The following is a 72,089-nucleotide window of genomic DNA, read 5'->3' on the forward strand; positions in this document are numbered from 1 at the left end:
CGAAACCTGTAGCTTTACGAGACCAACATGGAAAAAAACGAAGTTGGTCCAGTTCACCATAGAACAGGGAAGTCAGTGGCCCAGAGAAGCCAGAGGCGTGCTGTGAACGGTCCCTGGTGCCCCAAACCACTGCAGTTGGGGCCCTCCGGACCAAACAGATGGGCACAGTGAGAGCAAATCTGGCTCTCGTGAGCTCTGCCTTTTCTGAAAAGTCTGTCTGTTAGTTTCGTGGGGGTTAACAATCAGTTCGTGTTCAATGCCATTTCAGGTGCGGCTGTATCTTGACTTTTTCAGGATGAAGTGGCTTTAGCCCATCCTGCAAAACTGCCGGCAAGGAAGTGCTGAGGGGAAGGGGCAGTTGGAACCGTCCGCCACTTCTCTGACAAGTATAAATCTCCATGTGACCCCGTTACAAGGCCATTTGGCACGCTTTGCTTCCTGACCCAACTCAGTTAGGTACATTATAGGCTCCAGGGCAACTCAACTCACCCTTTCCGACTCCAAGTTTTTCTAGTTTCTTGAATGCCTTCCAGGCCTGCTTCTCATATAGGAAATGAACCAAATCTTTTACGAGATGATATTTAGGCAACACTAGCAAACACTGCAAATATTCCCAGAGACATACACAGTGATCCCCTGAGGCTAGACCTTTGACTTTGACTCTTTATGACTATGATTTTGATTAGCCTCTTTATCTGGAACTGACCCAAGAGAGTCATGTTTATATCTTAAAGATGAACCAATGCAGCCTTGAGAGCCAGTCTTCGTACCCCCTGACTCACTCGCACAGATTCTTTTCAGCCTCTGGGCAAAAGAAAGCATGAAGGGCCAACTACCCCGATTATTAGAAGGTAATCGAATCTGACTCATTCCTTCGAAGAATGAACTGTGAGGATATTTATTTATACCCATTTAGGCGTCTCCCAAAATATTAAGCAGAAGCCTACCACCCAACATGGGTCTTGGTCCAGAATAATAATAACACTGAATGAACACTTATAAGAGACTTGATCCAGTCAAGTGCTTCATGCACATTCCTGTTTATTCCTCATAACAAGCATAGGGAGGAGGTGTCGATACTGACTCCACCACTCATTCACTGGGAATTGGAACGCTGTTACCTGCACTCTTAACCACTTCACTATCTTATAGGAGGGTGATGAGGATTCTGAGAACCGAAGTAGACTGGATCAATACTACGAAAATGTGTGGGCTGCAGACCAGTGCTGGTCGGTGAACAGCTTGTCACTGATTTGCAATGAGATAAGCCAGAAATTGAGAGTCAGCTTTTACGAACATATATCACTCAATTATTAAAAAATGGGGCCTCGTCTTTGTTTTTTACTAAATATCATGTGATAGTAATTCACTTCTATTATATTTTTTTTTCAAAGCATCAGCCCAAGACGGATTGGAATCTAAAGAACAGAAAGAGAAAAACTAGTCTTTTGCTGGACTAAATAGCATATGCTCATGATGACCTTTGTAGAGAGGAAAATGGGAGACACTGAAATTTGAGCTTCTTCATGAGGTTTGTGGGAGTGTTCGTTCTTATCGGCGCTCTACACCTCTCCCTGATACATCTACCCATTGCTGTGTCAGGTTTTAGGAGAAGAATCTATAACACCACTTTTCCTCTTCCTAGTTTGAAAGCAACCAAGACCACAGACAACAGAGTCAGATAGGAGATCAAAGTACCAGTTACAAAACTAGACTGGAGGACATAGCTGAGATGTGGGATCTCAACTGTCTTTTGAATCTTTCTCCCACCCCTGAATTAGGGAACCTCACCCACCTAACCCATGGCTCAGGGGGCAATCACAGAACTTCTCCCACAAGCTAAGAGCAGATCACAACAAAACCCTTAGACAGAAGACCTGGAAATGGCAGAGCAGAGCATTCTCATTTTCTTCTCAAAAACTCATTACTCGGGTAAGTTTTTCTTGGCTTGATTGGGCACAAGGGAGGGTCAAGGAGAGAGATCATGGGTGTCCCCGTAGTGCATGTTCCCTCAAGGAAATGTGAGTTGAAGGGAAGGGAGGCTTCTCTAATGTGTCATTTCTCCATTCATTTAATTTCTACCTCTGAACATTCTACTAAAATGCACCCGATCCCATTCTATGAGCTTTATTTTCCCCATGACCAGATCAGCTCCTGAGAGTCTATGTCCACCAGACAAGTCTGGAGAAAGTGGTAGTAATCCCTTATTCAAGCTCCTTTGCTCAGCTCTCTGGCAAATGCACTTCCCTTCTTTTTTGCACTCAATGAAAACACATGATTTATTAAATTGTTGTAAGTTGTTCACTGTTCAAGCTCCAAATTTGTTGTCCCCACAGAATTGTCTACATGATTATAAATCCTATGAGGGCAGGGGATCACACATGTGCTTACTCATTTCCTACAGCTCCGTGTAACAAATAGGCATTTAACGACTGCTTTGATCTCAAGGATGATGAGCATGTGGATGGGAGTAAAGATGTCTCTTGTGGCTATTTGCATTTAAGTCGTTAATCTTGGATGAGAAACCAGTTTTCCCACTTCAGCTCTCGTTTTCCGGTCATACCTGATCTGCTGCTTTTCTCCCAGCATATCACTTCTGGCCAAATGCTTGCAAAAACATACTCACGTTAGGAAAATTAGATGCTTCTCCTACAACACGTTACTTGACCTTTTGAAATTACATTCTTCTATGGAGTAATTTTTTACAGAGTAATTCTTAATGCATTTGTTTCGTGGGATACTGTTACGTGGCCACCACGACTCCATAGTGTGGTCAGTCTTGTTTCACTTCCAGTCTTCCTTTCCTGCCCTCCTTGTCACTGATCCTCCTTCTAGGTGCCTGAGCAACTCCTGGGGCACTTTCTAGAGCTGCCCTCATGACACCCTCTCTGCCAGCATCCTAGATATTTCCATCCCACTTTTTTGTTAGTCCTCTTTACAAGATCCTGTTGCATTTGAACATGTGCTTTCTGGAGGTCTTTCTCCAAAGAAATAACACTACTGGTGGGAGTGTCAGAAAAGAAGGCAGATCACTAGGAGAACATCTGGGAACAGGAAGGCTAATTACCCTTCTGACCACACTGCGTAGATGGCTGCCCACATGTAAGGCAAGGTGTATCACCTTGCATAAGTACATAATTACATTTTAAGAGATGAGCTATATACTCACATACGTGAATATGAATGCAAGTTTCATAAGTGCATGTTTGTGCAAACCCCTCATTAGGACATCAGTAAACCACCTTCTTGCTCACCTGGTACCTCTAGTTTCTGACAGCAAGGAAAGTGTATCTATGTTGAACTCATAGAATTAATTACTACTTTTGTTAAAAAAAAAAAAAAACTACGCTAGATACAAACTTAATTAAATGATGATCTGAATCTCTGAATCCGGGTGCTATAAAATCGACCAGACTGGAACGCATGCCTCACCATCTGCCACTTAGCAGCTTGGAAACTCCACCTTCAAGGCTCCCTTGAACTCAAAACCAGTTAGTTTTTGAGTGGACCTCTCTGAATGACTCCTCTTAACACAAAATATCTTCCCTCATCCGTGATGAGGTTCCTGGTCCTAAGACCAGCTTAGGAGTCCAAGCTATAGTGCCAGGTGTCCCCAACCCATATTTCCAATCCTGTGGCCTTGAAACATTTGCTATTACTTCCTTTGTAGTCTCATTATGTCTATATTCATAGGGAATAGGAAAACTGGTAAGAAGCAAAGGAGAGTACTAGGTATCTCCAATGGAGACTAAATATTGTTTAGAGTTCTCTTTGAGTTATCTGACTTTGGTCTTTCATTTTCTTCGAGCTATTTAAAACCTCTGCACGTTGTAGATAACTGGTACCCATGAAAAATAACTCTTGTCTGTAGACACGAAAATAAATTTGTCTGGCGGAAGTTCAATTTACTTCCCTTTTCCTGCTTCCATGGAAAAAGCCAGTTTCTCATCTTTTTTTTTTAATGTTTATGTATTTATTTTGAGATACAGAGTATGTGCAAGGGGGGAGCAGAGAGAGAGGGAGAGACAGAATCCTAAGCAGGCTCCTCGCCATCAGCACAGAGCCCGATGAGGGGCTCAAACTCATGAACCACGAGATCATGACCTGAGCCGAAATCAAGAGTCAGATGCTTAACCGACTGAGCCACCCAGGTGCCCCTCCCATCTCTTTTTAAATTCAACATTTCTTGAATCCATACAGATGCGTGCATGTTTGACTACTCCTTTGAACTAGTTGGAACATCTGACCAGTTTGTCTCATTCACTGATAATGAGTTAAATAAAATCTTTAACACGTGTTCATCTTATATCTATATGAGAGTCACGATTAACAGGTGTAAGCTCCCTGCACCAGAGGATCTGCTGGAAGTGGAGGAGTAAGTGGTAAGTTCATTCCACCTACTGGCTCTAGACCTTGGGCAACTTGTGTACCACTCTGTGCATTAGGTTATATGTATGTGCTGGAATAAGAATGTCTTCTCTGTCTCCCCTAAGGGCCTGCCACAAAGACAAAATGAGTCTACATATGGGAAAGAAGTAAAGAAACGAGAGTGTTAAATATAGAGTCTTCACCTTTTCCCCTTCTGTCAGAGTAAATGCTACCCACACCTTATGACTTAGCATGATTCTTTTTTTTAATGATTATTTATTTTTGAGAGAGAGAGAGAAAGAGAGAGGAGAGAGACAGAGCATAAGCGGGGGACGGGCAGAGAGAGAGGGAGACACAGAATCCAAAACAGGCTCCAGGCTCCGAGCTGTCAACAGAGAGCTCAACTCGAGGATGAATCTCACGAGCTGTGAGATCATGACCTGAGCCAAAGTCAGACTCAACCAACTGAGCCACCAAGAAACCCCAAGAATAGTGAATTTTAGTTTAACTGCTACTATGTGCTGGGCACTTACTGCAAACCCTGTACATATATTGACCCACTTGAGACTCACAACAACCCTATTAGATAGGTACTGTTATTATCCTTCATTTTACAAATGAGGAAATGAAGACAAAGGGATTAAGGGGTGCCTGGGTGGCTCAGTTGGTTGGGCGTCCAACTTTGACTCAGGTCATGCTCTCACGTTTCATGGGTTTGAGCCCCACGTCGGGCTCTGTGCTGACAGCTCAGAACCTGGAGCCTGCTTCAGATTCTGTCTCTCCTTCTCTCTCTGCCTCTCCCCCACTCGTGCTCTGTCTCTCTCAATAAATAAATAAATGTTGTTTTTTAATGTTTTTAAAGAGAGAGATTAATTAAATAACTTGCCCACCACGTTCACCCAGCTAGTGAGTAAAGACTGGCTCCAGAGTCTAGGCTATTCACCACTATACCAAGAAGGAGAAAGGTGAAATACAAAAGAGCTTTCTCAGGCAGTGAGTTTTGCATTATTTTTATCTATTTATTATTTTTGCATTATTAGCCTTTTTGATTGTCAGAACAAGGACTTACAACAAGAAGGCAGAAATAAGGAGTAAAGGAGGATGTTAGCAAAGAAGAAAGGACAGTAGTGATCATTGTCAGAACAGCTTGAGAGTATGTGACCTTGGATGGGCAAGTCATTTGACTTCTTAGTAAGATTACTGTAGGTACAACGTGAGATAATTTATATCAAGTGCATAGAGCAGTGTCCAGCACATTGTAAACCCTCAATAAGCGGTATTGTTATTAGTTTCTAATTAATATTATCTATTACTATTAGTAACCACAGTAGATAGAGACAGCTTATCTTATTAGTGTCAGGTCTGGGATTTTTGGCTACTTGCAGGCTAACAAATCAGCTTTTGGATGCTGGCAGGCTCGTGCATGCTGGCAGAAGACATGAGACTATAGATTCGGGGATAAAGAGCTTTTACTCGCAGCACAGCTAGCGACGTGAGCCTCTGCATGTTTGCATTGGTCCCCTTTGCCTCATCTCTCAGGGTTGTGTGCTGAAAACACAACCCTGAGAAATGGCCCAGGTAGTGAGCGGTGAGGGCTGTGTGGTATTGGCCTATCCAGCGAGAGCATGCAGGAGCGCTCGGGGACTATGGCAGCTTGCTTCTTCTTTTTTTTCTTTAATATAATTTATTGTCAAGTTGGGTCACATACAGTGTGTACAGTGTGCTTTTGGTTTTGGGGGTAGATTCCCGTGATTCATCACTTCCATACAACACCCAGTGCACATCCCAACAGGTGCCTCCTCAATGCCCATCACCCACTTTCCCCTCTCCCCCACCCCCCACATCCACTCTCAGTTTGTTCTCTGTATTTAAGAGTCTCTTATGGTTTGCCCCCTTCCCTTTCTGTTTGTAACTATTTTTCCCCTTCCCCTCCCCCATGGTCTTCTGTTAAGTTTCTCAAGTTCCACATATGAGTGAAAACATACGATAGTTGTCTTTCTCTGGCTGACTTATTTCATTCAGCATAATACCCTCCAGTTCCATCCACATTGCTGCAAGTGGCAGGATTTCCTTCTTTCTCATATGGCAGGTTGCTACTCGCAATAATCATCACCATCATTTGCTTCCTTATCATCATTTGTTGCCAAAAATGCTTTCTTAGTTTATAAAATAATTTCTCCAACAAGGCATTACTCTTAGTTTGGTAACACTTCTAACAATATCCTTTCATTTGTGAAGACTTTCACAAAGATTCTTGCCCACTGAGCTTTGTTGATGAATACATAATTAAATGCTGAAATACTTGGGGCTACTTTTTGTCAAGGTTAAAACACACATTGCCAACCAGCTAGATAGTGCATCTTTTTGCTTCCTTATCATCGTTAATTCCTATTATGAATCAGGGTGAAGGAAGATAACTCTTGTATTTATTCCCCTGTTTACATCTGCACGCATTCCATCTTATACCTTCTTATTCTGAACCCTGAATTGGGTCTTTTGACGGAATACACAATGACTCAAATAAAAAGGAGTCTGTTCTCTTAGCACTTCCAATTTCCTTTCCGTGACTGCAGACTTAGGCTCTTACCACTCTTGCTTCCTAGTTTACTTCATGTGAGACATTTACTTTCCTTCCTTCCCCTACATTAAGCCATTTCAGAAGGCAGCTATGCTCACCACTATATCACCAACACCCGCTTAAGGTATTCTGAAAAAGCACTGATTTTTGCCTCTGGAACACGCATGTTATCTTCCAGCATAACATCTCAGTCTGGAAACACCGCTTTCTCCACATGGATATGAACAAAGTATCCCTTTATAGGCAAGATGTGGCTTTCTCCAAAATGAGCTTTGGAAAGTGATGATCAATGTATATTTCACTGAGCTACATGGAACAGCCAATCTGCATTTCAGTAGATACTAAACATGCCTATAATATCCACGAGAAATGCTTTTCTAAATCAGAATTTAAGAAGTGCTAGTAGGGAAAGAGCACTCAGATGTTGTGCCGGAAAAGTAACAGAAACTAGATGGCTGAAAACAATGGGAAATTATTCTCTCATACTCCAAAGCCCGTAGGAGAGGATTCTTCTGGTCTTTTCCAGTTTTGGATAGCCTCAGAGATTCCTTGGCTTGCAGGTTCATAACTGTAATCTCTGCCTACACAGAGGAGTTCCCCCGGTGTTTCTTTCTTCTCTTTTTATAAAGACATCACTCATGTTGAATTAAAGGTCCACTCTATTTCAGTATGACCTCGGATTAACCAATTACATCTGCAATGATCTTATTTCTATATAAGTCCATATTCTCTGTTCCTGGTAGTTAGGATTTCAGCCTCAAAAAGTTGAGGCAAACAATACAAACCGTAACACTGACTAATCTAATTCCTTTATTTTATAGATAATAAAACTGAGGCATAAGAAAGCTGTGAGGTACCCATGGCCACTGCTCTTCAAATTCCATGTCTTTCTGGATTGGGGACCCTTCTTAAATCTTCTCCTTTAAGAACTGCAGGGTCACAGTGTACCTGGCTGGCTCACTCGTTAGAGCACTTGACTCTTGATCTTGGGGTTGTGAGTTCAAGCCCCACACTGGACATAGCGCTTACTTAAAAACAACAACAAAAACAACAACTGTGGGGTCCCTCACACTTTGCTTAACATCTTGGACTTCTAACCCATTCTCTGCATTGAACTTTAATATCTGATTCCTCACCTTCTGGAATCCCATTCTGTTGAATGACCCTTGCCCTGATGCCACCCATGTACCAAAGTGTAGGCCATGGGAAGCAGTCCTCATGTTTCTGAATACCCCAGGGTGAATCCACAATAAGCATTGGAGGGCATGTGTGATTTTGCTTTGGAAAAATGAGTCAAAATGAACCTCTTGGAGAACATGTAGGCCAGTAGAAAATGAACATAGGTGGTATTCACGTGTGAGAGAGTTTACTATTAGAAATCTTCTTGGAATGGCAGACAAATCATAACCATATAACTTAAGATAATACAAGACAAAACTAACACATAAAAGTCTGTTTATGACCGAGTGAAACCTTTGTACCATTCTCATCTCAAAGCCTTTTCCTGGCTGTAGCGATTTGCTCATGTTCCTCTGGGACTGTAATATGCGCAAGTGATTCAGAGCTTCTGTCACTGGATTAGTGGCTCAGAAGTCAAACCCTACAAGGGTGCCTGGGTGGCTCAGTTGGTTAAGCATCTGACTTTGGCTCAGGTCGTGATCTCACGGCTCGTGGGTTCGAGCCCCACGTCGGGCTCTGTGCTGACAGCTCAGAGCCTGGAACCTGCTTCGGATTCTGTGTCTCCCTCTCTCTCTGCCCCTCCCTGCTTGCACTCTGTCTCGCTCTCAAAAATAAATAAATATTTTTAAAAAATAAATGAAAATAAATAAATGAAAAGAAGTCAAACCCTATAGACAGAAGTGCCTATAGACAGGCAAACCTTCCCTCAATTTGCTTGGGATTCTCTTCTTTCCTTAATATGAAAGGCACTGCTGTATTAATTCAGGGATATTTATCTTCTCATTTTATTTCAACAGTAAAATACCTATAAAAGGTTATCTTAGTTTATACCGATGCCTGAATGGAGTTAACGGTATCACTTTATATCACTGAAATGTATTTAACACCTTAAAACCTCTCTTGTTGCATTTATATTCTGAAAATATGAAGGGCATAAAGAGAGGAGGAAAGACCTAGGGTTGATAATTAGCTGAGTTGTAACAATTTAGAGAAAAAAATCATAGCGCTTTCAAGATTCAAGGGAACATTTAAAAAAAGTGGACTTCCACATCATTTATTTTTGCTTCTAAAGCTCATCAAATTTCAAAACCGGGCATTTTCAAATGGGGCAAATGGGAGGGTTACTTGGGTCATTCCTGCCTGTTGGAGTAGAATTGGTAGAGTTGATCCCTGGCTCTACCATAACTCCCATCTATCATTTTGGGTTAAAAAGAAAAACAGGGTGTAGCTTTCCTTTAATATCCAGATTGAGGGGTGCCTGGGTGGCTCAGTTGGTTATGCATCTGACTCTTGATTTCTGCTCAGATCATGATCTCAGGGTCGTGGGACTGAGCCCTGCATCAGGCTCCATGCTGTTGGCACTTGGGATTCTCTCTCTCTGCTCTTCCCCCACTGGTGCTCACTCACTCTCTCAAAATAAATCAATTAAAAAATAAAATAAATCCAGATTGAGCCTGTTATATAAGCAGAGGCCAACCCCATCCAAAAGTAGATACATTACTCAGGACGCTTCAGTGGTTCAGTCAGTTAAGCATCCAACTCTTGGTTTTGGCTCAGGTCATGATCTCACGATTTGTGGGTTTGAGCCCCGCATTCAGGCTCAGCACTGACAGTGGGGAGCCCACCTGGGATTCTCTCTCTCTTCCTCTGTCTGAGCTGCCTCCCAAGCTCTCTTTCTCTCAAAATAAATAAATAAACTTAAAAAAATAAAAGGTTCTTTTAAAACAGTAGATACATTACTAATGGTGGTTGCCAGGGGCTGGAGGGAGGCAGGAAAAAGGGAGTTGCTATTTAATGACTCTATAGTTGCAGTTTTGCAAAATGAAAAAGTTGTGGAGATCCATTGTATAATGATGTGAATATACTTACCACTATTTTTTAAAATTTTTTTAATGTTTATTTATTTTTGAGAGAGAGAGAAAGAGAGAGAGAGCGTGAGCAGGGGAGGAGAAGAGAGAGAGGGAGAGACAGGATCTGAAGCAGGTTCCAGGCTCGGAGCTGTCAGCACAGAGCCCGATGCGGGGCTTGAACTCACGGACAGCGAGATCATGACCTGAGCCAAAGTCAGATGCTCAACCAACTGAGCCACCCAGGCGCCCCATATACTTAGCACTATTAAACCATACACTTAAAAACAGTTAAGTCAGTAAATTTTGTCATGGGTTCTTTTACCACATTTAAAAATACAAATAATTAATTTAACACATACATAGGCTAATGTGATCGAATGGGGAGCCCCAGGGTCTCAGACACCAAAAGCCCCTCCGTAATGGCCTATTTTCTTACTTAACAATCTCCCTACCCAACTAGAGTGCCTCTTTCAGGTAAAACTATTTTCTAGATAAGATCACTATGTAAAGTGCATACAGATTTTCAGGGGGGAAAGGGATGGTCAGATAACTATTAACATGAATTCGCTTATGAAAAATATATAAGTGAGAAATTAGGACAGAACACTAGATAATATTTGTGGGAGAGGAGGGATCTAGAAAAATTGGAAACATGAGATAACCAAAGAGTACAGACACAGGAGGGGTGAATGAAGTGGGAGTTCCTGAAATAGGAGGCAAGGTCATCAGTACGAATGCAGAAAGAACAGAGGAGCATGCTCACCATGCCATTTGCTTACTGTACAACCAAAGCCTGGTTGGTCCTGTACTGAGACTAAGAACATGGAAGCTGACAATATCAAAGACCAGGACAAATTTCTTGGACTGGAAACCATAAGCCAATTCTAGGTGTTCAAGAAAGATAGACACACAAACAGGTCATATCTGGTGAAGATCCCAAGAGTAGATGGTTATGGCAAAATTGAATGTCTAAAGCCAGGTCAAGATACCATAGGTCTGCAGAGCCAGATGGTGGCCAAAATGAGATACTCAGAGAAGAGTGAAGGTTTAGGAAAGTATACAGTTAGAATAGAGAGCAGTTCTGGAACACCCCTGGCCAGAATGGACTTGGAACTCAGGCAAAGGTATGCTACAAGTGATAGAAACCAAATTAAATGTTTGGGTGTCAAATACTAGAACCGAGGCAAGAAGTCCTGGAAACAGATACAAGGGATGAATGAGGGCTTGATATGGATCAAGTTTGAGATGTGTAAATTAATACCATTCCTATTAAGGCAAGAACGATGCAACAAGGCCCTACAGGTGAGAGTTGCTGTTTGGGTCTCCATCGTTTTTGGCAGGAAGATTCTAGCCCTTTGGTGCAGAAAGAGCTTGGAAAGGAAGCTGATTCTGAAAGCATAGGCTTTAATGATTTACCTTTCACCCATGCTTAGACCAAGATGCTGTTCACTTGGTGCTCTTTGTAAACAAGCAGCCCTCCGTTTTTGCTGTCCTTCCTCCATTCATTAAGCATTTCCCACCAGTGTCTGGATATTCCAAGACAAGAGCCTATATGCAATCTTACGTCTATCTTGGGCATTCCATGAGAAATGGTCTTTTTTTTTTTTTTAATTTGAGAGAGAGAGAGTATGAGAAATGTTCTTACAGCACTGCATTAATAACCTGATTATTGTTGTATACAGCTTTTCTATTCAGTGTAGAGTCCTGTCAAAAATGTGCAAGGGGAACCTGGGTGGCTCAGTCAGTTAAGTGTCCAGCTCTTGGTTTTGGTTCGAGTCATGATCTCATTCTGTGGGATCAAACCCTGCAGTAGGCTCTGCACTGATGGTGCAGATCCTGCTTGGGATTCTTGCTCTCCCTCTTTCTCTGCCTCTCTACTGCTCAGCGCATGCGCTCTCTCTCTCTCTTTCTCAAAAATAAATAAATACACAATTTAAAAATGTGCAAGAGTGATTTAACAACAATTATTACTTCCAAGTAGTATTTATTTAAGTTTACATTTTATTTATTTTTTTAATGTTAATTTATCTTTGAGAGAGAGAGAGTACGTGTAAGCATGGGAGGGGCAGGGAGAGAGGGAGAGGATCCAAAGCAGGCTCTGTGCTGACAACAGAGAGCCTGACTCGGGGCTCGAACCCACAAACCGTGAGATCATGACCTGAGCTGAAGTCGGAGGCTTAACTGACTGAGCCACCCAGGTGCCCCTTCATTTTGTATTGAGCTTTAAAGATAGTAGGAGGCAGGGGGGGCGCCTGGGTGGCTCAGTCAGTTAAGTGACTTCAGCTCAAGTCATAATCTCACAGTTCATGAGTTTGAGCCCCACGTTGGGCCCTGTGCTGAGAGCTCAGAGCCTGAAGCTGCTTCGGATTCTGTGTCTCCCTCTCCCTCTGCCCTTTCTCACCACTTGCTCTCTCTCTCTCTCTCTCTCTCTCTCAAAAATAAATAAACATTAAAAAATTTTTTTTAAAAAGATAGGAGGCAAGTGAGATGACCTGCCTGACTGGCTTACTTAGACTCCAACTGCAAACACAGCCCCCTCGTGTGATATGAAAAGCCAGAGAACACAGCCAGGCATTCCTGGCATCCTGGAAGTTGCCATGAACCAAAGGCAGGGCAGTGTGTATAGCTACAGAGGCAACATTCTAGTTAGTTCAATACAGTACGAGCACTTAAGTCTGGAATCAAACTGAAGGCAAAACAAAACAAAACAAATGCAAACAATAACAAACTAAGAAGGAAAGGATAGCTGAGTAAACTGAGTCAAACATGAAAAGAAATCCTCAAGAGAGAGTGAGTGCAGAGGCCTCCCAAACGCAGCACAGGTCTGAGTGGGTTGGTATATAAGGTTTACATAACGTGGCTCAAGTAGAAGGAAACGTCTAACTTCCTTGAACTCAGATTCTGATAACTAAACTCTCGCCTTGTTTCTTTTAATTTTTTTTAAATTTGCATTTATTTATTTATTTATTTATTTATTTAAGAGAGTGAGCACAATTTGGGGGGCAGAGGGGAGGGAGAAGGAGAGAGAGAATCTTAAGCAGTCTCCACACTCAGCACAGAGCCTGATGTGGGGCTTGATCCCACAACCCTGGGATCATGACCTGAGCCAAAATCAAGAGTTGATCCTTTGTCCGATTGAGACACCCAAGTGCCCCATCACCCTGTTTCTTTTAACTTGGGCTTCATCTTGTTCCCTTATTTCTGCATACCTGATTTAGTCATCTCAGAATCCTAACACCTCTAGACCTGTGCTCCTGTCATCTCTGTCTCTGTGTTATCTCTGGTTGAACTTCAATCTCCTCTGTTTCCTGATACTCATATTCATTCCAGTGTTTTGATTATCGCCAAATGCTTCTATCAGTGAGCTCTTCGAGGCTACCTGGGGACACACCTACCATCCCTCCGAGTGAGATCCCTCTGATGTCAATGACCTGTTTACCTAGTGCCTGTTGTTAGACTTGGCCAGTGTTTTACACTGGTCCAGATGTCCCCTCGTTGCATGATAAATGCTTATTGAATTTAACTTCCTGGAAACTTCCCAATTACCTGCCCTGCTCCAGTGGGTCTGACTCTCCCTCATAAGGTTCTGAGGTTGCCAGGTTCTGGTTTTGACAGTCTTCCCTTTGAGCTTGTTGACTGGTACAAAATACCAGATATAGGACTATCTTTTTTTTTCCAGTTAAATAAATTGTATCATTATGTTACAGCAGAACTTTTATATATACCAACAGTGAAATCTAATACAAGGTAGAAATTCTTGTGGTTGCACATTATACATTATGTTATTTCAAAATTAGGGCCTCCAAGGCTTATTCACTGTATTCAGTATTCTTGCAGACACCATTTGGCAACCCTATCTAGGTTATTCTTTCTCCAACCACAACTTATGAGAGAATATAAAGGAGGTCTATTACTCAGATTGCACTTAAAAAATAAGTTTAATGATAGGAACACCATTAACATCAACAAAGATGTATTGAGCACCTGCTTTTAATGATTTGAGCACACCTTTAAAGTAACTGCAATGATGGCTTATATCTCTACTTCCTAAAGGGCAGGGAAAAAAAACTCTAGCTGTAGCTTCATTAGATGGCTTTCTTTAGAGATGTAGATACATGATGATGATGATGATGATGATGATGATAGATGATAGATAGATAGATAAATAGATGATAGATAGATAGATAGATAGATATCAAAATAAGCACAGACTGGGGTACTGGCCTGGCTCAGTCAATCAAGCATGTGACTCTTACTCTTGAGGTTGTGAGTTCAAGCCTTGTGTTGGGTGTATAAATTACTCAAAAATAAAATCTTTCAAAAAATAAGCAGAGGGGCACCTGGATCGCTCAGTCAGTTACGTGTCCTATTCTTGGTTTCAGCTCAGGTCGTGATCTCACAGTTCATGAATTCGAGCCCCCCATTGGGCTCTGCACTGGCAGTGAGGAGCCTTCTTGGGATTTCTCTCTCTCTCCCTCTCTCCCTGCCCTTCCCCTCCTTACTTGCTATTTCCCTCTCTCTCTCAAAATAAATAAATAAACTTAAAAAATAAATAAAGGAGCCAACATTTTTTAAAAACGCATAGACGTGGTAACCAAAATAAAATAGGAGACTTCTGTTTCTTGGAATATGGAATAGACATACTTCTCCCAATTTCTCCTGCTCAATACAAATAAACACCCTAGATATTATATATCAGACAAACATCAAAAGACAATGAAAGGTCCAGAGAAGAAAAGACACCAGCTAGGATCTTCAGGCCCCAAGGGATGACACAATGGTGATATTCCTGGATATTTCTTTCACTTCATATATTCCAGCCTTGGAGCTAAAGAAGTTGACAACCCATAAACAGCAACCAGTACAGAAACAAATGTCCAAGCAGTTAACTCTGCTCTCTTTAGCCAAAAGAGCAGGCAAGGGGCAGCCTGGAAAGTCAGAAAACTTGTAGACAATACCACTCTATCCCAGCCAAACACCATGGGAAAAAAACGTGACCCTCGTTCCCAGTCCTGCCAACAGAGGTTGACTAGTAGACCTAGACTTACCAGGCTGTAATGAGGCCTCAACATCGCAAACTAGGTGGTGTCAGAGAAGGCCAAGTAGGAAGTCCAGACTTTCATCATAGCTGGCCAGCGATGGTCCCTCCTCCATTCCCCATTATGTCAGTGGAGACTAGTGTGGGGACCCAGAGCTTCCACCCTCATGTGGCAGTAACAAGGAGCTCCCAGCTTAGGTGTAAACAGAAGTCAAATGGAGAACCTGGACATCTACTGCCACCTGAAAGTAATGAAGGAGCCATACCACTTGCTCCACTACACAGGTCAGAGAAAGCCGGCAAAAACAGAAGGTTTAATAAAAGCGTACAGGCACCTGGCTGGCTCAGTTGGTAGAGCATGCGGCTCTTGATCTCAGGGTTGTGAGTTTGAGCCTCACGTTGGGTGTAGAGATTGCTTAAATAAACTTAAAAAAAATCTTTAATGAAGTATAGCGTCTCATAAAATAATATGAAAATGCCCAGACTTTGACTGAAAATCACTTATCATATCAAGTACCAGGATGGGGCATCTGGGTGGCTCAGTCGGTTGAGTGTCCGTTGCTTGATTTCAGCTTAGGTCTTGATCTCAGGGTCATGAGTTCAAGTCCTGCATTGGGCTTTGCGCTGGGCATGAAGCCTACTTAAAACAAAACAAAACAAAACAAAACAAAACAAAACAAAATGCAGCCAGGATGATCTCAAACTGAATGAGAAAAGACGATCAATAATTGCAACACTGAGATTAAAAAGATGTTAGAGACGTGCCTGGATGGCTCAGTTGGTTAAGAGTCTGAATTTGTCTCAGGTCATGATCTCACAGATTGTGAGTTCAAGCCCCGTGCCAGGCTCTGTGCTGATAGCTCAGAGACTGGAGCCTGCTTCTCATTCTGTGTCTCCCCCTCTCTCTGCCCCTCCCCCTGCTCGCATTCTGTCTCTCTCTCAAAATAAAAATAACCATTAACAATTTTTTAAAAAGATATTAGAAATACCTGACAAAGATTTGAGAGCACCTATGACATACAGCTTCAGCAAGCAATTACAAGCATATTTGAAACAAATGAAGAAAGAGAAAATCTCAGAAAAAAAATGAGACATAAAGAATTAAATAAACAAACAGAAATTTTAGAACTTAACATATAATAATCAAGATTAAGGGGCACCTGGGTGGCTCAGTTGGTTGAGTGTCTGACTCTTGACTTTTCATCTCAGGTCATGATATCATGGTTTGTGAGATCGAGCCCTACGTCAGGCTTCACACGGACAGCATGGAGCCTGTGTGGAATTCTCTCTATTCCTCTCCCTCTGCCTCTTCTCTGCTTGTGCTGTCTCTCCCTCTTTCTCAAAAATAAATAAATAAACTTAAAAAAAAACCTCAGTGGATGGGTTCAACAGCAGAATGGCAAGAACAGATTCCATGAACTGGAATTCCAAGAAAAGAATCCATGAACTGGAAGATAGAACAACACAAATTATCCAATCTGGACAACAGACAGAAAATAGACTGAGAAGAAAAAGAACAGGTGTTTAAATACCTGTATACCTATAACATCCATGTCATCAGAGCCACAGAAAGAAAAAAAAGTGGGAAAAACTAAAAAAGTACTCCAAAAAACCTGAAAGTGTCCCAAATTTGGCCAGAGACACAAACCTACAAATCAGATTCAAGAATCATATTCAGACTCCAAACAAAACAAACTGAAATGAAGCCCACACAAAGACACATCATTGTTAAATTGATGAATAACAAAAAGAAAGGAAACATCTTGAAAGCAGCTGAAGAAAAACAAAACCTTGCCTTTGGGGAAAAAAACAATTTGAATAACAGCTTATTTCTCTTCAGAAACCATGGGGGCCAGAAGGAAGTAGCACGATGTTTTACATGTTTTGAAAAAAAGAATTGTCAACCCAGAATCCTATATCCAGCAAAAAAAATCTTTGGGGAATGAAGGAGAATCAAGACATTTTCTCATGTGGGAAAACTAAGAGAATTTGTTGCTAGCAGACCTGCCCTACAGAATGGCTAACGGGGGGCACCTGGCTGGCTCAGTCGGTGGAGCATGCGACTCTTGATCTTCGGGTTGTAAATTCAAGCCCCACATTGGGTGTAGAGATGGCTTAAACGATAAAACCTTTTTTTAGAGAGAGAGAGAGAGAGAGAAAGAGAGAGAGGGCATGGGGGAGGGCCAGAGGGAGAAGGAGAGAGAAAAATCTCAAGTAGGCTCCATGCCCAGAGCAGAGCCCACATGGGGCTTGGTCTCACAACCAAGAGATCATGACCTGAGCCAAAATCAAGAGTTGGACCCTTAACCAACTGAGCCACCCAGGTGCCCCAAAATTAAAATCTTAAAAAAAAAAAAAAGAATGAGTAATGAATGTTCTCTAAACAGAAATGTAATGATAGAAAGGAATTTTGGAATATCAGAAAGGAAGAACACAGTACACACAAATAATATGGCTAAATACAATAGGCTTTATTTCTCCTCTTGAGTTTTCTGAATTATACTTAATAGTTAAAACAAATTATCACATTGTCTGTTGTAATTCTAAAGGTATACAGAGGAAGTCTTTAAGACAATTATAAATGGGGGAAGATAAAGAGACATAAAAAGAGTCAAGTTTCTATCCTACCCTCAGACTGGTAAAGTAATAACCCTAGTAGCCCATGATACGTTATGTATATGTAATGTAAGACTTAGGATGCCTGCTAAAATGTATATACAAAGATATACACCACAAAACACTACAGATAATCAACATGGAATTCTAATAAATGTCCAAGTAACCTACAAGAAGACAGGAAAAGAAAACAGAAAGTTGAAAAACAAAGAAGAAAAACAAAAAACAAACAACATAAAATGGCATATTTAAGCCCTAATGCATCAACAATTAAATGTAGAGTCTGAATACACCAATTAAGACATAGATTGGCAGAATGAGTGAAAAATATGGAAATATGCTACCTAAAAGAAACATAACTCAAATATTATGATATGGGCAGATTGAAAGTAAAAGGATGGAAAAATTATAGTATGCAAACATTAATCAACAGAAAGTAAGGATTACTATATTAATATCAGATGAAGTAGACTTTATTTTTTATTTAAAGATTTTATTTTTAAGTTTATTTATTTTGAGGCACAGAAAGAGAGAGAGAGAGAGAGTTGGGGAGGGGGAGAGAGAGAAAGAAGGAGAGAGAGAGAATCCCAAGCAGGCTCTGCACTGCCAGCACAGAGCCCAATGTGGAGCTCAAATTCACAAACCATGAGATCATGACCTGAGCCAGTCAGACATTTTACGGACCGTGCCACTCAGGTGCCCCTTAAAGATTTCATTTTTAAGTAATCTCTATACCCAATGTGGGGCTCGAACTTACAACCCCAAGAGTTGCATGCTTTACTGACTTAACTAGCCAGGTACCCCAGGTAAAGTAGACTTTGGAGCAAAAAAAAAAAATGATCAGAGATATAGAGGGATATTATATAATGATAATAGGGTCAGACACCAAGAAGAATAACAATCGTAAATGTTCATGCACTAAAGATAGCTCCAGAATATGTGAAGGAAAAACTGAAAGAACTTAAAGGAGAAATAAACAAAGGCATAATTATAGTTTGAGACTTCCACAACTGTACCTCAACAATTGATAGAACAACTAGCCAGAAAATCAGCAAGCATATAGAAGAATTCAACACCATTAACCATCAGGATCGAGTTGACATTTATAGAACACTGCACACAACAACAGCAGAATACACATTCTTTTTCAGGCATCCACAGAACACATAACAAGATACACACACACACACACACAAACATATCCTGAGCCATAAAACAAGCATCAACAAATCTAAAACTACAGCATATGAAATAGTTAATAATATTGTAATAACTTTGTATGGTGACAGATGGTAACTACATTTGTGGTGGTAAGCATTTTGTAATATATGGAATTGTCAAATCACTATGTGGTACACCCGAAACTAGTATGATGTTGTATGTCAACTATACTTTTAAAAAATTGAAATCGTACAGAAAGGGTTCTCTAATCACAGTGAAACAAAATAGAAATCAATAATAGAAAATGTTCAAGCACTTGGAAACAAAACACACATCTAAACAATTCATTGGTCAAAGAGGAAGTCTCAAAGGAAATTTTAAAATACATGAAACTGAATGAAAATGAAAATACAATATATCAAAATCTATAGAACATAGGCTAAGCAGTCCTGAGACAGTTATTTATAGCACTAAATGCTCACATTTTAAAAGAAGCAAAGTCTCAAATCAATAATCTGAGCTCCCACCTTAAGAATCTACAAAAAAAAATCAAGCGCCTGAGTGGCTCAGTCAGTTAAGCATCCAACTTCAGCTTGGGTCACGATCTCACAGTTCATGAGTTCAAGCCCCGAGTCAGGCTCTGTGCTTACACCTCAGGGCCTGGAGCCTGCTTCCAGTTCTGTGTCTCCTTCTCTTGCTCTGCCCCTCCCCTGCTCATGCTCATGCTCATGCTCTGTCTCTCTCTCAAGAATAAACAAACATTAAAAAATTTTTAAATAGAATTTAAAAATTTAAAAAAATTTTAAAAAAAATTAAAAAAAAAATTTAAAAAATTTAAAAAAATTTAAAAAAAAATTTAAAAAAATTTTTTTAAGTAGAAAAATAAAAGCAACATAAACACTAAGCAACAAGAAAGAAGGAAACTATAAAGGTAAGAGCAAAAATCAGTGGGATTAAAAACAGGAAAACAATCAAGAAAATCAATGAAACAAAGACCTGGTTCTTCGAAAAGATCAATGAAATTGACAAACTTCTAGGAAGACTGACAAAGCAAAACGAGAAAATACAAAAATGACCAATATCAGGAATGAAACAGGATATCACCACACACCTTGCAGACATTAAGGGATAAGAAGGGAATACTACAAACAAGTCTACATACATAAATTTGGCAACTTAGATGAAATGACCAATTCTTCAAAAAACATATACTCCTAGATATTAGAAACGAAGAAATCCAGCTGCTAATATACGTAGATGGAATGAACATCTATGTAGAAAACGCCAAGGAATCTACAAAAAAAATTCTAGAAGTGATAAATGAATTCCGCAAAGTCACAGTATACAAGATGAACTTCCAAAATTCAGTCGTATTTCTATATACTAGCAATGAACACATGGACAACAAAATTAAAAGTACAATACCAATTATAATTGCTCACAAAGAAAAGAAAATTTAAGTGTGAATCTGACAAAATACATACAGGACACATGCCAAAAACTATACACAATGCTGATAAAGGAAAAATTTTTTAATCTAAATAAATGGAGAGACATACTGTATTCCTATGTTGGAAGTTTCAAAATTGTAATGATACCACTTCTCCCCAAATTGATATACAGGTTTAATGAAATGCTTATCAAAATCCCAGGGAGATTGGTTTTTAGATATAGACAAGATTAATCAAAAACTTAACCTAAAATTTATATGGAAAATCAAAGGAACTAGAATAGGTGAAACAATTTTGAAAGCCAAGAATAAAATGGGAAGAATCAGTCTATTAAAATTTTAAGATTTATTGTTGTATTAGTGTCCCACTGCTACTGAAACAAATTACCATACTTTAGTGGTTTTAATTAATTATTTTAAATAAGTAAATAATTTAATTAATTATTTTTTAGAGAGAGAGGGTGTTGTGCAAGTAGGGGAGAGGTGCAGAGGGAGAGAGAGAGAGAGAGAGAGAGAGAGAGAGAGAGAGAGAGAGATTGAGAATCTCAAGCAGGCTCCACACTGAGCATGGAGCCCAACTCAGGGCTCAACCCCATGATTCCAGGAACATGACCTGAGCCAAAATCAAGAGTCAGATGCCCAACTGACTGAGCCACCCAGGCACCCCAAAAGATTTTATTTTTAAGTAATTACTACACCCATGGTGGGGCTTGAACTTACAATCTCGAGATCAAGAGTTGCACACTTCACCAACTGAGCCAGCCAGGCACCCCATGAATTTATTATTTTATAGTTCTCAAAGTCAGAAGTAATAAATCAACTCATGGGGCTAAAGTCAAGGCGTCAGCAAGGCTGTGTTCCTTTAGGGGGCTCTTCAGAAAGAATCCATTGTCTTGCCTTTTCAGCTTCCAGAGGCCACCTATATTCATTGGCTTGTGACTTCTTCCTCCCAATAGCATTTACTCTCATCTCTGCCTCTATCATCAAATCTCCTCACTCTGATTGTGACTCTCCTGCCTCCTTTGTAATTATGTTGGGCCTACCTGGATAATCCAGGATAATCTCCCCATCTCAATATCCTTATTTTTTTAAATTTTTTAATGTTTATTTATTTATTTGTGAGAGACAGACAGACAGACACACACACACACACACACACACACAGAATAAGCGGGGGAGAGACAGAAAGAGAGAGGGAGACACAGAATCCGAAGCAAGCTCCATGCTCTGAGCTGTCAGCACAGAGCCCCCATGCGGGGTGCAAACTCACAGACTATGGGATCATGACCTGAACTGAAGTTGGATGCTTAACTGACTGAGTCATCCAGGTGCCCCTCAAGATCCTTAATTTAATCACACCTACAAAGTCCTTTTACCATGCAAGGTAACATAGTACAGGTTAGGATATGGACATCTGTAAAGGGCCATTATTTAGCCTCCAGACTACAGTAATAAAGACTATATGGTATTTGCAGAAGGATAGGTACATACATCAATGGAACAGAACAGAGGAACCAAAAATATGCCCAATTGGTTTTTGACAATGGTGTAAAAGCAATTCAATGGAGGAAAGATGGCCTTTTCAATAAGTGGTGCTAGAGTGGCGTCTGGGTGGTTCAGTCGATTAAGCATCCGACTCTTGATTTCCCCTTAGGTCATGATCTCACAGTTTGTGAGATCGAGCCCCGTGCCGGGCTCTGCACTGACAACACAGAGCCTGCTTAGGATTTTCTGTCTCCCTCTCTCTCGCTGTCCCTCCCTTGCTCATTCCTTCTCTCTCTCAAAATAAATAAACTCTTGGGGCACCTGGGTGGCTCAGTTGGTTAGGCGTCTGACTTCAACTCAGGTCATGATCTCAAGGTTCATGAGTTTGAGCCCCACGTCAGATTCTGTGCTGACAGCTTGGAGCCTAGAGCCTGCCTTGAATTCTGTGTCTCCCTCTCTCTCTCTGTCCCTCCCCTGCTCATGCTCTGTCTCTCTCTGTCTTTCAAAAATAAATAAGCGTTTAAAACAATTTAAAATAAATAAATGCATAAATACATAAACTTAAAATAAAAATAAATGATGCTGGAGCAACTGGACATCCAAAAACAGAAAAAGAAAAATGAACCTTAACTAAGTCTCACACCTTATACAAAAGTTAACTCAAAAAGGATTGCAAAGAAAAATGCGGGGGGGGGGGGGAGGGGGAAGGATCACAGACTTAAATTTAGAATATAAACTTAGGGAAAAAATAGGAAAACACCTTTGCGGTCTAGGGCTAGGCAAAGAGTTCTTGGACTTGACACCAAAAGCATGATCCATAGAAAGAAACATTGTTAAATTGGGCATCATCAAAACAAAACTTTTGCTTTGCACAAGGCCCTGTGAAGAGGATGAAAAAGTAGTTACAGGTAGGAGAAAATATACACAAAGCACCTATCTGACAAGGACCTAGTATCTAGGATATATAAAGAACTCTCAACACTGAACCCTAAGAAACAAACAATTCCATTCAAAAATGGGCAAAAGTCATGGACACGTCACCAAAGAGGATATACAGATGATAGACCAGCACATGAAAAGATGTTTAACATCGTTAGCCATTAAAGAAATGCAAATTAAAATCAGAACACAATACCACTACACCCCTATCAGAATAGTTAAAATAAGAAAAATAATGCCAACATCAAATGCTGGTGAGGAAGTAGAAACACTGAATCACTCATACGTTGCTGGTGGAAATGTCAAGTGGTAAAACCACTCTGGAAAACAGTTTGGCACTTTTTTTTAATAAAACCAAATATGTAACTACCACATGACCTAGTGGTTGCACTCTTGAGCATTTATTCCAGATAAACAAAGACTTATGTTCATACAAAAATGTGTCAATGAATGTTTAGGGCAGCTTATAATAAATAAGCCAGAACTAGAAACAACACATTTGCCCTTCAACTGGGGAATTTTTAAACAGTTTGTGGTACATGAACATCATCGAACTCTACTCGGAAATAACAAGGAACAATCAACACATACGAAAACCCAGGGGAGTCTCTAGAAGACTTACACTGAATGATGAGAGCTAATCCCAAAGGTTATATATACTGTATGATTTCACTTCTATAACATTCTTTTTTTAAATGTTTATTTTTGAAAGAGAGAGAGACAGAGTGTGAGGGGGTGAGGGGCAGAGAGACAGAGGGAGAGACAGAATCTGAAGCAGGCTCCAGGCTCTGAGCTATCAGCACAGAACCAGAAGCAGAATTCGAACCCACGAACCATGAGATCATGACCTGAGCTGAAGTCAGACCCTTAATCAACTGAACCACCCAGGCGCCCCTCTATAACATTCTTGAAATGATCAAAACTGTAGAACAGACCAGATTAGCGGTTGCCAGAAGAGTAGGTTACATGCAAGAAGGAAGTGAGTATAGCTATTAAATGGCAACATGAGGCTAACAGAAATGTTCTGATGTTTAAGGTATCAATGTTAATATCTTTGCTGTGATAGTGTGCTACAGTTTTGCAAGATGTTACCATTGGGGGGAATTGGGTAAAGGGTGCAAGAGATCTTTCTGTATTATTTCTTACAACTACATGTAAATCTAAAATTAGTGAGCCACCTGGGTGGCTCAGTCAGCTGAGCGTCTGACTCTTGATTTCAGCTCAGGTCATGATCCCATGGTCATGCGATCAAGCCCCATGTTTGGTTCTATGTTGAGTGTGGAGCCTGCTTAAGATTCTCTCTCTCTCTCTCTCTCTCTCTCTCTCTCTCTCTCTCTCTCTCCCCTCTCATGCCTCTCTCCCTTGCTCACTACTCTCTCTCTCTAAAATAAAAAATAAACAAATAAAAATAAATGATAAGAGATTAGGTAAGCAATTAGAACCCAGGGGTAAAATAGGAATCCCTGAGTCTATACTGATATAAACAAAGAAATCTAAAAAAAAAAAAAAATAGTACTCCATTGAAAGCACACATTCCCTTCCAGCATGGCCAGCGTTACTATGTCCTTGGGGAAGTTGAGCAATGTTTCTTCACCTCAGTTTTCTCTGCTGTAAAACGGGCTTTTTCTTTTCTCATATCTTAGACTGAAAAGAATGAATAAAGTGATCTCTAACTCAGTGAAATAAATAAATAAATAAATAAGTACTCAAAGATGTAAAATGAAAAGTGGAAATCTCTTTCCCTTGCTCATCCTTCAGTCACTGTTCTCAGGGACAAACCCTCTCAATACTTTTAACTGGGCTCTTCTAATATTTACCTACACATTTCTATACGTAATCCATAAGCTTATACTGCTATTTCTTTACCAGGTATTTGTATTATCTAGTGTTTCTTTTTTTTTTTAAATAATTTATTTATGTAAACAATCCCTACCTGCAATATGAGGCAAAACTCACAACCCCAAGATCAAGAGTTGCATGCTCTTCAGGGTGCCGGGGTGACACAATCAATTAAGCATCTGCTCTTGGTTTCGGCTCAGGTCATGATCTCACAGATTCGTGAGATCAAGCCCCAAGTGGGGCTCTGCCCTGGCAGGGCAGAGCCTGCTTGGGATTCTGCTCTCCTTCTCTCTCTGCCCCTCCCTCCCTCCCTCTCTGTCTCTCTCTTTCTCTCTCAAAAATAAAAATAAACATTAAAAAATTTAAAAAAATAAGATGGAAAGGTTGCAAAACTCATCTCATGAATTTGTTACAGTCCTGACACTGAAACCAAGAAAGAACACTGCAAGAAAAATTATAGACCAAACACCTGAATATGTCAAAAATCCAAAATAGAATTTTGGCAAGTCTATTTCAGCAGAGTTAGTAACAAAAAATCATGAGCAAGTAGGGTTCATTCCAAGAATGTAAGGATATTTTAACATTAAAAAAGTCTGGCAGCTTAATCACCACATGAACAGTTAAAGGAGAAATATGTAATTATTTCAGTAGATACAGAAAAAAATATTTAATAAAATACAATGCTCATTCATAATTTTTTTTAAAAAACACCTTTTTTAGCAAACTAGAAATGACCTTTTATTTAACTTGACACAGGATATCAATGCAAAACTGAAAGAAAATATCATACTTAATGGTGAAACTTTAGAGGTCTTCTCATTAAAATAAAAAACAGGGGGTGCCTGGCTGGTTCCATCCGTAGAGCACACGACCCTTGATCTTGGGGTTGTAAGTTCAAGCCCTATGTTGGGTGTAGAGATGACTTAAAAATAAAATCTTTTATTTTTTTAATTAAAAAAAAACTTTTTTTTTTTTAAATAAAGGCAGACTGCCACGTGCAACACCTCATTTGGATGTGTCTGGAGTCTTGGAAGCTTGACTACCCTACGTTCTCCTACAGATGGACCTTGAGAGCTTGTTTGGAGGTTCTAGCAGGGGAGCGCAGCTACTCCTATACCCTTGACGGAAGAATGATCCTCCTCTATCGGGGAAGGTCATCCCCTTCGACTGAGCGTGCAGCTTCGGGAGGGACGCACATGGAGCGGTGAGGGAGGAATGGGACACCCGCCTAGCCAACCAGATCAGCCGAATCAACCCTGGCGATCAATGGGGTGACAAATGTCACAGCCAGATCGCCCTCACATCCAAAAATAAAATCTTTTTTAAAAAAAGTAAAAATAAGACAAGGATACCCACTAGGATTGCTTCTATTCTGCATGGTGTTGAAAGTTCAGATGACTACAATTAAGACAAGCAGCGGTGTCTGGCTGGCTCAGTGAGAGGAACACGTGACTCTTGACCTCAGGGTTGGTTGTAAGTTCAAGCTACCCCTTAGGTGTAGCAAGTACTTAAAAACAAAATCTTTTAGAGGCACCTGGGTGGCTCAGTTGGTTGAGTATCCAACTTCGGCTCACGTCATGATCTTACAATTCGTGAGTTTGAGCCCCACATTGGGCTCACTTGCTATCACCCTGTCAGCGCAGAGCCCACTTCAGATCCTCTGTTCCCCTCTCTCTGCCCCTCCCCAGCTTTTGCTCTCTCTCAAAAACAAATAATAAAACATAAAAAAAAATTTTAAATAAAATATTTTTAAAAAGACAAAAAAAGTACATGAATTAGAAGAGTTGATACCCTCTTATTAGGAGATATATAATTGGCCACATAGACAATCTAAGACACCTAGAGACAAACAAAAGAGAGATTGGATATAAGCTCAACATACCAAAATTAGAAATAAAACAATGATAAATTAGAAATTATAAGAAGAAAAGATATGTAGGATCTTTATGGAGAAAATGACAAAACAAGTAAAGTAAATAAAGGAAGACCTAAATAAATGGAAAAGTATACCTGTGTCTATGGAAGAAAAGGCTTAGTATTATAAAGATGTCAATTTCCCCCAAAATGAATCAACAAATTCAGTGCAGTTATAATAATAATCCCAATGTGGGATGATAAAAGAGGCAGAAATAATCATAACTTGCACAATATACACAACAAATTTTATTTTTATTCCAGTAAACAGTGTTATATTAGTTTCAAGTGGACAATATAGTGATACAACAATTCTATCCATTACCCAGTGCTCATCATGATAAGTGTACTCTTAATCCCTTTCATCTGTTTCACCCATCCTCCCACCCACCTCCCTTCTGGGAACCATCAGGTTGCAAAACAAACTTTAGATGGATTAAAGAACTACATATGAAAAGCAAAACTTTGAGGGGCACCAGGGTGGCTCAGTCAGTTAAGTGTCTGACTCTTGGTTTTGGCTCAGGTCATGATCTCACGGCTTCGGCTTTGTGAGTTCAAGCCTGCTTGTGATCCTCTCTCTTCCTCTCTCTCTGTCCCTCCTCCACTTTTTCTGTCTCTGTCTCTCTCAAAATAAATAAATAAAAACTTAAAAAAAGAAACTTTGAAACTTTTAGTAGAACGTAAAGGAAGGTACATTTATGATCTCAAGGTAAGGAAGGCCTTCTTAAACCAAACACAAAAATCCCAAACCAAAAAGAAATTTCTGATACATTTTAATTAATTATATTTTAAAACCAGTATACAACAAAATGCATCGGAATACAAAAAGACAATTCACAAACTGGAAGGAGATAACTGCAATGCATATAACTAAGAAAGGGTTAGTAGCCAGAATATATAATAAGCATAAAAGAAATAAGTGAGAAAGAAAAACAACTCCAAGGTGGGGGGGGGAGAGGGGGCGGGGGGGGGGGAGCCGTGGAGGAAAGACACAAAAACAGGTGATTCACAGAACTGGAAAGCTAAGTAGACAATAAGCATGTGAAAAGATGCTCATCTTCATTAGTCACCAAGGAAATGCAAATTAAAGCAACAAGATAGCATTTAACACCCATCAGATGGGCTGAAACTTTTAAAAACCCACAGTGCCAAGTGTCAGTGGAGATATGGGGAAACGGAACTTCATATTTTGCTGATGGCGGTGAAACTTTGTAAAACTACTTTGAAGCAGAGTTTAGTGATATCTAGTAAAGTTGAAAATGTGCATCAACAAAGAGCTTGCAATTCTACTTCCTCATCTGTCATGCCATATGAGAGAGATGGTCTCAAAGTGATATGCCATGAAAATGGGTCAGATATAAGTATATAAGTATATTTGTATCCCAGCTTCTCAAGCTTCCATGTGCACACAAACCACCCATGGGTCTTGTTAAAATGTGAGTTCTGATTCAGCAGGGCTGAGGTGGGGCCCATAATTCTGCATTTCTAAGAAGCTCCGGGGTGGGGTGGGGGAGCCCAAGCTGCTGATAGGAAACTTTATTTTGAGTAACAGAGAGATAAAGCCTAGGTTGCCCGAAAAGGCCAGGCAGGTAACATGGGTGTGAAGCTGATTTGGTGGGGACTACAGTGAATTTCAGAGCGCATACCCTGAATAAAGAGGGCAGCTGCTATCCAGCTCAGGCTGCGCGATGCAGATTCAGAGATTCCAATTTCTCAAGAAAGCCTGGAAATCAGGTTTTACATGAGATCTTCCAATTTTGTAGTGTTAACCAGTGTTTAGAGGGGAATGGAAAAACACTCTGTGAGCTCTACACAGCGCATCTTTGGGCAAAATATGACCTGCTGGCCTTCAGTGTGCAATCTCCGATCTAGAGTTAAGGTGGTACCCAACAGGAAACCTGACATCAACCTGTTAAGAGGTCGCCCCTGGTATGGGGGCCTGGGATGGGGAGGGGAAGAGCAGGAGATTGGCTTCTCATCATGACATCTTGTGTATTGTTTGGTCTGTTATCACATGGGCATAGCTTTGATTTTTTTTTATTTTTATTTATTTATTTTTTTACCTAGAAACAGGACTAAATTTCTAGTTGTTCCATATTTGCTTTGCCCATTTTAACTACAATTAAGTTCAAGCTTAATCAGGAACATATCATTTAATTATGGTGTTGCTCTTAGAGGAATCCATTGACCTACTTTCCAATGATCCTTCTATGATGTGAGTTCTATGAATACAACATGGTGAGAACTGAAGATGACCTGATGTGAGGGCATAAAATTAATTCAATTGCATCAACAACCTTCTCAAGGGTCTTATAATTAGCCAGTATTTCAGGAAACATAAAGAATCTAGGATCCCAGGTCTGGGTGGTCGCAGAGATTAGGTTGTGTTGTCCAACATTCTACCAGTACCACTTGGACCTGGTTTTTCTTTAACCATATTGTTCTATGTTCCTGACTTCTCCTTTCATATCACGTAAGGTGTAGAACACACGTCCAGCTCTTAAAATTTTTTTTTAATGTTTGTTTATTTTTGAGGAGGGGAGAGGCAGAGAGAGAAGGAGACAGAGGATCTGAAGCGGGCTATATGCTGACAGCAGAGAGCCCGATGCGGGGCTCGAACTCACAAACTGTGAGATCATGACCTGATCCAAAGTCAGATGCTTAACCAACTGAGCCACCCAGGTTCCCCAAGGTCTTAAAATATTTTTGATTAACAAAAACAACAATAATAGTGGAAATAATAACAAATATGGTGCCTAACACTTTTTGTACACTTACACTATGCCAGGCATTATTCCCAATACTTGAGGTTTATCATCTCATTTGATCCTAGGAAAACCAATTGATAGCTCCCTATAAGTGACTAGTTACTTACAAAGGGAAGATAGCAATGTTACAGTGGAGAAACCTGACAGACATCACCTTAATCATGGGATCAAAAGTAATAATATTGGAAAAATCTGGCATAATGTGCCTGCTGAGATAATGTGCTGAGGACATAACATAATTTCAATAGTATCTTTACCCCAAATACACACTCTTAATTTAATGAGGATAGAACAACAGACATTTTTGGAAATAACTAACCAGCATTTTTCAACTATGTCCATGTCATAAAACACAAATTAAGACTACAAACTATTATAGATCAGAAATTAACAAAACATGACAACTAAATTCGACGTATAATCTTGTTTTGGGTTCTGAAATGGGAAAAATAGCTACAAAGGACAATATTCATAAAAATGATAAATTCGAATATGTACTATAGATTATAGTATTGTATCAATTTTAAATTTCTTGATTTAAATAAATGTACTGCAATTATATAAGAGAATGTCCTTATTCTTAGAAAATATACACTGAAGTATTTAGGGATAAAAGGGCATGATATCTCCAATCTTGCTCCCAAATGGTTCAGGAAAAAAATACACACACGCGCGCACACGCGCGCGCACGCACGCGCACACGCACACACACAGGCAGAATGATAAAATAAATGAAGTAAATTGGGTAAAATATAAGCAATTGTAAGCTTGAATCAATATCAAAACAAAATTTACCAAAAATCAGATAGATACTACTATTACCCTATACTATAGATGAAGAAAATGAGGATCAGAAAGCTGAATCTGGATTCAAACCCAGAGTTGCTGATTCCAAAGTCCATGCTCTTAACTATCAGGGTATATGGGGGTTCTTGGGTGGCTCAGTCGGTTGGGCATCCGACTTTAGCTCAGGTCATGATCTCATGGTTCATGGTTTGGAGCCCCGTGTCCCTTTGGAAATGCTATCTAAGGTCAGTTTGTTAGTCACGTACTTAAGATTTCACCTTGATTTTTCACCTATATTCCTCATATCTCAATGTTACTCTCAGAATGACTACTTTGAAGGGAATGCATGAAGTATGTCATATGTTTTCGAAGTTGTCACATGACTTTATAGATATCTTTATTGGATCTTTTCCAGCCTTTTAAATACATCAAGAACACTAGTTGCTTTAAAAGCTGATGTGGTTTGCAAATACCTTCTCCCATTCTGTAGGCTGCCTTTTGGTTTTGTTGCTTGTTTCCTTCACTGTGCAAAAGCTTTTTATCTTTATTTTATAATGTTTATTTTTGAGAGAGAGAAAAAGAAGAGGGACAGAGAGGGGGGAACAGAGGATCCACAGCAGGCTCCGTGCTCACAGCAGAGAGACCGATTCTGGGCTCGAACTCAGGAACAGTGAGATCATGACCTGAGCTGAAGTCCGACGCTTAACTGACTGAGCCACCCAGGCTCCCCAGAAACTTTTTATCTTGATGAATTCCCAACAGTTCATGATGAGCACTGGGTGTTGTATGTAAGTGACGAATCACTGAATTCTACTCATGAAACCAATATTACCCTGTATGCTAACCAACTAAAACTTTTTTAAAAGGCTGATGTGGAGTGACAAGATAATGTGATGTGGAAAGAATAGTTTTTTTGATTGATGGTTCTGGGACAATGGAGTATCCACATGCAAAAAAATGAAGTTGGATCTGTTACCTCATACATATACAACAATCCACTCAAAATGGATCAGAGACCTAAATGTAAGAGCTAAGACTATAAAACTCTTAGAAGAAAACAGGGAAAAAAATCTTCTTGGCCTTGGATTAGTCAATTAGTCCTTAGAACAGCCAACGTGCAAACAGAAGTTAGACAACGGGGACTTCATCAAAGCTAAAAAATATTTATGCTTCAAAAGACAATGTTAAAAAAGTGAAAGGACAACCCACAGAATGGAAGAAAAATATTTTCAAGCCACATATCTAATAAATGACTTAGATCCAGAATACAAAACAAACACTTACAACTCAATAACAAAAAGACAAATAACCCAATTTAACAATTGGCAAAGGGTTTGAGTAGACATTTCTCTTAAGAAATTATGGAAATGGCCCATAAACACATGAAAAGAGACTTAACACCATTAGTCATCAGGGAAATGCAAATCAAATCCACAGTGAGATACCACTTTACACCCACAAAGATGGCATTAATCAGAAAGACAGTGACAATTATGGGGAAAGCTACGGAGAAGGTGGAATCCTTGTGCACTGCTGGTGGGAATGTAAAATGATCGCTCCCCTGTAGAAAACTGTCTGGCAGTTAATCAAATGGCTAAGCATGAAATTACTACATAATCGAGTGATTCCACTCCTAAGTATATACCCAAGAGAACTGGAAACATAAGCCTGCCCCAAAACCTGCACATGAATGTTTGTAGCATCATTATTCATAAGAGCCAAGAGGTGAAATAACCCAAATATCTGTCCACTGATGAATGGATAAGCAAAATCTGATATCTCCATATCATGTATTAATTGGCCACAAAAGAGAGTGGAGTACTGATGGATGCTACAACATGGATGAACCTTAGAAACAGTATGCTGTGTGAAGGAAGCCATATATAAAGGGCCACACATGATATGATTGCATGTGATTATACAATTCCATTTATAGGAAATGTCCAGGATAGGCAAGTCTATAAAAACAGGGAAGAGATTAGTGGTTGCCAGAGGTGGAGGGGAGAGGACACGTTAAAGAATGATTGCTAGCAGACATGGGATTTTTTGGGGGGGTGATGAAAATGTTCTGGTGTTAGGTTTCAGTGATCAAATCCACACCTCTGTCAACATAGAAAAAAACCACTTGACAGGGTGGATTTTATGGTATGTGAATTATATCTCAATAGAGCTCTTTTTTTTTTAAGTAGGCTCCAGGCCCAGCATGGAGCCCAACACGAGGCCTGAACTCAAGACTCTGAGATCAAGACCTGGACTGAGGTCAAGAGTCAGACGCCCAACTGATTGAGCCACCCAAGTGCCCCTAATAAAGCTATTTTTTTTTTTTTGAGAAAGGGAGGGTGCAAGTGAGTAAGCTCAGAGAGAGAGAAAGAGAGGGGCAGAGACAGAGAGGGAAAGAGAGAGAAGTGGGGCTCACCTGAAGCGGGGCTCTTGCTCACCCAAAGCAGGGCTTGAACTCACAAACCACACGAGATCATGACCTGAGCTGAAGTCAGATGCTTAACCAAATGAGCCATCCAGGTCCCCCAATAAAACTATTTTTTTAAAAAGGCAACATCTAAGCTCCTACTCAGAAATTGCTTTAGGCTTTTTACACTTCCCCATGCCTCACTACTCACCTTCCCTGTCCTCTCAGCCATGTCTGATTATGTATTTGCATTCTAACTTTCCAGCTTCCCCATTGACTTTGAAGAGCCCCAGGATTTGGACATTCCACCCACAATTGTTTCAGCGATGGGCACGTAACACATGTCAGCACAATTAGTACCAACAAGACCCAATTTAGGGACTCCCAATGCTCTACCAGGGAGGGGATGCCGCTGTTGGATTAGGCATTGTGAGACAGAAGGTATCAGGGGTTTCCGGTAAGGTTCTGAAAATGGAAACCAACCCCCAAGGAAGTATCTCTAATGGCTCCCGATAAAATAATTGACACTCTGTGTTAACCCATGCATGCAGTTGGCTCTACCTCTAACATTTAAGCTTATAGTGAATTACAAATGACCTGTTTTGCGTAAGCCTGTGTGGGTCTTTTCATTTACTTATTTTTGGTCACTTGCAATGAAAGAATCCTAAATGATATCAAAGGAGGGATAGGTTCCAGCCTATCAAAGGAGGGACACCAGACATTTCCATGACCCATGTAATGTGGACTCTCATGAAATATACAAATGAAACGGGCATCCAACAGTTGTCCCTCTTTATCTGAAAAGCTGGAAAGAAAGTGGTACCATGCAGCAGGATGGTGCGGGAATCAAGAGTTGCTATCCAAAAGCCAGAGAGGTTTATTGCCAACAAAGGGGGCAAAGAACGTGAAGGTCTCAATAACCTGGAGAAAGGATAAATAATTAGGTTGGTTTTGGATAAACTAGCAGAATCCCCACATGAGAAACTGCATTCGCTCTCTACGAGAGCCAGCCAAAAGAACACCTATAAATATGTGAATAGAGGCTTGGAAACAAGCAGAAACTCAAATGAAGGTCGTCACCTCAGAGAACCCAGAATGAAATGTGACTGTAACTAAGGAACGTGACGTCCAAGTATATATTCTGCTGCACTCAGCCCCTGCTTGGCACATAGCAGTGTCGTTAAATGTGTGTTGAGTTAGAGTGGATCTGTGTGAACACAAGGGTCCACACACCAGGGGGACATCTAAGGAGTCTCAAATAGGCAGTCATCATCCACATGAAGTCCAGGGGACAGGACATCTCACATAGATAGAAACATAATTAGGAACATGCATATGGATATGCTTAGAGACAATACGGAATGAGACCGACATCCACCACTGGACTACAGACCTACTCACAGTGCGGGGACCTGACCTTGGACTCTTCTGCGTTGAACAAGGTAAATTTCACCTACTGTGGCCTCTTGGCAGCCAGCCAGCTGGCTTTCATCTAGCGATAACCTCTGCATTTGTCATGAGCTAAGCTAGCCTTAGCACCGCAGCTATGTTAACCTATGTACCAAGTGGTGAAAAAGCTAACCATTGCATCAGGGAAGATGTTTAAAAGGCAGAAACTGTGCTAGCTAGTCAGTGCATGTGATTTTCTGCTCTGTGATTCCTCTTCCTACAGTCTTAAATTGGGAGCCATTGAAAGACGATTAGGTGAGACTATCGCCCATGCAGAAAGAGTTCTAGGCCCCTTGTGGCCCCCAAGAGTAGGTCCAGAGGGCCCTTCCCCCACCTCCACTGGGCACACCGCATTCACAGAGACACTGCTGCGTCTCCTGTTCTAGATAAAAACACGTCCCAGATAAAAACAAAACAAAAACAAGCTTTCCATTTGTAAACCTACTTGGTCAATGCCAGGGCTTGCTTTGCTGTTTTGTGTGGTTACACTTTCTTATCAAAGGAAAACACAGGGGCTCCATTGAGCTCTGTGTGTTCATCATAACTACAGAAAGGGAGTTTGATCCCTCCTTCATTTATTTTATTATTTTTTTTTTGATAAAAAGGCCAACAAAAAAAGTTTGCTCGGAGAGAAAGGATATTATGTAAATAATTAGCCCATTCCAAGATTCTGTTGCACATATATATAGTGCAGTAGAGAGCTGAAGGAAAGGAGGAGAATTTGCAAGACGACAGGACAGTTTATGAATCTGAGAAACAGGCATTGCCTCTGGAGTCCTGCTTATCTAGAATTTGTGAAGAATAGGTTGGAATGAGGCCTTCAGCCCAGATCTGGATGTTCACCCTACGAAGAATCAGAAACCAGTAAAGGAGGCCTAAATGCTAATGCCATGCTGAGCTGAACAGAATCTCTTCACCCATTTATGAAGAGGCTGTGTTACCAAGTTGTGTAGATGCTCAGGGTCTCTGGCATGTGCACCAATTCTTCTACATGGGACCAAAAAGAGAAAGCTTGAGAAGAAACTCTGACAAAGTGTTTCTAGGATAGTCAGGTAAGAGTCTGCTCAGACAGGCCCCTCTGGGGGAACCTGGGCAGGCTGACTTTGTTGATGCTTTTTTCTCCTCTGATTTTATAGGCTCAGCCACTGCTTTCTCACCTATGGTTTGGTCTCCCAAGACTGTCTGAGGCATCAAAAGGTAACCATGCTGAAGTCTATACCTGACCATTAACCCATGTCTCTGTACCTCTTTCTTGGGTGCAAATGGGAATGTTCCTGCAAATATCTTCCGTTGTTGTTTTTCCAGTGTTGTCCTCTGCTTTCAAAGAAGACAGTGCTGATGTTGAAGGCTGGTGAAGACCAAAAGTTGTGTCATCCATCAGCATTTTGAGGGCATCCAGAGTTTCTGGTAGATATACCACACGAGCAGTCATAGATCTGGCCCTGCATTGATGAGCCAGCCGCCAATGAGAACAGCTGTCTGACACCTTCAACTAGTCCACAGCCTCCCCAACCTGCTGTGTTCCGAAATCGTTTCAGGTATCCCTGGGGCCTAGTGTTGCTTTCAGCCCTCAGAAATGATGCTTGATACCCTCCTTCAAGAAGGGGCTTGTTGAGGGGCGCCTGGGTGGCTCAGTCAGTTAAACGTCCTACTCTTGATTTGGCTCAGCTCATGATCTCACGGTTCGTGCGTTCGACCTCTGCATCGGGCTGTGTGCTGACAGCGCGGAGCCCACTTGGGATTCTCTCTCTCTCCCTCTCTGTCCTTCCCTTTCACTCAATCTCTGTCTCTCAAAAATAAATAAGTAAACATTTTAAAAAAGAAGAAGAAGAAGAAGGGGCTTTTGGCTAGCCTTGACTAAACTCACATTTGCGTCTTGGGTTACTTCTGCTCTCTCTGCTCCAGGATAACGCTTTACCTGACCCGGTAACAGAAGCACAGGAAAATCAGAGGGGGCAGAAACATGGAAAAACACATTCTAACTCACATGGAGCCTCCGATGACCCAGGCATGCGACACGGACCCGGCCACGGCGGCAGCACCTGCAAGAGCCCCGCCTGGGCTTCAGACTCCGCTTGAAGGTGCTGTGTCCGCCGCAAGTAGTGGGGTACATGTGGGACAGGAAAGCATGGAGCCAGGAGAGTACGATGAGGTGGAAAAAATGTCTGTTCTTAGTTTGGGGCCGAGCGCTGAGGCTGACGCCCCACACGCAGGTGAGGTTCCGGGTCACGCTGCGTTGCAGGGGACCAGCAGCCAGGGCAACACAGGGAAGAAAACCAGCCGGAAAAGGAGGAATAGAAAGGAAAACAAGGTTGTATATCTCCCCTGGCCTCTGACGCTACAGACCCGGGCGTCTTCTGCAGCCCCAGTTCTGGGCCAGACTTGTGTCACAGGGGCTCTGCCGATTGCTGATACCGGAGTCGGCGCGGTGTATGAAAACAGGGAGGAAGGGGAGTGGGATGACAAGGTACCCGTTGCCACCTGGCCTGAGAAGGCACATGCTGGCGCCCCACTGCCAGCAGAAAGTACAGCTCAGGCCTCTCTTGAGGAGGCGTCAGTGGCAGCCAATGAGGAGATAAAAGGAGACCAGACAGGCAGCCATAAAGGGAGAAATAAAAAGAACAAAAAGGTCATGGCCAGTCCTTGGCCTCTGACAGTACAGGCTTGGGTGTCGTTCACAGGCCCAGGCCAGATGCAGATGGCTACAGCAGGGGCATCGTCATTTGCTAGTGACGGTGTCAACGCGGGGCCTAAAAGCAAGGGTCAGAAGGGTGAGGCAAATAAAACGTCAGCCGGCACTCCGTACCAGAGTGCACAGGACGGTGCCCCCGGCTCGGCTGAGGGTCTGGGGCAGGCCTCGTGGGAGGGGGCGTCCCCCCCTGCTGACAGCCCAGAAAATGAGGAGAAGAGAACCGCCTATAAAAGAAGGAATAGAAAGGAGAGAAGCGTCTCGGCTGGTCCTTGGCCTCTGACAGTACAAGCCTGGGCATCATTTGCAACAGCAGACCAGGTGCAGACTCGACCCCAGGGCGAGTCTTCTGTTGCAAGTATGGGGGTTAATGTGGGGCCAAGGAACTGGCCCCAAACAGAGTATAGTGAGGAGGGAGCACAGGCCGTTCTTCCTTGGCCTGAGACGGTCCAGGCTGGTGCCCCCTTCCCGGCAACAGCCCCGGGACAGGTTTTACTGCAGGGGCATCTTTCCCAAGACCTACATTCCAAGGTGAGACAAATGTGTTGGAGACCCCAAGGGAGAGAGGGGGAACTGGTTCCGAGCAATCCAGAGCAAGTTCGGGAACCCTGTCAGGGGTGTAGAAGAACTGAGAGACACCTGAGGGACCAGGACTTCTGGGAATGCACGGTGATGAATTTTGCTAGGCAGGTGGATTGTTGCTATTGTGGGGAGCTCTGCTCACAACAGCAGATGGAGGCTTTGACCCTGACCAAAGCCCACACCCACATCAGCACTTCAGTGATGGGACCAGAGAGGGAGAGGGCTAAATCTCAGGCAGTCTGGATGGAGAAATGGGGAGGTTTTTAAGACGCAGAGGAGAAAAGAAAGAGACCTAAAGAGTATTTTGGGTCCTGGAAGTGCCACCGTCTGTATCTGTTGGGAAGGAGGTGTTTAAATGCCACTCTGAATAGGGGGCGCCTGGGTGGCTCAGTCTGTTAAACGTCCAATTCTTGATTTTGGTTCAAGTCCTGATCCCTCCGTTCATGGGATCAAGCCCCGCTTCAGGCTCTGCTTGGGATTCTTTCTCTCTCTGCCCCTCTGCTCACTCCCACTCTCTCTCTCTCTCTCATAAATGAATGAATGAATGAATGAATAAATAAATAAATAAATAAATATTTAAATGCTACTTTGAGGAAAGGGAGGCTCAGTACCCAATTGGCAAATTTCCCTGTTACATGGTAACATCACCAAGTACTCCCTGCAAGGGTGATTTCTCTCCAAAAATAAGTTTTGGGTTTGTGGAGAATTGGCGCATACATGTAACACTTAAGAAAAGCAAAAATGCTTTTTTCCCTATGTTCTTTCCCCTAACATTTTCAGCATTGTTGAGAAAGGTGAGTTACCTATAGCTGATAAGCCGTATTAGAGTTTTAGAGTGTCAACCAGTGATAGAATGTGTATTGGATCCTGAGCATACCTCTCTTGACTGGAAAGTGTTATTGTGTATATTGCATATTAGATTGTAAACTGACTTGATGATTGCATTTTGCTCTAAGACTGGCCAATTTACACTTGCTCAGAGCACAGGCTCTAGAGCCACAATGCCTGCGATCTAAGCCCAGCTTGGCACTCACTCTTCTCTTCTGGGCCCCAGTCTATCACCTGGGGGTAATAATAGCACCTGCCTCATATATTGTGTGATTAAATGAGTTAATACATATGAAGCATGTAGACTAGTACATGGCATATAATAAGCCCTCAGACACTAACACCTATCATTGCTTTTAACTTTCAACAGTAAATGTCATGGAAGGGTCTAGCACCGTGGTACTATGTGCATTAAAAGTTACGCAAATGGCAGTGCCTACGTGAGGCAGGAGACGATGCCTCCGTTTACAATTATGGTAACAAAGATTCTTCAAGCCAAGGGGAAAGACGCTACTCAAGGGGGAAAAGCAGGCAATAAAATGGTAGCTATCGTTCTGAGGTGCACGATCTCAACCATGTCAGGACAAGGTAGCACAATAAAGGCTGGGGGAGAATACGTTCCTGTGCTAATATCCCTTACTGCTGGATGGGGGGATCGTGCCCGGCTGATGCGTTTCTGCTTCCTAGTTCTCTTGTGTAACGTCCAAATGTCTGCGTCACCGTGGCATCAGCAGATAATCAGCATTCATCAAGGAGGGTGACAAGGACAAGGACGGGGAGCCCTCCCGCCGGTGGACTTGTTGGAAGGAGTCGCCCAACGTGGAGGGTGCTCAGGGGATGGGACCCTCCCCAGGGAGGACTCCCCAGCCTGCAGCTGCAGAAAGAGAGGTCCAGGCACCTTTGGCTGGCGCTGGACAGGACGCACACAGCTCTGCCCACCGGCAAGGAAGGGAGGGACTTCCCTTGCCTGATTTTGCTCTGACTCAGTGGTTGCTCCCACCTGCCACCTGTGTTGAAATCTTCCCTGGAAGCTTGGCTGGACAAGGAGGCTGGGCATACGCTGAGATTAAAAAGTAAACTTTTGTATTGGCCTTTCGTATGGCGTGGCTTTGGGGGCGATTTAGTTAAAATGGTGTCCTGATGCGTGCCCTGGCAACACTGAAGGGGTAGATATTCATGGGGGGCTCTGAGGGGGTCCACGTGCCCCCTTTTATGTGTCCTGGATGCTCTAGCAGGGCCTTTGGGCACTTTTGGAGAAGCGTCTTTGTGAAGGGGCAGGAGGGATTTTTCTGATATCCACTCATCCTCCTGCCCCGAGGGGTCCAGCTCCACCCTGATCTCGCTTGAAGGGGACATTGTACCCCCTAGTTGGCTACATGCCTTGCTGTTAAACCTAGAGGCTTAACCAGAACAGGGACTGGGTATATATATGAGTCGGGGCCACATAGCCTCACTACCCCTCTCTCTAACCTCAGGGAGGGGCTCTCTGATATGAATCAAGGTTAGAATATGGGAGATGAAAGAACAGGAACAAAGGAGTCCGTGATTTCTTTCTGCCAGGTGAGTCCTCTCCTCTGCTTCTTCCACATTACTAAAGCCAGGGCAGGAGAGCTAAGCAGGGCAAGGGGACGGGCAGGGGAAAGGGAATAAGAAGTTGGTTGCCCTGTTCTTGGGTTGGCCCAAGTTTAAAGCTAGAAGAGAGGGTAAAGGGGGTCTGAGTTACCTTCACTGTTCAGCTCAGCTTACCAGGGTAAGAGAGTCAAAAAGGATGTGAGGTGGAAACACCTATAACTGTGAATAAAGATTGCATTTGCCTGACATATTTCCTGTGTCACGTTAGTCTTGACAAACTTCAAGTACAAGAGCACACAACTGACAAGAGTCTTGGTATGGTGTTGCGGAGGGAACCCAGGCATCTGAGAAGCACAGCTGGTCTTGTGGCTGTCCTTTATGCTACCATGAGCATGGCTGGCACCTAACAAAAAGTGGCAGCCGGGAGAAAGAGGGGTGGCCCAACCAGACCCCAGAGAACTGTTCTGTTACAAAGGCAGGGCAATGGAGTCGCTCACCATGGGATAAGCCTTTTTTTAAGGTTCATTTATTTTTGAGAGGAGGGAGGGGCAGAGGGAAAGAGGGAGACACAGAGTGTGAGGCAGGTTCCAGACTCTGAGCAGTCAGCACTGAGCCTGATGCGGGGCTCGAACCCATGAGCTGTGAGATCGTGACCTGAGCCCAAGACCAATGCTCAACTGACTGAGTCACCCAGACGCCCTGTGAGCTAAGCTTTTTAAGCTGAGCTTTCTAGGCACAGCAACTTATTTCTGCCTGTTTCCAAACCAGATACTTCTGCCTGCCTTTCTTCCCTAAGAGGACTTTGCATTTCCAGCCCTGTCTCCCACGGCTGCCTCCCGGGGGCCCCAACAGGAGCCATCCACTTCAACCAATCTGCTCATGTTAGTGCCGCCCAAATACTCTATGAACATCCCAACCTGCAGGTTTTTCTCAAATTGTCCCCTACGCCTGGCCTGCCTTTCTCTCCCGAGACACCATTCGCACCCCATTCCCGACCGCAAAGCCCCACCAGGCCTCCTCTCAGCCCAGTGATGCATTTTCGTGGCTTCATCCGGGGCTTTATTTTTTCACCTGAACCAAAGCTGATAACTCTGTTGCTTCAGGGACTCAATGAAGTTTTGTTGTCAAAAGTATTCCTGCAGGACATATATTGTTCTAAAACTCAGGCAGCCACTTGGGGGTCACTTCCTGTATACATGAAGTGGGCTGGGTTCCCAAGAGACTATGCTTTAATCTCACAGCTAGGTAACGAAATTGCTGGATATCATTCATTTCCCATAAAATAAACGAGTTCCCAGGGGGTGGAGGTGGGGGAGCCCTGAAAACACAATGCCTCTTTCATAGGATTTGCCTTAGCTTACAGTCCTGAAGTTCTCACAGTTTATACAGTCCTTAGCTCCCAAGAAGTTCATAGTGCTCTTTGATATCAAAACATGCTGTCCTGGGACCCAGCCTGGCTAGCTCAGTTGGTAGAGCATGCGACTCTTGACCTCCGGATCGTGAGATTGAGCCCCATGTTGGGTGGAGAGATTAGTTAAATAAAAAAAAAGTGAAATAAAATATTTTTTTAAAAACACGCTGTCCTTAATATATGACCATGACATCATTGAACCGTTAGCAGTAGGGTGGCTTTTGAAGTTGTTTTGTCACCACGGATGAGGCTACCCTCAATCTTGAAGTCTCTTATTCCTTATGACCAAGGGCAGCCATTTTCCAGCCAGGGTCCAGCCTTGGAAGGGAGCCTAGCTAACTGACGCGCTAAGTCCCCTACCCTGTCCGCGAGCTCTAACCACCTCAGCTGAAGAACAGCCCTGAGAGAAGAACCCAGAAGAACAGAAGAGTTCTGAAGAACTCAGAGTCCCAGAAGACTGAAGAACCTCGGTTTCACCCGTGAAACAAAACTAACAATAGTACCCATCTCTTAAGATCGTTGTGAGGATTAAAAGAGAGAATACATGTCAAGTGTGTGGAGTAATACCTGGCATGTATTGAAGTATTCATCTTGGCTACGACGATTGCTCATCTCCAGGGAAGAAACCCAGAGCATAAGTATTCTGCCGTGCAGGATTTGGTTTGCCCTATAACCTGGTGCCAAGCACTTCCCCATCTGCATTTGGTTATCAGACTACACTCCTTGACAGTCAGGCAATGCCCACCCCCCACCCCACCTATCCTAACATTACCCAAGGGCTTTTGGGGGATCAGACCCTGCCATGGGTGCTGCAAAGAGACATAAAAAAAATATTTTCTCTTCCTTCAGTGAGCTCAACAGCTACCTTGGGAAATGGGCCCAAAGGAAGGCACAGTGAGCACAGCCCAAACCCACTGGGCCTATGCACAGGCAGGCCCAGCCCCACAACATGTTTTTAACCCAAAGATAAGAAAGCCACAATAAAAGGCCAGGGAGTTATCTTAGATATTTCTGGGTTTTTTTTAAAAATGAGGGGTTTGGAGGGGCGCCTGGGTGGCGCAGTCGGTTAAGCATACGACTTCAGCCAGGTCACGATCTCGCGGTCTGTGAGTTCGAGCCCCGCGTCAGGCTCTGGGCTGATGGCTCGGAGCCTGGAGCCTGTTTCCAATTCTGTGTCTCCCTCTCTCTCTGACCCTCCCCCGTTCATGCTCTGTCTCTCTCTGTCCCAAAAATAAATAAAAAAACATTGAAAAAAAAATTTAAAAAAAAATAAAATAAAATAAAATAAATGAGGGGTTTGGTGTGTTAACCACATCTGTTATTTACCCAAAATTATGCTGGATACTGTGAGAATACCCCTACGCTTATTTATCCGCCTACCTACCTACCTACCTACCTATTTCTCATTTCAGCAGGGGGCTGGGCCCTTGAAGAGGTTCCTATCTAGCAAAAGTCTTCAAACAAATTTTTTTAATTAATTAATTAATTAATTAATTTATTTATTTATTTATTTTGAGAGAGAGAGAACATGCATGCACTGTCACACACACGAGAGTGGGAGAGGGGCAGAGAGAGAGGTAAGGAGAGAGAGAGAGAGAGAGAGAGAGAGAGAGAGAGAGAGAGAGAATCCAAGCAGGTGCTATGCTGTCACCCGAGACCGGGCTCAAACCCACAAACTGTGAGATCATGACCTGAGCCGAAATCAAGAGTCAGACGCTCAACTGACTGAGCCACCCAGGTGCCCCTTCAAACAATTTTTTTTAATGTAACCAAAGGACAAAACATCGTATGACTCCACTTATATGAGACACCTAGAACAGTTAAATTTATAGAAACAGAAAGTAAAATCATGGCTACCAGACACTGGGAAAGGGGCATGGAGAGTTATTGTTTAATGGATACAGAATTTAAATTTGGGATAATGTAAAAGTTCTGGAACTACACAGTGGCAACAGTTGAACAACAACATGAATGTACTTACTGCTACAGAACTCTACACCTAAAAATGGCTAATATGGTATATTTTATGACAGGGAATGCAAGGCTACAAAGACAAACAAAAAAAGCCTTACACGCTAATTTCCACAACTGTGCTGAAATTCATTTCTGGCCATAAGGAATTCGGAAGAAGGAAAGCTCAAGGAAGGGTAGAGCAGCTCCAGAAAGTGTTACAGAAGAGCCAAGATATGAGCCAGACTTAGATGAAAGGGTACAATTTGGAAAAGCAATGAAGAGAGAATTGCTGGAGCAGAGGTACCCAGAGACAGCAATGAGTCCTAACAGTGAGCACAGTAGCCCCACAGAGAAAGGCCTATGTGCTTAAGAGAGCAGTTGGGGGGGGGGGGGTGGTGCCTGGGTGGCTCAGTCAGTTAAGTGCCCAACTTCAGCTCAGGTCATGATCTCGCAGCTCATGGGTTTGAGCCCCGCACCGGGCTACCTGCTGTCAGTGAAGAGTTCACCTCTCTCCTCCCCTCCCTCCCTCTATCTCCCCCCCCCCACCTCTGTCTCTCAAAAAAAAAAAAAATTAAAAAATGTAAAAAAAGAGAGAGCAGTAGGAACCATGGCTGCTTGAGTAGGGTGGGGGCCTGACCACAGAAGGACTTGAACAGCAGGCAGACATTTCAGTTGGAAGCCTTGGGCACTAGAGATTCATTATAGTATTATACAACTTCATTTTGTACTTCCAAAATCTGAGCAACGTTTGCAGTCTAGTTACTTATAATAAACCTGGTTTCAGAAATATACTGTAATTATGTAAGATGTCACCATTGAGGGGAATCTGGAGGATGTGTACAAGGGACCTCCCGGCCCTATTTCTCAAACGTCTTGGGAGTCTGTAATTATTTCAAAACCAAAGCTTAGAAAATGAATACTTGAAAGATCGATCTGTCATGTGTGTGCATGATGGAGACAGGATGAAAGGAGACCAAATGGAGACAGGATGAGAAGTTGTTCTGAGCATGTATCTCTTCACCTAAACATGGTTCACTCAGAAAAGAGGTTGGCCCTGGGTAAACGAAACTCTCATTCGTGTGGTTCAGTCAAGGAGAAAAACCTGAATTTATTGCACCTGAGAGCCAAATGCTATGTTTTGCTGGACGAAGATGTTTGGTCTTGTAAGTTTGGAGTTAAGAGTGATTTTGGGGGTTCCTGGGTGGCTCGGTTGGTTAAGCGTCCGACTTCAGCTCGGGTCATGATCTCGTGGTTTGTGAGTTCGAGCCCCGCATTGATCTCTATGCTGACAGCTCAGGGCCTGGAGCCTGCTTCAGATTCTGTGTGTGTGTCTCTCTCTGTCCCTCCCCTGCTCGTTCTCTGTCTCTCTGTCTCTCTTAAAAACAAACATTTTTTAAAAAGTGATTTTCTAGTCAGTCATCTAGAAGTGAGTCAGGCTGTGACATGGTGAACAGCAATCTGTTTATAAAAAGGCTATGGGGGTCCCCAGCTGGCTTAGTCGGTAGAGCGTGTGACTCTTGATCTCAGGGTTGTAAGTTAGGACCTCACACTGGGTGTAGAGATTACTTAAGAAAAAAAGACTATGAATCATTTAGATGTTGGACCACCAAACTGGAGCTTGTTCTCTAGGAAAACACAATGGAAATACCTCTAAACACCTGTAGCCCACAGAGAAGGTACTGGGCTTCGTATATTCTTCTGCAGCAAGTGAGTGGGCATGTGGCTGTACAACATGCCCGTTGAGTGACAGTGACTCCAAAGACCATCAGCCAAACATTATCTGCTTACCCAACCGAGCCCGCTTGGTATCTAAAATCTACAAAAGAAAAAGCTGGTCAGCATTTGAAGAGGAAGCAGAAATGACTACCTCAAGATATGTCACTTTGGCATGAGGACTGTTTTGAGCTAAAGGCAATCAAAACCCTGTGGATTCAGGAAAAGCTCTTTACCTCCTGCCCAATTGCCTATATTTTTCTTGGAAAGGGGACTTGTAGCCAGGGGTGAGCAATTACCAGAGATACCTTTTTTACCTAAGAATCTTATGTGCATGCCAGGTGTGAGAAGTAAGGCAGATGATACATTTTCAGAAATACCAAATAAAGGCTGTGCGGTCTAGTTAACAGTAGGTTTACAACCTATTGGAAATATATATGAACCCTCCCCCCATAATGGAGTCCCAAACCCTTGGACACTTCACTTCCTGGTTCTTCTTCCCCTCTTCGTTTTGCGGGCTTATTCTCCCGGGATTTGCAAGCAGCATGTGCTGAAGAAGAAAGGAGGGACCGAAAGTTTCTGCATCACTTCAGGGAATGTACATTTGTTCCAATCAGACTACTTTTTGCCTTACATGGGTATAGGCGACTTCTGGGTAAGGCTGTAACCTCTGTGGTACTCAGCCAATGAGGAATCAGGGGAGGGACTTCATGCTAGGAAATAAATTGCCTGCTGTAACTGCCATGGGTGTGCCTGTCCATCAGACACCTGCTCTTGCAAGAATGTTGATTAAAGCCTCACTTCACTGTGCTCCAAGTCTCCATGTCCCTCCTTTGATTGGGTCAGTGGACTTATTTCTCCCACCAGGGCAAACTCCATTTTGAAACATCCCCTCTTGCCTTTCTGTGAGTGGCCTTCCTCCCCTTGGTATCCCCAGACCTCTACCCCTTTCCTCAGCTCAGGATGTTTTAGGGCTCCCATACACACACAATTGAATTTGGTTTTCTCCAGTTAATCCATCTTAAGTCAATTTCATTATTAGACCAGTCAAACAACCTAGGAGGGAGGGAGGGGACATTTCTCTGCCCCTCCACATTTCTTTTCAGAAAGCAGATGTTGGTTGGGTGGGCAGGAGGTGAAGAGACAGGAGCTGGAGGGCATCCTTCTAGATCCTCTCTATTGATAGGTGGCTAGCCCATCCTCCCAGCTGACTGGGACCTTGGAGGAGCCACTGGGAGTAAATCCCACCAGCTGGCTTCAGCTGGCCGCCTGGATGCAAAGCAAAAGTGGAGTGGGAAGGTGACCAGAAGTAACTAGTAGCTCTTTTCCCCATTTCATCCTCCATTTGCCCTTTTATGCAGTCTATGCCCTGTATCCCATTCGGTGTTTTGCTTCAGCATTTCTTTCTTGGGGATGGGGCTCCTACTGCCGCTTGAATTTGTTTTCCATCTTGCACAGCAGCTGGCTTCCTTAAGTCTTCTGAGGTAGCCCAATTATCTTGATTGTTTCAGTTTGGGCTACAGAACTGAACCAGCCAGTCATGAATGCACAGAGGATTTATCACTTAATAGCTGAACCGCTTGGGTCATTAAGGAGTAGGACAGAAACAGCGCAGGGATTGTTAACCTTGCAGAAAATGTAACATGGAGATGGGAGACAGCCGTTTGCTTCCTGTTGTACTTTTTAAGGCTCCCCTCTGTGAAAGGACAGCTTGTGTTTTGCCTTTGTGGCCTTGGGGGTCGGAAGCGTAGTTTGGGGCTTCCGCATGGCAGGGTGAAGGGAAAACAGACAGGACAGTTTGGGACTTCTGGGAGCAAGCTGTGTACTTTGGGCTTTGCATATGCCTTCAGACTGCTTCCTGCAAGGCCTGCTCTGGAGGTATTTGCATGATTTCCTAGGCAGATATTTGCATTGACCTGGGTAGGTAGCTCAGTTCTGATCTTTCCCTCTGCTCCTGTGTGGCTCCAGGGAGAGGACAGAATGAGTTTGCCAAAGGGACTCAAAAGCTGAATGTCTTCCTTCATCGTGCCCAAAACTCCATTGTTGGGACACCTGGGTGGCTCAGTCGGTTAAGTGCCTGACTCTTGGTTTCAGCTCAGGTCATGATCTCATGATTCATGGGTTCAAGCCCTGCATTGGGCTCTGCACTGGCAGTGCATAGTCTGGTTGGGATTCTCTGTCTCCCTATCTCTCTGCCTCTTCCCTAGTCACACTGTCTCTGTGTCTCTCAAAATAAATAAATGAACTTAAAAAAAAAAAACTCCAGGGGCGCCTGGGTGGCTCAGTCGGTTAAGGGTCTGACTTAGGCTCAGGTCATGATCTCGCGGTTTGTGGGTTCAAGCCCTGCATCAGGCTCTGTGCTGACAGCTCAGAGCCTGGAGCCTGCTTTGGATTCTGTGTCTCCTTCTATCTCTGCCCTTCCCCTGCTTGTGCTCTGTCTCTCTCTATCAAAAATAAATAAATGTAAATTAAAAAAAAAATTTAAAAAAAACTCCATTATACCCATTCCAGTGGTAACTGATGAGGATCCTTGACCTTGACCTCTAATCAGTGTTCCTGCAGAGCAGAACATTTACCCCAAAGCTAGACTATACACCAGGCCTCCTCAAAAGCCCTCCTCATTCTGAAACTGTACTGGGGTTGGGGTGAGAAAGAGGGATGTTCAAAGTAGGGGAACTCCTTGAGCATGTCCTAGCAGTTGACTATGTGATTTGTCTGGCTTCCGGCCTGTGTTCTTCTCCTGTGAACACACCAGGCCTGCGCTGAACCAGGGACATGTGAACCCCACTGGGGAAGAAGAGGAGTGGGCATCAGAAAAGTACCTCCTGCCCCTTCACAAAGACACTTCTCCAAAAGTGCCCAAAGGCCCTGCTAGAGCATCCAGGACACATAAAAGGGGGCACGTGGACCCCCTCAGAGCCCCCCACGAATATCTACCCCTTCAGTGTTGCCAGGGCACGCATCAGGACACCATTTTAACTAAATCGCCCCCAAAGCCACACCATACGAAAGGTCAATACAAAAGTTTACTTTTTAATCTCAGCGTATGCCCAGCCTCCTTGTCCAGCCAAGCTTCCAGGGAAGATTTCAACACAGGTGGCAGGTGGGAGCAACCACTGAGTCAGAGCAAAATCAGGCAAGGGAAGTCCCTCCCTTCCTTGCCGGTGGGCAGAGCTGTGTGCGTCCTGTCCAGCGCCAGCCAAAGGTGCCTGGACCTCTCTTTCTGCAGCTGCAGGCTGGGGAGTCCTCCCTGGGGAGGGTCCCATCCCCTGAGCACCCTCCACGTTGGGCGACTCCTTCCAACAAGTCCACCGGCGGGAGGGCTCCCCGTCCTTGTCCTTGTCACCCTCCTTGATGAATGCTGATTATCTGCTGATGCCACGGTGACGCAGACATTTGGACGTTACACAAGAGAACTAGGAAGCAGAAACGCATCAGCCGGGCACGATCCCCCCATCCAGCAGTAAGGGATATTAGCACAGGAACGTATTCTCCCCCAGCCTTTATTGTGCTACCTTGTCCTGACATGGTTGAGATCGTGCACCTCAGAACGATAGCTACCATTTTATTGCCTGCTTTTCCCCCTTGAGTAGCGTCTTTCCCCTTGGCTTGAAGAATCTTTGTTACCATAATTGTAAACGGAGGCATCGTCTCCTGCCTCACGTAGGCACTGCCATTTGTATAACTTTTGGAAGCATACATCTTAAACCCTTTATATTTCAGCACTAAATTTCATCCAAGTGTCTGGTGCTGTGTAATTATGTGTCCTAGTAACGCCATGGGTCTTTTTTAGATGCAAAAGCTGACCTCCATCCATGTACTGAAGTTGGGAAAATGTGATCCTGAAAAGTTTCCTGTCAAATGCATGTTTAATGTCGGGGCATCTTGGGGCAGCTGGTGGCTCAGTCGGTTAAGCATCCAACTTGGGCTCAGGTCATGGCCTCATGGTTTGTGAGTTCGAGCCCCACGTCAGGCTCTGTGCTGACAGCTCAGAGCCTGGAGCCTGCTTTAGATTCTGTGTCTCCCTCTCTCTGCACCACCCCTGCTCTCACTCTTCCTCTCTCTCAAAAATAAATAAACATTAAAAAAAGAAACAAAACAGATGTATATATGGGAAGATGGGGGGAAGAAGAGAAAGAAACAAACCACAAAAGACTCTTAATGATAGAGAACAAACTGAGGGTAGATGGACAGATGGACAGAGGTGGGTGGGGGATGGACTAGATGGGTGATTGGTACTAAGGAGGGCACTTGTTATGATGAGCACTGGGTGTTGTATGTAAGTGATGAATCCCTGAATTTTACTCCTAAAACCAATATTACACTGTATGTTAACTAAAATTTAAATAAAACAGAAAATTAAATAAAGTTGGAACATCTTTTGCTGTGTGGCTTCCAAGTCACATGTGACAATGCCCACTGTAATCCAGTCCATGATGTCCAACTTACCCAGGTTTGCCAAGGACTTTCTGTTCTTAGCACCAAAAGTCCCGACTCCCCGGAACCAGCTCGGTCCTGGGCAGATCTGAACTTTGGAAAGACTGTCTCTATTTTATCACAGTAAAAGTCCTGCAACTCCAGAAGCCCATCAGTCCCAGGCAAACAGAAATGGTTGGTCGTTCTCCTTAAGATTCCATAACAAATTGGCTTATGGCATTCACTTTACCAGATGGAATTTGCATTTTAATAAATACATCTTCTAAATCATAAAGCCTTCACAATCCAGAGGAATGATGGCTAATGATGGAATCACAGGGACTGGGATAAGCTGGTTGGAAGTCTATCCCCCCCCAACCCCACCCCCAGTATGCCTTTCAATTCTTATTCAATTGACTGCCTATTCTGCCAGCTCTTTCCTGCAGGCAACCTGCAGTGCTATATATTACAATTGTTGGGAGACCTCACCCCCTCGGTTGTGGCTCTCAAACAGGAACTTGCATCTGAGTCACCTGGAGGGCTTGTTTAGAAACAGGCCTTTGGCGGGGGGGGGGGGGGGGGGGGGTGTTTGTTTACTTACTTTTGAGAGATGGAGAGTGAGGGGGCTGGGAGGGGCAGAGAGAGAGGGGACACAGAACCTGAAGCAGGCTCCAGCCTGGCGTCACAGAGCCCAACGCGGGGCTCAAACCCGTGAACCATGAGATCATAGCCCGAGTCAAAGGCGGACGCTCAACTGACTGAGCCACCCAGGTGCCCCTGCATTTCTAGGGAGTTCCCAGGTGATGTTCTTGTTGGTGTTCCCTTCCCGTACTGAAAACCATGGTGTAGTGGTGAGGAGAGGATCCTTGCTTTTATACTAATTGGTTTCACAGCCTCAGCTAGTTAACCTTTCATGCCTGTTTCCTCATTAATAAAAGTGAACCTCTCTCATCACATTGTTGTGAGATAATGGAACAGTGCCTGGCCTGTAAGAGCTACCTAAGTGTTTTTTATTATTACCCCAAGCTCATAAGAACTGATCTGCTATTTTTTTTAATTTTTTAAAGTTTTATTTGTTTTTGACCCAGAGTGAGACAGAGTACAAAGTGGGGAGGGGTAGAGAGGACGGAGACACAGAATCCAAAGAAGGCTCCAGGCTTTGAGCTGTCAGCACAGAGCCCAACGTGGGGCTGGAACCCACGGACTGTGAGATCATGATGACCTGAGCCAAAGTCAGCCGCTTAACTGACTGAGTCACCCAGGCTGCCCCAGATCTGCTGTGTTTTTTAAAGTTCATTAATGTTTTGAGAGAAACAGCACAAGCAGGGGAGGGACAGAGAGACAGAATCCCAAGCGGGCTCCACACTGTCAGCCAAGAGCCTGATCTGGGGCTCAAACTCACGAAGCTTGAGAACATGACCTGAGCCAACATCAAGAGTTAAACGCTTAACGGACTGAGCAGTCCAGTCGCCCCTGATCTATTTTTCTTCTTTAGACTTCAAGCCAGCTGCAGATACTTGGTACTCCTACAAACATTCCTACCGTGCCTGGCCACTCGGCTGGGTTTGCAACTGCCCTGGTTTCCTCAGATGCTGACTGGCCTTCTGGGGAAGATTGGCTGAGTTAACATTCAGTATTCTCTCCATCCCACCCTGCAGGCTCTTAGCTTCCAGAATGTTTTCCGGAAGAATGCCCAGGAGTGTAGTCACAAAGCAGCCCAAAGTATTTGAATAACACATGGCCCTATAAACTCCACGGACAAAGCCTTAGTTGTTGGGCAAGAAAGACCACTTAGTTGAAATAGACATATGTGGACTTCCTTGTTTAAGGAGAGATGAGTTTATAGCAGGATGGAAACATTCAGTGTGTGTGTGTGTGTGTGTGTGTGTATTCCCATTCTCCATTAGATGGGATCATTTGTCCCATTATCAGCAAAAGGCAACTTTCCCCAGGATGAAAGGAACGTCTTTTACATCTGAGTAGAGTTGGGTGGTTGAGTTTTGTGAACATGGAGCCCCTTCCCTCACCTCCAAGGAAGATAAACCTGTTTTCTCTTGCCACTGATGCAGGCTCTAGTTGAAACAAGCCATTGAGGCTCTTCCTGGTGGGCCCTGAAGGGCTACTGCTCTCTTACTGCTGGTGTCAGTAACAGAGAGATGCGGGTCGGCTGGAAATAGTGGCAAGACGTAGAGTACATGGCTGGTTTTAAGGGGGCAGGCACCACTCAGAGGCTACAGATATTTACCAACCAGAATTTGCGCCTGTGTTGCTGGATCTTAAGAGTTAAAAAAAAAGGTGTGTGTGTGTGGGGGCACCTGGGTAAGTCAGCCGGTTAAGCATCCAACTTCAGCTCAGGTCATGATCTCGAGGTTTGTGAGTTCGAGCCCTGCGTCCAGCTCTGTGCTGACAGCTCAGAGCCTGGAGCCTGCTTCGGATTCTTTGTCTCCCTCTCTCTCTCTCTGTCCCTCCTCTGCTCACACTGTCTCTCTCAAAAATAAAAGAACCATCAAAAAAAATTTTTAAGAAGGAACCCAAATTCCAGCTTTTAACAGAATATCTCCTGACTTTTACATGTTGTCAGCCAACTGTAATCTTAAAAAAAATTACTGTGTAACCCATCCCCCCACCCATCTCCCCTCCAGCAACCCTCAGTTTGTTCTCTGTATTTAAGAGACTCTTATGGTTTACCTCCCTGTTTTTATCTTATTTTTCCTTACCTTCACCTATGTTCATTTGTTGAGTTTCTCAAATTCCACATATGAGTGAAATCATATGGTATCTGTCTTTCTCTGACTGGAGTATGTGTTAAATGGGTGATGAGCATTAAGGAGGGCACTTTTGGGGATGAGCACTGGGTGTCATATGTAAGAGATGAATCACTGGGTTCCACTCCTGAAGCCAAAACTATCCTGTATGTTAACTAACTTGAATTTAAATTTAAAAAAATTACCATGTGATCCAAACAAATATGTCCACAGCACGTATTTGCTGCCAGTGTATGACTTCTGGGTTATAATGAGAAAAAAAGACACCAGGGTTTGTAGCATGGATGGCAAATGGGGTTAGCAGCAGGCAGGCAGGAGAGGCTGTGTGTTTGGGGAAAAGAAGGGATCAGGAGTCTAAGTATGGTCCTCCTGGTCAAGAAAGACAAAGTGAGCACATTCCAGAAGAGGCACCATTTGTACTCAAGAGATGTGTTGGATTTGAATCCTTGCCAGCTGGCCATCCTATCTTCAGTGGTTGGGAATAACAACAGCTAACGTCCACTGGACACAACACTGTACCAGGCGTTGTCCTGAAAGCTTTACATGTATCGCTTAATTTAATCATCACACCTATTCCTGGGAGGTCGGTTGTGTCGTTATCCCCACTTGACTTCATTTCACCTATATCCTAGTATTGTCCCAGTTGACTTCATGGAGCAGGATCTTGGTTCTACCTGGAAAAACACCCCACAAACCAATGAAATGCTGTGGGCAGAATGCCCAGTTGGTAGCTACCATGGATTTCATGCACCAACAATACCCCAAGTCTAAGAAACCTAGGACCCTTAGCTGTGTGTCACAGAGGAGCTCCAGAACCTTTCCTCTAAGGCAATGAATTAAGCATGTGAGAATGCCAAGGTTGAGACAGTGGAAAGTAGCTAGACTATTATAGTTGTATCTCTTGATGTCTTATCAACCAGTCACAGAGCTCTGGAGGAGTTACCTACTGGACAGGTCAGCTTTGATGGGAGGGAAGGCATAGGCTCCCTCTGCCCTGGAAAGCAACTTTATACAGGATGTTGCAGGGAAGGATCTGGGGGTACTGGAGGGGAGCATGAAGATGCTAGGGACCCAGAGCAGCGTGCAAAACAAAAGCTAGAAGGAAGAAAGATAATGCTGGCCTACTGCATGACTTTTCTGAAGGCCAGTTTCATATGGAGCCCATTCACTGGCTGGGAAAGAGCCACAGAAGGAAATGGTTTTAATGCTGGGCTAGGGCCCCTGGTCTCTCTGAACATCCCCCCCCCCAATTTCTTTGCGTAACTACGGCCACAGAAGCAGGGAAGGGGATTGTGAATCTGGCCTAAGTTCATGGTTTATCATTACCTAAATATATATTTACCAAAGACTTACCAAACAGGGCTTTTTAAAGTTCTGAGTGATGTCCTGTCTGGTATTTTCTTAGGAAATGAAATTTTTGCTTCATTGAATGATGGGTTATTTATTGATGGAGAAAAGTAGCCAGCAGGACCATTTCCCCATATTGCTTAGTAACTTTTACACGCACTCTAAGTCATATTTATATAACGGCTTAGGGCTAGTAGTTACTAAATAACAGGAAATTCTGAAAAGGTTTCAGTGTATATAAGATATCAAAACTGTTTAGCTAGAGACAGTTTCATGTTCACTTTATAAAGTCAGAGCTAAAGTTGTTGGATTTTCCCCTCTGAGCTCCTGAATACAAATATTTTGGACTCACCACTTAGTTGGTCATTCAGTAACATAGTTGTTCATTCAGTAACTTTTACTGGGCACTCGCTGTTGCCATTGTTGCGTCTAATAGCAATAGCTACCACATATCAAGCACTTACTATCTTCTAGACATTAGGCTGATTATCTCATTTAACCCTGATAACCACCTTATTCAGTTAGTGTTTTCATCTCTATGTTTGACAGATGAGGAAACTAACACTTAGTTCTGTAAATTGCCCAGGACCAGCAGTCCTAAACTATAGCTGGTAACAACTACCACCAAAAATGCCAATGATTGATTTTTGCTGATTACATGCTACATGCCAAACATAGCACTGTGTGTTACATATGCATCATCTCACTTAATTCTCAGAAGAATGACTCTGTGAGCTCAGTGCTATCATTATTATCAGCCCTATTTTACATATGAGGGAAATGAGGTTCCAAATGGTAATCTGCCCAGAGTCACACAGCTGGTAAGTGAAAGAACTATGATTTCTAGCAGGTTTCTCCAAACCATCAACAAAACTAAAAGGCAACCTACAGAATGGGAGAAGATATTTGCAAATGACATATCTGATAAAGGATTAGTATACAAAATATATAAAGAACTGATACAACTCAGGGCACCTGGGTGGCTCAGTCGGTTAAGTGTCTGACTTCAGGTCAGGATCTCACAGTTTGTGGATTTGAGCCCCACATTGGGCTCTGTGCTGACAGCTCAGAGCCTGGAGCATGCTTCGGATTCTGTGTCTCCCTCTCTCTCTGCCCCTCCTCTGTTCTCTCTCTCTCTCTCTCAAAAATAAATAAACATTATGGGGTGCCCAGGTGGCTCAGTTGGTCGAGTATCCAACTTTGGCTGAGGTCATGATTTCACAGTTCATGAGTTCAAGCCCCACATCGGGCTTTGTGCTGACAGCACGGAGCCTGGAGCCTACTTCGAGTTCTGTGTCTCCCTCTGTCTCTGCCCCTCCCCTGTCATGCTCTCTCCCTCTCTCTCTCAAAAACAAATAAACATTAAAAAATTAATAAAAATAAATAAAAATTAAATAATTAAAAAAAAGAACTGATACAACTCAACACCCCAAAATCAAATAAAGCAATTAAAAAATGGGCAGAAGACATGAACAGACATTTTTCCGAAGAGGACATACAGATGGCCCACAGACACATGAAAAGATGCTCAACATCAATCATCATGAGGGAAATACAAGTCAAAACTACAATGAGATATCACCTCACATCTGTCAGAATGGTGAAAATCCAAAACAGGAGAAACAGGTGTTGGCAAGGATGTGAAGGAAAAGGAAACTTTGTGCACTGTTGGAAATGCAAACTGGGCAGCCAATGTGGAAAACAGTATGGAGGTTCCTTGAAAAGTCAAAAACAGATGACCCAGCAATCACACTACTGGATATTTAACCAAAAATACAAAAACAGAAAATCAAAGGGATACATGCACCCTGATGTTTATAGCAGCATTATGTATAGTAGCCAAATTATGGAAACAGCCCAAGTGTTCATCGATTGATGAATGGATAAAGATGTGGTATATATATGCAATGGAATATTACTCAGCCATTGAATGAAATCTTACCATTTGCAATATCATGGATGGAGCTACAGAATATAATTTTAAGTGAAATAAGTCAGTCAGAAAAAGACAAACATCATATGATTTCATTCGTATGCGGGATTTAAGAAACAAAACAAACAAGCAAAGAAAAAAAAAAAGAGACAAACCATGAAACAGACTCTTAACTCTAGAGAACAAACTGATACCAGAGAGGAGGTGGGTGGGGAGATGGGTGAAATAGGTGATAAGGATTAAGGAGTGCCCTTTTTATGAAGAGCACCAGGTGATGTATGGAATTGTTGAATCACTATATTGTACATCTGGAACTAATATAACACTGTATGTTAACTATACTGGAATTAAAGTAAAAATCTTCATAAAAAATAAAGTAGGTCCATCTGACACCAGAAGCCAACTCAAAGGATACCTCCTCCAGGAAGTTTTCCATAAACTCCCTAAAATGTTTAAGATGTCCATGTACCATGTTTACATTGCACCTTGCTGGCTCTATCAGAACATATTATTAACATTGTTATTATGACTAGTATTTTTTTTAGGGTTTTGTGCAAACACTATGCATACATTATCCCTAGTTCTCACAACGGTGTGTGGAAAAGGCATTATTAGCCTTATTATCTGGTAAACAGGCTCAAAGAAGTTAAGTAACGGGGTCAAGACCACACAGCTAGTGGAAATGGAACTGGGGTTCCAATCCAAGTCTATTGGTCTCCATTGAGTGAAAGCCCATACTTTTCCTGCTAAACAATGTTACCTTCCATCATTTTGTATTGAAATTATGTTTGTTTATCTATATGATCTAATTGGCCAAGTGTCAGCACACTTTTTAGGTAGAGCCAGATAGCAAATATGTGAGGCTTTGCAGGCCATATAGTTTCTTCTGGTCGTATCACAAAAGCAGTCATAGACAATACATAAGCAAATACATAGACAAATGGGTGTGGCCGTGTTCCAAAAAATCTTTATTTACACATACTGAAATTTGACTTTCGTATAATTCTCATGTGTCATCATATGTACATTCTTTTTTTTTTTTTTAATTGTCTTTTCAAGCATTTGAAAATATAAAAACCACTCTTTGCTCACAGGCCATAAAGAAACAGTCAGTAGGCTGGATTTAGCTAGTAGGCCCTTGCGATAGACCGGTAACTCCTGGAGGGTAGAGGTTAGTCCTCCTCATTGATTTCCTCAAGATTTCACCCAGTGCCCATAGTCAGGGCCCAGTAAATATTTACTGAGAGGCAGACTTCAGCCAGAGGATAGATTCTAGAGCATAGACTTTGCTTTGTCACTTTCTAGCTGGGTGACATTAGGCAAATCGCTGTTAGATTACTCTCAGTTTCCTCATCTAAAAATGGATACAGGGGCGCCTAGCTGGCTCAGTTGGTAGAGCGCAACTCTTGATCTCAGGGTCATGAGTTCAAGCCCCACGTTAGGCATGGAGCCTACCAAACAAGCAAACAAATACAATGGCTATGATAGAGACAGGTTTCCACTTATGAAATATAAGGGAAGAAAAAGCGGAGCATAGAGAGTATAGTTAATGGTATTGTAACAGTGTCATATGCTGACAGATGGTAGCTACACTTGCGGTGAGCATAGCATAACATATGGAGAAGTTGGATCACTATGTTGTACACTTGAAACTAATGTAACACTGTGTGTCAACTCTAGTTCCATTTAAAAAAAAAATTTGAAGTGTATTTACTTAGTTTACAAGAGAGGTGGAGCCACGCGTGTGGGAGAGGCAAAGAGAGGGAGACACAGAATCTGAAGCAGGCTCCAGGCTGTGTGCTGTCAGCACAGAGCACCACGTGGGGGTCGAACCCACGAACCATGAGATCATGACCTGAACCAGAGTCAGACGATCAACCGACTGAGCCACCCGGGCACCCTCTGCTTGGAACATTCTTAACCGTACTTCAACAGGTGAATTTTTCCTCATCCTTCAGGTCTTTAGCTTAGATATCACCTTACCCAGGAACCTTTTTCTGATACATTAAATAAATATGAAGAGCTCCTCCTCTGAACCCTCATATCATCCTACACTTTGGTGTCAGAGACAGGCTAGTTTCTCATGAACCCCCCCCCTTTTTTTTTTTTTCTGAGCAGAGGAAGGTCACATTTCTTGGCTTATCTTGTCATTACATTGGCTCCTGGTAACTTTCAAGTGTGGCTATAAATCGTGCTGTGTGATATTCCATGGGCTGTCTTTGCTTATTTGCCTACAGAACACAGATGATCCACTGGTAGGCTCTGAGGAGGTCTATGGAATGCTGAAGCCATAAAGCAGAAAGAGCCTGAATCCTGAGTCACCACTTGGAAGACAAATACCCAGGAGAGTTGCTTGACCTGCCTTGGCCTGTGACATGAATAAACTTTTATTGTGTTGAAACTTGTAGATGTGAGGATTATTTGTTATAGCATCTAGAATTAGTTACCTTGACTAATGTATCTTTCTTATGTCATAGTACCTAATAACCCTGATTGTGATTGCATAATTTCCTATTTACTTGGCTTTCCTAGTCGCTAAAACATAAGCTCCATCAGGGCAGGAATTTTTCTGGTTTCTTTTGTACTATCTAGAGTTCCTGGCACTTACTAATTACTCAACAGATATTTGGTGAATGAAAAAATGAATGAGCATTTTATTCCTTTTAAGACCCATGTTGAAAGAGTGGAAGGGGCCATACCATGCCATCAGACCCATGCCACTCAACACTGACTGAGGGACTAGCTGCCTTGGAAATTGCCAAACCACCAAGGGATGCATTCTGGATCACAACTCTGGAATTGACCTCACGGGGGTAATCCCATCAGCCCTTACCTCTCTGTTAACCCCAACCATTGTCAGTCTGGCCCTTCCACCCCCACCAAAACCTCTTGCCAAAGTCACTAAAAACCTCCATGTCATCAAAACCAGTAGTGTCCTGTTTGTCTTCATCCAACTTGATCTGCCATCAGTGTTACACACAGTTTACTACTCTCTCCTCCAATACTCTTCTCTTGGCATCTGTGACACTATACATTAAAAAAATTCACCCATATCTTTGACTTCTCCCTTTCTGTCTGTTTCAAAGGCTCCTCTCCTATCAAATATCCAAATGTTGGAGTGCCCTGGCACTAGTTCCTAGGGCCTCTCTCTGTCTGCACTCTTTCCCTAGGTGATTTCCTCTATTACCATGGCATTAAATATTATCTATATGTTGATTTCTTTCATGTTTGTGTCCCCATCCCAAAACTCTTCTTCATGCCAGATTCACATGACCGACTACTTAGAGATCTACTTGGAGATCTAACAGGCATTAAACTTAAGCTATCTAAATATAAATAACTCTATCAGGGACACCTGACTGGCTCAGTTGGTAAAGCATGCAACTTTTGATCTTGGGGTTGTGAGTTCAAGCCCCACTTGGGACATGGAACCTACTTGAAAAAAAACACAAGAACAGTAATGAAAATATGACTTGATCAGTGCCTTCCTCCCTACACCTGAATGTAACCATTCTTTCCACAGTCAAAATTTTCCATCCTGTGTGGAGAGACGGGAACCCTCTTGCACTGTTGGTGGGAATGCAAATTGGTGCAGCCGCTCTGGAAAGCAGTGTGGAGGTTCCTCAGAAAATTAAAAATAGACCTACCCTATGACCCAGCAGTAGCACTGCTAAGAATTTATCCAAGGGATACAGGAGTACTGATGCATAGGGGCACTTGTACCCCAATGTTTATAGCAGCACTCTCAACAATAGCCAAATTATGGAAAGAGCCTAAATGTCCATCAACTGATGAATGGATAAAGAAATTGTGGTTTATATACACAATGGAATACTACGTGGCAATGAGAAAAAATGAAATATGGCCTTTTGTAGCAACGTGGATGGAACTGGAGAGTGTGATGCTAAGTGAAATAAGCCATACAGAGAAAGACAGATACCATATGGTTTCACTCTTATGTGGATCCTGAGAAACGTAACAGAAACCCATGGGGGAGGGGAAGGGGAAAAAAAAAAAAAAAGAGGTTAGAGTGGGAGAGAGCCAAAGCATAAGAGACTGTTAAAAACTGAGAACAAACTGAGGGTTGATGGGGGGTGGGAGGGAGGGCAGGGTGGGTGATGGGTATTGAGGAGGGCACCTTTTGGGATGAGCACTGGGTGTTGTATGGAAACCAATTTGACAGTAAATTTCATATATTAAAAAATAAATAAATAAATAAATAAATAATAAAAAATAAAAAATAAATAAAAAAAAAAGAAAAAGTAAACTTCATATTACCCTTAGGAAAAAAAAAAAATTTCCATCCTGTTGAAAGGAACCACCATCTCCCAAATTATCGAAGCCACAAACCAGCAAATCATTCTTGATTCTGCTATCTCCCTCCCCTCCAATGTCTAATCAGTAAGTTCTACAGTTTCTAGATCCAAAATATATCATAGACCTGCCCACTCTTCATCAGTTTTGCTGCCAACACCCTAGTTCAAGCCACTGGCACTTCTTGTCCATGATACTGTAATGAACTCTTAATGGATCATCCAACTCTCATGCCTTCCTTCCATCCTGTCTATTCTCCACACATTAGCCAGAATAATCTTATAAAAGAAGTTTCCTGGGGTGCCTGGCTGGCTTAGTCGGTAGAGCATGGAACTCTTGATCTCAGTGTTATGAGTTCAAGCCCCACAATGGGCATAAAGCTTACATTAAAAACAAACAGGGTTGGCTCAGTTGGTTAAGCATCCAACCCTTGGTTTCAACTCAGGTCACGATCTCATGGTTCATGGGTTCAAGCCTCGCAAGTGGGCTCTGCACAGGCAGTGAGGAGCCTGCTTGGGATTCTCTTTCTCTCGCTTTTTCTCTGCCGCTCCCACATTCTCTCTCTCTCTCAAAATAAATAAATAAATAAATAAATAAATAAATAAATTTTAAACAAACATGAAAGAACTTTCCTTTCACTTTCAATGAAGTCCATACTCTTTCATTGAGATTCGAGGCTCTATGTCATCCGGACGTTGCCTAGTTTTCCCACCCCCTCTTGGGCTACATTCCTTCAACCCTACTAGTCATACTGTCTCCTTTCAGAGCTGTGAACAAGGCAAGCTCTTTCCTGCCTCAAGCCCCTAACACATGCTGGGCCATCTGCCAGGAATGTGCTTCCTTTCCCCTACTCCTGGCGGCTCTTCACCAACCCAATTCCTTAATAAAAACCTCTCCACATGTAAGTCCGTCTTCCCTGCCCACAGTCTCCCTGACCCACTCCTCATTCTCTGCAACTGTTCTCCTGTGTTTCCTTCACACATTTATCACAGTTTGGAATTACCTATTTATTGCTTATTCACTTGTTAATTATCTGTCTCCCTCCATAGTACCTTTAAACTCTATAAGGACAGAGACAACATCTGTTTTATTCTCTCCGTGTATTACAGAGTCCCTAACATAGTCCTTCGCACAGAGTAGTTACTCAATAATAGGGGTTGAATGAAATCGTAAGCATTTCCACCTAGCTTGTGTGATTTGAAGAGTATGATGATAAGGTCACCCCCAATCTCATTCTAAAAACCTTTTTCTCTCTCTCCATCTCATTCAGCTTATAACAGTGTGTGAAATCCCCATTTGAACCAACCCTTTGGGCCAACACACTAGTTAGCAAACTACAGCCCCCTGGCCAAATCTGCAGTTCCACCTGTTTGTTTGTCTAAACTGAGAATGGTTTTTACATTTTTTTACATGATTGAACAAAATGGAATGAAGAATAATATTCCGTGACATGTAAAAATTATATGAAATTCAACCTCTTTATTTATTGGAACACACCAGTCAATTTGTCTATGAATTGTCTATTGCTAATGTCATGCCACAAGGGCCAAGTTGAATAGTTACAACAAACACTGTATGGCCCTCAAAGCCTATAATATTTACTATTTGGTCCTTTTGCAGAGAAAGCATACCACCCCTTTAACTAATGTATTGAAGGATCCTGTTAAAATGTACAAGTTACCTGAGAAAAGTAGCAGAGTGAGCCACTACCCACCACCTCCAACTTGGATTTGATTGTTTAATCTGTTTCACTCACCCAGAAAGGAGCCTAAGAAAATGGGTTATAGGGACAGGCGCCTGGGTGGCTCAGTCGGTTAAGCATCTCACTCTTGATTTCGGCTCAGGTCATGATCTCCCAGTTCGTGAGTTTGAGTCCCACTTTGGGCTCCGTGCTGGTGGTGTGGAGCTTGCTTGGGATTTTCTCTGTCTCCCTCTCCCCTGTGCTCGTTCTCTCTGTCTCTCTCAAAAATAAATAAATGAACTTTACAAAAATTAAAAAAAATAAAATGGGTTATAAATATAAAGAGAAGTTTTATTAGGGGAAGAGAGTAAGACAAGTCCAAAGCAAATATCCTTCACCCTCTTTGGGGCAAGAACTACATTGAAGTTGTCCCAAAATATGAAGTTATGAGTGAGGGTCAGGGAGAGGGGAAAGTGGGACTTAGGGAGGAGGCTAATGAATGGATAATGAGGAAGGGGAGGTCGGCCCATGTGCAGTGGGAGAGAGGGAAAAGGGTGTCTTCTTGCCCACATCTCCTCATTACTTGACAGTGAACTTGTCTGGAAGCTACAGAGAAGGCATCCCAGCAGAAGCTAAGGCTTGGCCATGGAGCAGGTCAGGTTTCCCCTCATGGTTTCCACTGTGATGAACTTAGGAGATGCTTGGTAACCCTCAGGCTGTGACACAGTCCATCTGGGGAGGGAGAGTTGGGCAGAGCGTCATTCAGAGGATCAGGAAAACCTTCAGTGTCTGGAGGACAGGGGAGGGGCAAGGGCTGAATGCCTATAACACCTCATTCACTATTTTGCTCTTTGCTCCCCTTCATTCAAATACTCCAGATTTATGTCTCTTATCACCAAGATGTGAAAAACCTTATTGCTATGAAGTCTTCTGTGACTCCCCGTGAATTTCAGACTCAATGGTTGGGGTTGGGGCAGAGATTTTGTGCCCTCTCTTTCCTCCTTTCTTACACCAGGGATATGTCATGGCCATGGGCTTCCAGGGATTTTCTCGGGAGAGTTAACTATCTGCTGCATTAGCTGAGTGTAGCTACCACCCAGGTAATTGCCCTGTATGCCCACACACTGACACATCTCCCTCTCCTCCCCTCCAGGCAAATTATTCCTGCTCCTCGGCATGAGTCACCACACAGTAAGAGTTACCACAGGCCAGATTTCTGCGTCAGCAACCCCAACATGCTGTTTTTCTTACAAAGGGTGGGGAAACAGGAGGGAGGGAAACAGAGAAGGTACAAGTGGGGAATGGAACAAAGTGCACAGACCACAAACCAAAGGGTGACTCTGGTCTTCTACTTCGTACTGGCTTGGAAGGGCCTTTGATGTGTTAGGCAGCCTTCCTTTGGCTACTCAGTTTCATTTCCCTTGTTCTTTATATTCTGTCTGTTCCTTTGTGATTGAGGAGCTTATTTTCTGATGTGGTGTTGGGGCTCCAAAGGGACTCCCAGGACCATCACAAAGGGAATGTAGGGAAAGAGCTCCATGAACATTCTCACAGACCTAAATATGGGGCACCTAATCCTATAAAGCTAAAAGTACTGTTGGAACAGGGGAGCCTGGGTGGCCCAGTCGGTTAAGCGTCCGACTTCAGCTCAGGTCATGATCTCACAGTTCGTGGTTTTGAGCCCCGCGTCGGGCTCTGTGCTGACAGCTCGGAGCCTGGAGCCTGCTTCGGATTCTTTGTCTCCCTCCCCCTCTGCCCCTCCCTTGCTCACGCTCTGTCTCTCTCTTTCTCTCTCAAAAATAAACATTAAAAAAAGTACTGTTGAACAATAAACACAGAGGTGAAGTCTAAGCACAATGTGGAGAAGTCACGACAATGATCGGACAAGGCAGGCTGGAAGAGTCCCTAACCTTGGTAATAATAATAAAGGAAAACCTTGGATTGTGAGTAACTTGTTCTGTGAGAGTTCTGCAAGACGAGTGAACATTTGTGATAATTTTTAAAGTGTTTATTTATTTTTGACAGAGACAGAGACAGAGACAGAGTGAGAGTTGGGGAGGGGCATAGAGAGAAGGGGACACAGAATCCGAAGCCAGTTCCAGGCTCTGAGCTGTCAGTACAGAGCCCTATGCGGGGCTTGAACTCACGAACCATGAGATCACGACCTGAGCCAAAGTCAGACACTTTACCGACTGAGCCACCCAGGCACCACATATTTCTGATAAATTTTAACTTGGTAAACAAGTGATGTCTTACAATATGAGTAGTATATGATGCCTAATGTCATGTGATCACAACTGAGCCGATGGCTCTTGAGATTTGCTTTGATATATGAGTGCTTTGGATTACAAGCATGTTTCTGGAATGAATTATGCTCACAAACCAAGGTTTTACTGTATTAGTAATTACTATTAAAACACTTTTAAGACAGACACACATACATACATACACATATAATGTGTTTAATATAATCCTCACAACAGCACAACTAAATGGGTACTGTAATTAATGCCATATCCCAGGTAAGAAAACCAAGAGCTGTCAGATAAAGCAATTGCCCCAACATCTCTGGGCTACTAAGACACAGAGACAGAATTTGAGCTTAGAGGCCCAAGGCAGGAGTCCATGCCCTTAACCACTAACCTGCTACTCAGAGAATGTATGAAGTGCTCCAATATGAGTGGATGTGCTGACCCTAGATCTGAGAGAGTCTTCTGATCAGTCCTTTCTTTTCAGGGCAGACATTCTGACATGTAGCTCTGGGGAGAGGGAAGGAAGGAGAGAAGGAAGTGGAGTATGAGATGCTGTGTGTTTCCACTTGCCCCTTGACCTACCTCTTATGCCTAGGCATGCACTTCACTTTGGCTGGGATTGACACGGTCTCTTCCAGCAAAAGTCTTGGAGGCTGATAGTGAAGCTTTCAAAAGCTCTTGGAGTGAAAGCTTCAGGATGCCTGTGCTTCTTTGTGTCCATACCGTGGATTTGTTGCTTCCTGCCATCCACCATTCTCTGTCATATAACAGGGTTTCATGGGCCACTCACACTCTTGGAGGGCAGTATACCAAGTTTGAGCTTAGAAGGGGGGATTTTTGGTAAGAGACCGTGAAAGAGGAAGTGACTCACAAATGAAATTTTTCAGCTGGAGAGAACATTCTGTCTGATGCATCTGACCACTCATATAGTAAGAAAGGAGTCTCTCATTCCCATGTTCAAGAACAAAAGCTTCCTGGGGTAACTATCCACTGCAACAAAGTTCACCATCGGAAACCTTCTGGGATTGGCTCTTCGACAAAATTGCAGCCATGTGCATCCAAAATCACATCGTAGATTTAAGCTGTAATGAAGCACCTTAGTTTCACCAGCACAGCCCAAGAGCTTTTTTAAATATTCAATGACAAGTCAGGTTCTGGAACCCAGCCAGTCTACTTGCAAGGAAACAATAATCAGTGAACACAGCCTTTCCAGAATGGAAAATGGGTGACTGTCCCATATTCACACAGTTGCAATGTGATAGATTGAAGTGAGACAACCACAAGCTGAGTGGACGGAAGAATTCTATAAAGATGAGCCAAGTCATGACTTTAAAACACAGACTGTAGTTGGTGGGGAAAAGTGCAACAGATGGAACTGGGACCATCACTGCTTCTCTTTCTAAGAGCATGGAGACAACCGGGAGACAAAGAGCTTCAAGTGAAACTCTAGACCAAAGGACAAACTTTATATAGAGAGGGTGGATGATACTCATAGTCATGGGTGTAGATCTGTATCTAAAACTAGATAAGGGTATATATAGCAGCTTGAGAGACAAAACTAGATTACCATAAAGAGTATTAGTGATTAACACATGGAGTGATACAAGTAAATTGCTCACAATTAAATTAAGATGCTTCCTGACCGCCAACTGTAGACCTTGCTAACTTCAGCTTTGTCATAACAGAAAGAAATGTTAGAGACCAGCTATGACTTTCTTCTTTTCAAGAAAGACTTGTGATCATCTTTAAAGACAAGAAGAATGAGGGGCATCTGGCTGGCTCAATTGAAACAGCATGCAACTCTCCATCTAGAGTCATGACTTGGAGCCCCACGTTGGGTGTAGAGATTACTTAAATAAATAATACTTAAAAATTGTTTAATATTTATTTATATTTGGGAGAGAGAGAGAGAGAGAGAGAGAGAGAGAGAGAGAGACAGTGTGTGAGTGGGGGAAGGGCAGAGAGAGAGGGAGACACAGAATCCAAAGCAGGCTCCAGGCTCTAAGCTGTCAGCACAGAGCACGACGCGGGGCTCAGACTCACAAACCATGAGATCATGACCTGAGCCAAAGTCAGACACTTAACTGAGCCACCCAGATGCCCCAATAAATAAAACTTTTAAAAAAATAAAGAGAAGAAGGAAATAAGAATAAAAGAAAGGAACTGAGAATATGTAGCAAGGTTCTTTTAGAATGAATATTTGAAAAAAAAGATAATATTTTTTTTAATTTACTTCCACCTAAAATTTTCTGAAAAGAATGTTATGGGGTTGTTGAGATAACCGGCCAGCTCCTCTACCTCTCCAGTCTGGGGTACCAGAGGTTCCAGAGGTTCTAAACCTGGGGCTTTAGAGGGCCTGTGAACCCTTTGATGTTCTATGTAGAAACCTGCATGTTTATGTGTGTATTTACAGATGTGTGCACATTTTTCCACAAATAGTGGTTGCCTCCCTTTGTATATTATCTGGATAATCTTTTTTTTAAGTTTATTTATTTATTTTGAGAGACAGAGAGAGAGACAGAGTCCAAGCAGGGGAGGGGCAGAGAGAGAAGGAGACATAGAATCCCAAGCAGACTCCAGGCTCTGAGCTGTCAGCACAGAGCCCAATGCGTGGCTTGAACTCACGAACCATGAGATCATGACCTGAGCCAAAGTCAGATGCTTAACCAACTGAGCCACCAGGGAACATCCCTCCTTTTTCTTTATTTAAGAGAGAAAAACAGTGAATGGGGGAGAGGCAGAGGGAGAGAGAGAGAGAGACAGAGAGAGAGAGAGAGAGAGAGAGAGAGAGAGGAGAGAATCTTAAGTAGGTTCCATGTTCAACAAGGAGCTCTACTCAGGGCTTAATCCCAAAACCCTGAGATCATGACCTGAGCCAAAATCAAGAGTAGGATGTTCAACTGACTGGGCCACCTAGGCACCCTTAGCTGGATAATCTCGACATTGGTTGATGTTCTTGCCTTTAACCATATTTCCTGTCAGTGTAAATAGGATATATATTTCTGGCCAAAATAATGCCCATAGGAAAATAGATGTAGACTGAACAATTTCTAGAGCATGAGGCTGATATCTGGATCCTATGGCTCAGTAAGAACAATTTGTCCCACTACATGTTTCCATATCATATCTGATTAAGGGAAAAGATGAACCTAAAAATCACCTATTATGTGCCAGATGGTACCATTCATTGATTCGACATATATTTATTGAGTGTCTACAATGTTTACATGCATTAGTTTCTTTCCTAAGCCCTACATGATAAATATTATTTCCCATGTTTTATGGGTGAAGAACTGAAAGTTCAGCAAGATTAATTAATTGCTCAACGCCAAACAGAAAATGTTAGAGTGGAGATTTGAACCCTGGCCTTGTGGGACTCAAAGCATGAGTTGCTACCCTTAATCCCATTTTACAGATGAAAAAAATTGAGGCCTAGAGAGGAAAAATGGTTGACTAGATGTCACAAGTCACAGGGTTGGGGGAGGTACTCAGGCTTCTGTGTCCTGGGTAAGACCATCTGAGAAGCTGGCACCCACAGCCTATATCTGGAGCTCTGCCAAGCACTCTGGCACTGTTCAGGTTGCCTTCTCCAAAGCAACCATGCCCTTATGTTCTCGTTTCCAGTAGAATTGATGCTATTAGATTACAGGCTTCCCTGGGTGACATGATGAATGGCTTCTCCAACTTGCCAGCTGCCTTACTGAATCACCCAAAGCAGACTTTCCTAACAAGGCAAACTCAAAGCTGTCAGCTGTTGGCAATGCTATTGTTTGACCTACCCCAGGTTGTGATGGAGAAGTTTGGCTTTTGGCTAGCCATTCCCAATGTGTAATTGATCAGTCTGTCCCCTTTAGCTGCCCTGTGGAAAACTTAGACACTGATAGCTTTTTTTTTTATTTTTTTAGGGCTGCTTATAGACCAAGTCACTCCTCCTCATGCCAGATCTGTTAAAGGGCATACACCTTGACCATTAAAGATCCTCTGGATATTATGAGGACCCAAGAGTGCACATGCAGAGGAAATAAGGGAGAATTCTTCAGACCCTTTCCTGAGAATGTGGGAGCTTTATACTGCTTCAGTATATTAGAGCAATTAGCCCCAACGTCCAGAGGATAATGGTGAAAGGCTTGCTATAGCAATCAGATATTCTTAGGATCAGAGTCACATGCCCACACTCACACCCATGCTTCCACTGTACCCATGGCAACAGTGGGGGCATTGACATTTGTCTCTTACATAGGATAGCAGTCTCAATTTGCCCAGTGCTACTGCTCTGCTTGTGCAGTTCCCTGGAGCCTTCTGCCTCAGTTCTCCAAGCAAGATTCCAGGAAAATATAGAAAAGAACTCCTGTTTTTTCACTCTTTAAATGGAATGAAAATAGTGGGGGTTACTAAGACCTGCAGAGAGTTTGCCCAGGGCACTGTACCTCCAAAAGAATGACCTTAGGCTTCAAGAGAGTTTTAAATCACAAGGAAAATAAGCAAGAACGTAGGAGTTAGACATTTCCTGGGCTGAGGCCATTACTAGCATACTTTGGAATGTTGACCGGTTATAATATTGTTGCCATCAAGGTAAGAATACCCTGTTTGCTATACCATATCCTCTTCTTCCTTTTATAAAAGTTTATTTATTTTTGAGAGAGACAGAGACAGCATAAGTAGGGGAAGGGCATGGACAGAGGGATAGAGAGAATCCCAAACAGGCTCTGTGCTGTCAGACAGAGCCTGATGGGGCCTCAAACCCATGAAGTTGTGAAATCATGACCTGAGCTGAAACCAAGAGTTGGATGCTTAACTGACTGAGCCACCCAGGCACCCCTATATCATATCCCTTTTTTTTAAGTTTATTTATTTATTTTTGAGAAAGAGAACATGTGAGAGTGCATGCAAGTGGGGGAGGGGCAGAGAGAGATGGAGAGAGAGAATCCCAAGCAGGCTCCATGCTATAGGTACAGAGCCCAATGATGGGCTTGAGCTCATAAACCATGAGATCATGACCTGAACCAAAGTCAAGAGTCAGATGCTTAACCAACTAAGCCACCCAGGCGCCCCTATAGCATATCATTTTTGACTCTAAAATTTCTCAGAATCACCATGATATTTATGGAACCACTGGGGGTACTTCCTTGGAAGCCTGAACAATATAAGTATATCCCCTGCTAAATGACAACCTTGAAAAATCCAGGGTCATCTATTTCAAGAAACCTAGTCTACCAGAAAGTTGCACTCTGGATATGGTCAGAGCTCTTGGTTTTCCAATGGTAACAAACTCCAATCCCTCTATCACAGTCCCCATGGTTATGATCATTGCATTGCCCAGAGTAGCTGGTTAAAAAACCAATATGCAAATCATTTGACCAGACTAAAACTAAGTGTTGGAACCACTTTTCAGAAAAATTTCACCCAAGTCTCTCATTTTTGAGAGGTGAATGCTAACCAGTCTTCTTACTTCTACTTCTCCAGAGCTGGGTTTGCTGCAGAGATGGGAGAGAGGGGAAGGAAAAGGGAGATTTAGATATGATATCTTGGATGCTCTGGAGATGTTTTCAGCATCTGTGAGTCTAGACTTAGTGGTAACTGGTATTCCATTTCATCCTGGTGGCTATCTGAAGATTCCAATGGCTGATAAATAGAATCAAATTTGATTGTCTAGACTCCATTCTTCAAGGCAACATCTACTCATTGTGTGTCATCTAGATACCAGACAACTTGTCCCCTGAACACAGGTCTGCAGATAGATTTTGTTCCCATTTTTTGTAGTGTCTCTTATCCTACTTGCTCTTTCTCACAAACAGAGCAGAAGAGGTAAACAGGACGAATGCCACTATGCATAAGGAAAATAGGGAAAATCCATCTTAACGTTCTACTCACCTTGTGACTTAGAGAACATTTCTTGGAACTTACCCAGGACTCCTAGAAGAAGAGGTGCTGGGTCTGGTTCACAGAAGCCTTTTTAGCTGAATTGTACAGTAAGTGAAGCAAGTATTTTTGGTCCAAAAAACCAGGATTTTCCAAACCCAGATATATGAGTGTATTTTTGTCTATGGCTCTGGTAACACTCATCAAACATAAGAATAGTGACTTTTTCCCTCAGATAATCTCATATCTAAACACTAAGTGTGTGTAGTAATTCTTAATTATGAATCCAACATTAATGTGTACTTGCCAAAGACTCTAGGGACATTTTGCCAGGAAATATGAACCTTAAAGTTGCAATTCCCATGGTTTACTCAGTTGGCAGGCAGAAATTAGAGTTGAAAGCCAGGAGTTCAGGAATTCTGAGTAGAGCAGAGACTACAAGTGTCTTTCAAGTAGGAAAAACCCAGTGGGACAGGAAGGTACCCACTTTACCTCATCTTACTATTTTGCCAAGATAAGCACCTCTTTGAAAATCAAGGGAAAAGGTCAACTGACTTCTGGGTAAGGTTCCTTTAGAAGTTCATCCTTTGGCCACACTCTTTGCTTTCGCAAGCTCATTGTGCAATCCCATAATTCAGGAGAGGTGGCTGTTGGAGAGAAATCATGGGACCTCACTTGAGTGTGTATGTGTGGGAGTTCCACTTGGTGTGTCCAGACCAAGTTCCAGGAAGAAAAGATGCCTTTACTCAATGGAGTCGTATTAACATGTAAGCTTAGACTTCAGGTTCAGAGGAAAAATGAGTCATAAAGCAGTGTGGACTAGATGCCACTTAGCCGTTCCTGCACAGCCACTTTTTGTCTCACTGGTTTGGTGTTTATTTGTTTGTTTGTTTGGTGACTCTTTGGTATAAGGACTGAGAAAGAGACAGAAATGTCCTTGGAGGGTGTGCTCCATGTGTATATATGAAGCCCCTCGTCCCCATCCTTACTTCCTCCACTCTCACCTCCATTCTCACCTCTACGCCCAACCCAGAAAATCATTTACGAGGTAAAACCATGAGTCACTTGAAAAGCAATCCTTTAGGGGATCCTTAATGCGGTCTGAGGCTCAGATCAGTTAGATCATTATTCTCAGAACCGTGGCTGACTTAGAACACCTTGCTAGGTCTTCTGACTCCCGGTCTTTCACAGTTGCTCCGGAGCAGATAATACTCATGGCCCGAGGCACATTGGCGCAGAGCACAAAGGAAGTCCAGGGGTTGTTTCTGTTCCCAATATGGGTCCAGGAACTTTGTTTCCTCTTTGTCCAAACCATCCAGCTTCTGTGCGAGGATATTTCTTCAGTGGCATTCCACCCCCAGTGAACTGTGTATCCACATACCCCTCTTCAGAAAAAAAGTATGGTTATCCAAATTGAATGTGGCAAATCAACATGGAGAGGAGGCTCGGAGGCCCAAGAAAGTGAGGGCCTCTCATGGAGGGGTCTCTGGAGCAAGGGTAGGGAGGACTCAAAGGAGGGGGAGGGTGCCATATTTAAGCAGCCAACCTCAACCTAGCTACTAATTTTAACGTATTCATGAGCACATTGATCTTTTTAGGCCTCCTGCTGGTGAAGCCTCCAGCTTCTTTGCCCTCCTCCCACTTCCATTCCACTAACCACCTGGTCTCTGCTCCAGAGTGGCAGGTCAGGGCAATCATCCCATTAGCCATACTCTCAGGATGGTTAGGGTCACTGCCCTTTTAGAAAGGCATACCTAAAGAAGGGGGGTTGGAGAAAGAGCTAGAGGAGACTGTAGAAGGAGATTAAGGGTACATGAAGGGGAGGGGCTGCCATATGGCAGAAAGGAGGCATGATTAAAAAGATTAGCTGCCTTTCAGTGAGAAAAGCTGGGCAGAGTGGGGACATGATTAGAAATCTACAAAATCACAAAGACCCTCAAGGAGCGAACAATGAATTCCTAAAGATAACAAAGGAAGGATCCCCTTCAAGTTTATGAGGTGTGATTAAGCCAAATCAAGAAAAGTCTGATTTTACATAGTGGGAAGGAAACTTAGGGAATCCATTACCATGAGAAATAGCAATAAAAAACATTTCCCTCCAAAGACAAAAAGACTCACCATTAACAAACCCACAATGGACTATTAAAGGAAAGGGGGGGGCATCCAAGAGGCCAATCTCAAGCATCCCTCAACCCATCTGTTGAATCCCCTGTGAAAGATAAGATCCCTGAGCTCAAGAAGGGGCTGGCCCAGCCTTTTCCATTCTTAGGTTCTCATACAATATAGTAAAGGTCTGTTTGCAGTCCCAACACCTTTGGTTTCCAGATTCTGGAGGAGAATCAAACTACTGAAAAGTAAATCTTCCAGATGGCTTCTAAAGATTCTCCAAATCAAATTTCTATAATCTACCATGCTATAAATAGCTTTGAACTTGGAGCCATAAACATTAATTACACAAACATCCTGGCGTAGGTCATAAAAGTGATTAATGTGAGCCCAAATGAAATCAGGCTCAAAGACCTAAGAATCCGAATAAAAGTGGAAACCTATGACATACTTCACTTTTGTCAAATAAAGTGGAGGGAAGGACTGGGGCAAATACCTGACTCTTGGGAAAACTCCACAGGTGAACGTGAGCAAGGCTGATTCCAGAAGATGAGTGGCTTTTCTCAGGAAATTGTCCTGTCTACAGGTCATAGGGAGATGAGTAGCAAATGGAAAGACAAAAAAAGAGGGACTTATTCTCACCTTGTCAGTCTCTCTTGTCTCTCTCTCTCTCTTTTTCTGCCACTCTGTCTTTGTCTCTGCCCCTGTCTGTCTCTCTCTTCTCTCTCTCTCTCTCTCTCGTGCACACACACACACACACACACACACACGATGCCTAGCATGTAGGAATGATGAGAGCTGATATTTAGTGAGGAACTAACTACTTCCAGGGAGCTGAATT

At 42.8% G+C, this 72,089-nt stretch overlaps 1 protein-coding gene and 1 non-coding gene across 3 annotated transcripts; both read left to right on the forward strand.

Annotated features, from left to right (window-relative positions):
* The first annotated feature begins 8,556 nt into the window (after positions 1–8,556).
* Positions 8,557–8,641, forward strand: TRNAQ-UUG (transfer RNA glutamine (anticodon UUG)). The gene has a single exon. It is a non-coding gene; the product is annotated as a tRNA-Gln (tRNA).
* Positions 8,642–34,549: 25,908 nt separating this feature from the next.
* Positions 34,550–39,748, forward strand: LOC131502558 (uncharacterized). Of its 2 annotated transcripts, XM_058713368.1 has the most exons (4): positions 34,550–34,879; positions 34,964–35,024; positions 35,133–35,365; positions 35,733–39,748. In XM_058713368.1, the coding sequence occupies exon 4, from the start codon at positions 35,791–35,793 to the stop codon at positions 37,363–37,365; it is 1,575 nt and encodes a 524-aa protein (XP_058569351.1). In that variant the 5' UTR covers positions 34,550–34,879; positions 34,964–35,024; positions 35,133–35,365; positions 35,733–35,790; the 3' UTR covers positions 37,366–39,748. The 2 variants fall into 2 exon arrangements, with proteins under 2 accessions (XP_058569351.1, XP_058569352.1); XM_058713369.1 differs by lacking the exon at positions 35,133–35,365.
* The last annotated feature ends 32,341 nt before the right edge of the window (positions 39,749–72,089 follow it).

The sequence above is a fragment of the Neofelis nebulosa genome, chromosome X (assembly GCF_028018385.1).
Source record: "Neofelis nebulosa isolate mNeoNeb1 chromosome X, mNeoNeb1.pri, whole genome shotgun sequence".
In the NCBI taxonomy this organism is placed as follows: Eukaryota; Metazoa; Chordata; class Mammalia; order Carnivora; family Felidae; genus Neofelis; species Neofelis nebulosa.

Coding starts and splice junctions, on each gene's coding strand:
- LOC131502558 (XM_058713368.1), top strand. CDS start 35,791: ATGGAAAAACACATTCTAACTCACATGGAGCCTCCGATGACCCAGGCA.